Source organism: Opisthocomus hoazin, chromosome 6 (genome assembly GCF_030867145.1).
Source record: "Opisthocomus hoazin isolate bOpiHoa1 chromosome 6, bOpiHoa1.hap1, whole genome shotgun sequence".
Lineage (NCBI taxonomy): Eukaryota > Metazoa > Chordata > Aves > Opisthocomiformes > Opisthocomidae > Opisthocomus > Opisthocomus hoazin.
The window spans coordinates 75,721,076-75,791,520 of NC_134419.1; the positions used below are offsets into that span (position 1 = coordinate 75,721,076).

The 70,445-nt window shown below is 45.5% G+C and overlaps 3 protein-coding genes across 4 annotated transcripts; all 3 read left to right on the forward strand.

Moving 5' to 3' along the window:
• Positions 1-3,263: 3,263 nt before the first annotated feature.
• HMX3 (H6 family homeobox 3) lies at positions 3,264-4,390 on the forward strand. The gene is made up of 2 exons (XM_075424354.1): positions 3,264-3,579; positions 3,783-4,390. Exons 1-2 carry the CDS (start codon positions 3,264-3,266, stop codon positions 4,388-4,390), a joined length of 924 nt encoding a protein of 307 aa, XP_075280469.1.
• An 8,232-nt stretch (positions 4,391-12,622) lies between these two features.
• On the forward strand, positions 12,623-14,174 carry HMX2 (H6 family homeobox 2). Its single transcript, XM_075423886.1, has 2 exons — positions 12,623-12,893; positions 13,633-14,174. Exons 1-2 carry the CDS (start codon positions 12,623-12,625, stop codon positions 14,172-14,174), a joined length of 813 nt encoding a protein of 270 aa, XP_075280001.1.
• Positions 14,175-15,628: 1,454 nt separating this feature from the next.
• Positions 15,629-29,080, forward strand: BUB3 (BUB3 mitotic checkpoint protein). Of its 2 annotated transcripts, XM_075423884.1 has the most exons (9): positions 15,629-15,690; positions 16,032-16,171; positions 18,298-18,492; positions 19,646-19,715; positions 21,096-21,247; positions 24,371-24,529; positions 25,937-26,114; positions 26,475-26,691; positions 28,721-29,080. In XM_075423884.1, the coding sequence occupies exons 2-9, from the start codon at positions 16,163-16,165 to the stop codon at positions 28,728-28,730; spliced, it is 990 nt and encodes a 329-aa protein (XP_075279999.1). In that variant the 5' UTR covers positions 15,629-15,690; positions 16,032-16,162; the 3' UTR covers positions 28,731-29,080. The 2 variants fall into 2 exon arrangements, with proteins under 2 accessions (XP_075279999.1, XP_075280000.1); XM_075423885.1 differs by lacking the exon at positions 28,721-29,080 and having other exon boundaries at positions 26,475-26,695.
• Positions 29,081-70,445: the final 41,365 nt, after the last annotated feature.

Here is a 70,445-nt window from a genome sequence, read left to right on the forward strand (position 1 = left end):
TCGTGGTTCGGCTTAGCAAGAGTGTGGCTCTTTAGAAAAATAATGAAAAAGAAGAGGCAGTGCTGAGACGGGATAAATAAGGAGATAAATCATTTTGCAATACAATGCAAGCCAAAACCTGAAAATAAACAATTACTTTAAATCATATCAAGCGCCTATCACAAACATCACATTTATACAATTGATCCATGTGTAAATTAGCCAATTAATTCTGAATTGGAACACTAATGAAATAATAATTATCTGTTTCCAATGGAATGGTAGGAGCGCGGGTCTAGAAACAGAAACGAAAGAAAGACTGCGGCAAAATCCACTCCGCTCCATCACCACTGGGCATGGGGGGGAGAGTGGTCAACACCAGTCTTTAATGCCCAGATAGGGTGGGGGGGAGGGAGGGGGAGCGTAAATAAAAGACGTAAATACGTGAGAAACCTGTGGGCCACCAATGACAGGGATGTAGAAAGGCTCTTTTAGAACATAGATTGGTTTTTTGGGTGGGTTTTTTTTATAATAAAGAATTGTAAAGAAAATTTAACATCTTCAGAGGCTGGCTTGTTTTTTTGTCCCTGCTTGGCCTTCTGCGATGACTGGTTGTGTACCCTGAGGGACTCCAGAGGGGTCAGGACCTCGTAGTCACCACAGAAGTGAAAGATGGATGGAAGAGGGTGGGGGCTTCAGTACAGAACGATTTTGGTGACTCATATCTACATCAAGAACTTGATTGAGATGGAGAATTGCACCGAGGCCTTCAACGAGGACTTTGCACTCTTGTTTTTCCATGTAAGAGCTGCAAACAGATAAAATAGAGCGTTCTCCCGGGTCCTTACAGGATAGGCGAGAGCTCTGGTTAGATGCCTATAGGCTCGTTTCTGTATAGAACTATTTTCTGTCTCTCATTTTTTTTCTATATGTTTTACCCCAGAGTTCAGGAGTATTTCCTCAAAGAAGCAGCATTTCTTTGAAAGATTCCTGATGGGCTTCACTGTGCCTCATGCCTTGAAGTGAAACTGTCCTTAACAAGAGCAGAATATTTCTGTAAACCCCAGAAATCACTGCGACCCTATCCCCAAGATGGGCTTTGCTGATTTTTCACTTCTGCACCTCTCTGTTTATCTGAGCTGCTCCTCGCAATGACACCAACAGCCTCGAAATAGTCACGCGAGAGACAGCACTCTGAAAAAAAGCCACGTACACTGAAGCTATACGAAACATCGTGCCTGTCACAGCCAAAAATATAACACGATTGGGTCTGTGTAAATTTTCCCTGGATTTATAACCCCAAATGTTCGGGAGGAAGCAGAACTCCTGGGGGCAGCTTGCAAGCATTACCACTGAGAAGTTTGATTCAGATAAAAGATGTCTTATTTCGTATTGCCAGGTGGGTGTCTTGAAAAGGAAACAGCAAGAGAAACCAGTTATATTTGATGGGGGCATTAAAACATTTAAATGTCGAGATTGTTGCCCCCCTGCGCACACGCGCACGCTTCTGAGTCTATAGCTCTGCGTCCACCAAAAAGATTTTTGCAGTGCACGCTTCCATGTGTTCCAAATGCTGAGAAGCACGCCAGAATCGGGAGGCTGGTACGCTGTCTGCTCTCTTTCCACCTTCCTTTTCTCTCTTTTCTTTTCTTTTCTTTTCTTTTCTTTTCTTTTCTTTTCTTTTCTTTTCTTTTCTTTTCTTTTCTTTTCTTTTCTTTTCTTTTCTTTTCTTTTCTTTTCTTTTCTTTTCTTTTCTTTTCTTTTCTTTTCTTTTCCTTTCTTTTCTTTTCTTTTCTTTTCTTTTCTTTTCTTTTCTTTTCTTTTCTTTTCTTTTCTTTTCTTTTCTTTTCTTTTCTTTTCTTTTCTTTTCTTTTCTTTTCTTTTCTTTTCTTTTCTTTTCTTTTCTTTTCTTTTCCTTCCCTTCCCTTCCCTTCCCTTCCCTTCCCTTCCCTTCCCTTCCCTTCCCTTCCCTTCCCTTCCCTTCCCTTCCCTTCCCTTCCCTCTCCTGCCCTTTTCGCTTTCTCTTTCCCTTTCCCCTTCCTCTCCTCCCCTTTTCCCTTTCCCTTTCCTCTCCTGCTCTTTTCCCTTTATCTTTCCCTTTGCCCTCCTCCGCTTTTCCCTTTCCCTTTCCCCTTCCCCTTCCGCTCAGGACACCGACCTGCCGTACCGACCCGGCTCCGGACGAGAGGCCCCCGCTCTCCCAGGGCCCCGGCGCGGTGGCAGCTCGGCCGGGGGTCACGCCGCCGCCCCCGGGGTCCCGGCCCCCTCGGCCCCGCCGCCTTCCGCCGCTTTCCCGCGCGGTGCGGGCCGGGCTCCCTCAGCGGCGCCGCGGGCGGGGGCGCCGGGCCCGCACGTCCCGGGACGCGGGGCGCTGGGGCGCGGCGCGGCCCGGCAGGGGGCGCCCCGTGCCCGGCGGCGGGGCCGGGCCGGGCGCCGGAGCCTCCCCCCGAGGTGCCCCGGGCCCCCGGCGGGACCGACTCCCGCAGCGGGCAGAGCGCGGCCCGGGCAGAGCCCTCCCTCCGCCGCCGAGTCGTTCCCGTCCCCGGGCGGAGCCCAGCGCGGCTCCGGCGGCTTTTGTTACCGGGGCGGCGGGGGGGGGGGGGGGGGGGGGGGATGGTTTTGCGACGGGAGCGGCGCGGCGTTGCCATTCCCGCGGCCCCGCAGCCGAGCCGGGATCCCTTTGTGCTAATAGCCCCATCCTCATTTGCCGCCTAATTGGGCTATATAAAGCCGCTAACGGGCGGGCGCTCGCAGCCTGCAGCCGCCGCAGCACGTCGCGGGGTGGGGGTGCGGGGCGGGCCGGGGCGGCTGCGGGCAGGGGCTGAGCGGAGCCTTCTCCTCCCGGCTGCCTCCCCGCCTAATCCCATTTGCCGTCGTGCGTGCCCAATCGCCGCGTGCTCCCCGCGTTTAACTCGGATGACATTTTGATTTCATCATTAGCTATCCGGCGCCGGGTTGACGCAGCGGAGGAGGAGGAGGAGGAGGAGGAGGAGGAGGAGGAGGAGGAGGAGGAGGAGGAGGAGGAGGAGGCGGCAGCGACGACCCCGGGCTCTCCGCCCGCCCCGCGGCAGCGGCAGAGGCAGCGGCAGCCCCCCGACGCCCCGGGCCGCCCGGGTCCCCTCGGCCCCCCGCCCTGCCGCCCCCCCCATGCCAGGGGCCCCCGGCCGGCCCCGCTGCCGCGCTCCCCCGCCGCCCCGCCGCTCCTCTCCCCCGCTCCGCCGGGACCCGCCACCTGCGCGGGCTGCGGGGCCAGCGGCGGGCAGGAGCCGGGCGGGCACAGGAGGATGCCGGAGACCGGGCAGGAACCTCCCGGCCCCCCGCCGCCTCCCCCGAAGGAATCCTTCTACATCAAGAACCTGCTCAACGGCGACCCCCCCAAGGCGACCCCCAAGCAGCCGCGGGGGCTGCTCGCCCCGTCGGGCAAGGCGGCGGTGGACGGGGCCGGTTTCGCCATCTCGCAGGTCGGAGACCTCGCCTTCCCCCGCTTCGAGATCCCGGCTCCGCGCTTCGCCCTCAGCGCCCACTGCCTGGAGCGCGCCCAGACCTGGTGGTACCCCTACGCCCTGACCCCGGCCGGAGCCCACCTGCCCCGCACAGAAGGTACCGCTGCCCCTCAAACCTCCCCCTCCAACTCCTTCCCCACCTCCCGGGGCTGCGGGGCGGCGGCGGGGCGGGAGCGGGGGTCCGGCCGGGCTCGTCCCGCTGCCCCCGACGGGGCGCGGGGGCCGGGCGGTGAAGGTGTCTCTTTGTGTCCCTCATCACCCCTTCCCCCCCAAAAAAAACCCTCCGCCCTTCCCCTCCAGCCGCCGAGAAATCCCTGCTGAGGGACTCGTCCCCCGCCTCGGGCACCGACCGGGACTCCCCGGAGCCGCCGCTGAAGGCGGAGGGGGAGCAGAAGGAACCGGACTCCAAGAGCCCCGACGAGATCGTCCTGGAGGAGAGCGATTCGGAGGAGGCGAAGAAAGAGGGAGGAACGGAGGACTGGAAGAAAAGGGAGGAGAGCCCGGAGAAGAAACCCTGCCGCAAGAAGAAGACCCGCACGGTCTTCAGCCGCAGCCAGGTCTTCCAGCTGGAGTCCACCTTCGACATGAAGCGGTACCTGAGCAGCTCGGAGCGGGCCGGCCTGGCCGCCTCCCTCCACCTGACAGAGACCCAGGTGAAGATCTGGTTCCAGAACCGCAGGAACAAGTGGAAGAGGCAGCTGGCGGCCGAGCTGGAGGCGGCCAACCTCAGCCACGCAGCCGCTCAGCGCATCGTCCGCGTCCCCATCCTCTACCACGAGAACTCGGGAGCGGAGGGGAGCGCGGGGGGCGGTGGAACCCCCGGCACCCAGCCCCTCCTCACCTTCCCCCACCCCGTCTACTACTCCCACCCGGTGGTCACCTCCGTGCCGCTCCTGCGGCCCGTCTGAGCCCGGCCGGGGACGGCGCGGAGAGGAGCGCCGGTCGCTTTGTGAGTACTGCGGGGACACCCCCCCCATTCCCCCCCACCCCGTGGGGTTTCGCCCCGACGGCGGCTGCGGAGCGGGGAGGGGAAAGGGGGGGTGCGGAGGGGGAGAGAGGGGTGCGGGGGGACCCCCTCGGCGGGTGGCGCTGGGAGGAAATTCGCGAAAATTTAGAGGTGGGGAGGGGGGGGATAAAAAAATAAATAAAATTGGGGGGAGGGGACGGAAAAGAAGGAAAAGCGAAAGCGGGAACTTGTGGAGGACCCTGGAGCTGTCACACCTTTTGTAAACGTGGACAAAAATCGCGGTGGTCTCTGTGGCTTTAGTTTTATTTTTGTAAAAAAAAAAAAAATAGAAAAAGAAAAAAGGATAACGATTAAAAAAAAAAAAATTACGAAAGATCCCAGGCCACTCCTCGGGATTTGCCAAACGCTGAGGGAAAGCTGAATTTCGGTTCCTTTCGGACCTCTCCTTCCGCCTCCGAATTGTTCAGGCTCCTGACCCCGTCGCGACACAAACTCCATCGACCGCGGCTTTTCCTTCCAGCAGACCTCGGCCCCGATTTGCCCCCTTCGCTCTCCCGCGTTTTGTACCTTTCGGCTGCTGTCAGGGGACTTGATAACGAGCAAGAAACACAGCCCCAGAGCGAGCGGTGAAACCCACCCGCGAGCTTGGAGTGACCCTTATTTATTATCTTTTACTTCGGTATTTTTAATTCTTGGTTATACTTCTCGTTTTCCTAGTCGGTGGGTCGGTTTGGCTTTTTTTCCTTGTAAAGTTATTTCGGTATGACGGGGGAAAAAAAAAATCTGTACCCTTTTGCTTTCTTTTGTAATACTAATTATTATTATTATTAATTATTGTACTTTTGAACTGTGCAATATTGTACGACGATTCTGAAAGCACTGCTTTGATTTGAATGGTGAGGAAAGGGGTTTTGGCATTGTGTAATCGCGTTCGTTCACGTTGTACGAAATAAAATTAAAAAAAAATAATTAAAAGCGAGGGGAAGTGAGAAGAGAGGAGAGGGGCGTGGGAATAAGCATCAGCCTGGCTTATGCGAATAAATAAGGGAGATTCGGTGAGCTGGGCGCTTTAAGTGAAGGACAATCAATTTTAGGGTAATTTTAATTTATTTGATATGATGTACAGTTTTCTTCGAAAGTCCACCGCTTAGGTGGATTTTAATAGGCAGAAGTCGAGTGAGGAGTGGACACCTCTCGTCTCCCTCCGTCTTAGTGTCTGCTCACCTGTTGTCTGACGATTGTTTGCTGTCTTCCCAAGGGTTTGGGCTGGTTTCTTTGCTTTGTTTTATTTTAATTTCCTCCTCCCCCCCTCCCCCCCTTTTCAGTTGTACTCTCTGCCTTCTCGCTTTCTGTTAGGGATCGGTCCTATTTTTAAAACAGCCTATATTGTTATAAACTTAATGTTGTGGTGCAAAAAAAAAAAAATAATCAATAAAACCCGTTCCTTATCATTTTTTAAAGTGTTGCTTCAGAGGGAAAAAAATAAAAAATAATAATAATAATAATAATAAACCAGGCGTTGCCTGGAGCGCTGCCGGACGGGGGTCCCCGGGAGCGGGTAGCCGCAGCCCCCTCCCACGGGGAGGCACCCAGGGGGGCGGGACACCTGTCGGGGGCGTCGCGGCTGGGTCACCCCGAGCGAGGGGTCCCGGGGCCCCGGAGAACCCCCTGAGCCGGGCGGGGGGGATATCCCTTCCCACCCGGGGGGGGTTCCTCTAAAGTTTCGGCCTCCCCCTCCCCGTCCGGCTGCTTCGCCTCCCGGTGCTGCCCTTCCCCTCCTGCCCCCTCCCAAGCTGCTAGACGCGACGGGGTCCCCGCTCCCCGGCCCGAACCCACGAGTGTGCGGGGCCCGGGGGCAGGAATTTGGGAGCCGAAGAAATCAAAAGAAAAAGGCTGCCCGGCGAAAAGGCAATCCCGCCTTTTCTTTTCGTTTGGGATGAAAACCCCCGGCAATGGGTCGTAAATTAAAAACAAACAGAGTTTCGGAGTCCAAACACGCTGCTCGCTGTGTCGCCTGCAAACAGAGCGATGCCTTTGCTGTTTGCAGTCCCAACTCCGCGACCGCTCGCTCGCGGCTCATTAAAAATATTGTTGTAACAGCAAATACGTCTATGCCGTTTTTACAGCGCGGTGGCTCGATGTTATCAAACGGTAAGGGAAAAAAAAATACTGGTTTATTTGTGGTCGGTGGCCAGAAAACGATTCCGGACCGTCCCGGCCCTTCCCCGGCCGCTGCTCCCTCCGCGGTCCTCAGCGGGTGCGCGTCCTGCAAGTCCCGGCCCCATCGGGGGCATTTCCCGGCGGAACTTTTGGCCTTGGTGGGGTTAATGGGGCTCGCGTGGGGGCTTATTTTTTTTTTATTAATTGAAGAAAAAAAAAGGGAGGGGGGGGATACAGAGAAAAAAATGAAAAAAAAAGAAGGAAAAAAAGAAGAAAACAAAAGAAGGAAAAAAAAGAAGAAAAAAAGAAGGAAAAAAGAAAAAAAAGAAAAAAGAAGAAATAAGAAAAAAGAAGGTAAAAAGGAAAAAAGAGAAGGAAAAAAATGAAAAAAGGAAGAGAAAAAAGAAGGAAAAAAGAAAAAAAAAAAAGAAAAAAGAAGAAAAAAAAGAGAAAACTCAGCTTTTCTGCCTCTCGCTGCCCTCGCCCGCCGCGGAACCGACAGCGGACAGCGGGCAGTGAAACCGCGCGGTGCAGCTGGACACGGGGCTGTGGGCTGCGGGCGTGTGACCCCGACCCGTTTCCCCCCTGCCCGCACCCCTCCTGCTGCGGGGCTGCCCGGGGCTGGACGGGAAGGGACCGACCCCTCGGGGTGGGATGCTCCCCCCGCTCCGCACCCGCAGCGAGCCGCGCCCGGCGCTCAGGCGTTGCTCAAGCTCGCAAAGTCTCCCCAAATTCCACCCTGTCCCCAAAACGCTCCGGGGACGCGGGGGACGGGGGGTTTAATGTCCCCCTCCCAGGGGAGACCCGATGTTTGGCGGTGGGTGCCCGGCGGGCGGGGGGTCCACAGCAGCCCCGGCTTTGCTGAACCGCTCTGGGGCGCGGGGTGGAGAGGCGAGGAGGGGTCAGACAGTCAAGGTACTCCCCCCCCCGCACCCCCAGCCCTGCCCGAAGTTTCTGGAGAGCCCTCATCAACGGCTGCGCTAGGATGGAATGAAAGCAATCGCGGAGGGGCGGAAAAAAATAAAAATGAAATAATAATCATCTTTGCAGAAACAAAAACCGTTTGGCAGGGAGATTGGTGCCACTCAAAGAAATAAAAAAAAAATGAAAAGTTGCTTCATTCCTCTAAGCTGTTGGCAACTCCGCGGCCACTTCTGTTTACTGCTCGGCAAATCTCTGCTCTTGTGTGCAAATCAAGAGATAACACGCTTCTCCTCGGCCACTGTTTTGAGCTCGGCTGAACAGAACTAGCTCGCCTGTTTGTGGTCGAAACATACATGTATTTCTTTTATTTGGTAGCAAATAGAGGCTTGCTGTGTACAGCAAACAGCGGGGGGAACGATATAAAACTTCCCGGCCACAGGATTTGGGGATTCAGAAGAGTTTTGCCTCCCGGAGGGCTGGAGCAGGGACCGGGCTGCGCGGTGCGGCCCCTCCAGCAGCCGCCAGCCAGTCTGGGAGGTTGGTATTATTATTTTTATTATTATTCTTATTATTCCTACTTCCGAAGACTTGCAAATTTTTGCTGGTGCCGGCTGGTGGGAAAGGTTTGGTTCTGCTGGGAGCGGCTGCGAGATGCGGGACGGGCGGCAGAGGCGGGGACACGCGTGGACGCTGCGGGGGAACAACCCCGCGTTAAAGCAGTGCTGGGAATACGCCGTGGGGTTTGGGGTTTGATTTGCTGGGTATTTTTTTGTTGGTTATTTCCCCCCCCCCCCCCCAAATATGCTGCGAGTGTCTCTGCAATAATCGCTTTGCTCTATCGACTCGGCATCGCGTGCTAACGGAATGAGAAGACCATTAAGAGCATTAACAGATTGGCACAGCGTAATGCTGCGGTTCGTATCGATCGCCAAACGTCCGTAAAATCCCGTTCCGAATGAACCCATTGTTCCCCAGCCCTTCTCGGCGGTGTCGGTGACCTTGGTTCGTTCCCGCGCACCCGAAATTTTTCTCTCCCGCCTCTCCCGTCCGACGGGGAACCGGCGCGGGCTGAGGGGGTCGGAACCTCCTCGAAAATGCGGCGAAACCAACAAACCAACCCCAAAAATAAAGGGGAGAAGGTTTGCGGGTGCCCCTGGGTGCGGGACCGGCTCAGGCCGAGCCCCCCCCCCCCCCCTCCCCGCTCCGTTCGGGGCAGCCAAAACCGCCCACCCGGGACCGCATCCCCGAGCAGCCCGAGGGAGAGGTGTGAACGCTCTTACGCCGATATCAAACCGAAGCGGGGGGGCAGATCCCGCTGCTCTTCCCCGGGGCGGCCCCCCCCCCCCCCACCCCGCCCCACGTCCCCCGTGGCCGGCCCAGGCCCTTCCCGACCCCCCCCCACCCCACCCCGAAGAGGTCGTGCGTGTTTTTCAGCCCAAAATGAGACGATCCCTCTCCCTCAGCGCGGAGCCTTCGACCCCGCACTCCCTCGGCCCGCTCCCCGCCGCGATAGCGGGGTCCTTGGGACCCCCACGACCCCCCCCCCCCCGGGGGGACACGCGTGTGTCGCGCAGGCAGCGTGGGGAGCGGCAATGAGAACCCCGCTCCTCTCAGGTTCGGTCACCTGGTCGCGGCTTTCCCGAGCTCCGATATTTTAAATAAATATAAAGAATCCCTCGCTCTCCTCGGCTCTATTCGCCTCCGTGATGGAGTGGAACCATCAGATTTTCATCAAAGTTCTATTAAGTGAAACATAGGTTGCAGGGCACCCTCTGATTGAAACAGTTTAAATTTTAATTGTGTTTTTAATTTGACATATAGTTGCAGAAAGGAATGACACTACAACGCCAAGGGGCGGTCGATTTTCTTAATTTCTCCCAGAGGAATTGATGAGTCTATCAGGCCACTAGATTGGAAACACATTAAAGCTCTCTGGTTAGGTTGTTAATTGGAACTTGATGGATAGGGGGCCTTGGATAGGCTATGCTGATCCAATCTTCATGACTTTCTGTTTTCCAATAAATTACACGATTCATTTTCCAGCCGCAGATTACATAAATTGTACACCTCTAGGGCTCTCTTTTTCAAACAGGGAGCCCTTTTCCCCCAAAAGCCCATTGCGAGATGTCATTTGCACCAAAAAACGAGCGGCAGAGGCTCTTGAATGAAAATCGAAACATAATCAACGTTTATACTTAGAAAATTTATTGGGATCATTTTCTCCGGTATTTCCTTATTTTAAAGTTTGGACGCGCCATATATCATAATCCACACGTGTGGAGGGGACTGTGTTTAATATTTATCGAAGCTTGATTCCAAGATCAAACTTGTTTATGACTTCATCTGTCATTTCGGAGGGAACCTTCTCCCGGTATCACGGCCGCTCAACAAGCCCATTTTCCGAGCGCTGCAGAAGCAGCGGAGATCAATTTTTATTAGGCTCCCTCGGAAAGCTTGCTCAGGGCCACTTTAATACCGAGCATTGTAATAATCTGGAGATCTAAACTTTAAGCGTTCGCTCTGTCTTTCAAAGTTTATCTTTTCGCCGCCGCGTTTGATCGTCTGTGCCCCGACGGGACGGGCCGCGGGGGGTGGGGGGAGGGAGAAGCCAGCCGCGGGTTGCCTCCCCACGCGAAACCCCGAACGCGGCCGCCGTCCCCTGCCCTGATGAATATTTAATCAGATGGTAATGAGCGCCTGGCTGGGCTGCTTCCCCCCGCGGCCCGTCGGGCCGGTGCTCCCCTCCCGACTGCCACGGAGAGCCGCCCGCAGAGGCTGCCCCCCCGAGCCGTTTCCCAACTTTCTCCTGAAATATTCCTTTCGGGGAAATCCGGCCTTTTCCTCCCCACAGCGCTTGTGCATCCCGGCCCGGTCCGGGATCCCCACCCCCCACCCCGCCGCAGCCACCCTGGCCGCTCCCACGGGCGGGACCCCCTCCGCGGGGAAGGGAGGACAGAACCGGGGGCTGCCGGCGTGGGTTTCGAGGGAAAGGAGCGCTGGCGTGGGCGGCAGCTGGGACGTCACGTCGAGGGGCGGGGGTCACGTCGGGGGGCTGCCACGTCGGGGGGGGTGTCACGTCGGGGGGGCTGCCGGGGCAGCGGGGTTGCTTCTCGGTCGCTCTCCCGCCCCGCTCCGGCCCGTCCCCTCGAAGGACCCGAGGGCTGACAGCCCCCGGGGGCTCTCCCCGAACCGAGCTCGCCCCCTCGACGGTGTTTCCCCCCCCTCGCCCCCTCGCCCCGCTCCTCGCCGTCGGGAGGGGTGCCGGGGTCCGGGTGCGGGGCCAGGCGGGGCGGCAGAGCGGGATTGAAGGACGATTTCTTGTATTTCAGCGCGGGGTCTTTCCGGGTTAATGAGCTGACACCATGATTAAAGCTGACCATTTGTAATGTGTCGCGACCCCGTCGGAAAGAACCGAAAAGGTTAATGCGGTAAAACAGGACAGCACCTGCCCCTCGCAGGGAGAGGAGGAGCTGGAACACTTTTCCTAATCAATTAGTCCATTAATGAGTCTATCAAGTAGTTAAGTAGTTAAAGATTATGCCGTTGGTCTGGGTAACAGTCGTCATCTCGCTATACCTAATTATATTATAAGTACTTTATTCAATATACCAGACATAATATGGTGACTCGGAGTTAATGAAAATGTCATTTTAAAACGTCTTGGCATTTGTCTCTATTGATTTGTATATTTCCATCTCATTCTTTGCTTTCCCCCATTTATTTTTTCTTTTTTTTTTTTTTTTTTTCTTTTTTTGGAGGCGGGTATATTTCTGGAGGGGGAGAACGACCCGCACCGGAGGAGGGGAGGAATCAACAACCCAGGGTTAAAAACCCGGTGCCGGGGCCAAGGGCATCGAAACCACCGGGATTTCCGCGCTGGGGCCGCGCTTGGCCCTGGCCCCTCTCCGGGGGATGCCCCGACGGCTCCCCCACCCCTTCCGACGGCGAGAGACCGGAGGCGGAGTGGGCTCTGCCCGGGAGCACCGCGGCCGTGTGGCGGAAGGGGGGGCCGTGGCCGGGCTGACGGCGTCCCCACCGGCCCCGTTACCGGGGCTCCTTGCGGCGGGTCCCCGGGGGGCGAAGCGGGCGCCGGGCCCACGCCGGGGGAGGGAGGCCCCGGCCCCACCGCCCCGGGCAGCCGTCGGGGCTCGACCTCCGTCTCCCGTCTTCGGGACAGGCCCGGGGGAAAGGGGGCTCCGGGGGCTCCCTCGGGCCCCGCCGCGGCTCCGGGGGCTGCCGGGAAGGTGGGGGACCCCTGCCCTCGGCCCCCCCGTCCCCGTTCCCGCCGGCAGAGCTTCCCCTTCCCGGGGAAGGAGCGGCTGGCAGTGAGCTGCCATCGCTGCGATTTATCCCCCCCTCACCCGAGGGGACTGACAAAGTTGATTTGGAAATGCGGGAGGGCGTGTGTGTCCCCCCGCCCCCTCCTTGCCGCTCCCCCCCGGCTTGCGGGCCGCGGGAAGGGATTTCGTGAGACGTTTGTTTGCGCAAAAAAACAATTTTTGGACGGTTTTCCCAGCGCTGCCGAGCGGGCAGCGCACCGTAACAGGTTCCCCCCCCCCTCCAAGGAGTAAGAAGGGTGAAGGTCCCCGGACATGGCCATGTCGCGATCCCCACCCCCCTGGGCATCAGGCAGCCACCCCACGCCCCCACTCAACCCCTCGAGGCGGGGGGCTCGGAGGCACGGCCGGTTCTCAGCATCCCCCCCCCCCGGGGGGGGTGCGCGGGGTCAGAGCAGCGCTGAGGACCTCGCGGGGTTCTTCCCCCTTCCCCCCCCACAGCTCCCCCCGGTCCCGGTGCCTCCCCCGGCCCCCCGCCGGGTTTCCAAACTTTCCGCCGCCGCCGTGATTGGCGCGGGGGAGGCCCCCTCCATGCAAATGAAGCCCCGCCGCCCCCCGCCGCCCGCAGATCAATAGGGACGCGGGGGAAGGAGCATGCAGTCCGCCCGGTGCTGCCGGGAGCGGCGAGAGCCGGCAGCCGGTGTCACCCCCCGAAACAAAACCCCCCTCGACGGCTCGCTGCCGGGCCTCCCCCGCCTCCCGTTCCCCCCTAAAGCGAGAGCTTCCCCCCTCTGCTTTCTTATGAACCCAGGATGAGCAGCAAAGAAGACCCGAGCAAGTGCTGCCCGGCGGCTGCTCCCGTCTCCAGTTTCACCATCCAGTCCATCCTGGGCAGCGGCAGCTCCGAGCCCCCCCGGGAGGGCAGGGGGCCCTCCTGGCCCTCCCGACCCCGGACCCTCTCCCTCTCCTCGGAGGAAGAGGAGCCGGAGGAGAGCTGGAAACGCCGCGGTTGCTTCTGCCCCGACGCTCAGGGCCCCGCCGAGCCGTGCCGCAAGCACCAGCCCCTCGGCTTCACCTGTCTCGGTGAGTACCGGGACAGGACGGGGCGGACGGGGCCCGCCGGGAAGGGCCGCGGGGGGATTTCGGGCCCGGCCCGGCCCCCGCCGGGGGGGGGGAGGGGGGAGGAGGGGGGACCACGACCTGTCCGCACCCTCCCTGCTTTTGGGGGCAGAGCGAATTTGCGCCGTCCGGGGCTGAAGCAGGGAGGAAGGAAATCTGCTAAAAATAGGGCGGCTTTTTTATTTTATTTTATTTTATTTTATTTTATTTTATTTTATTTTATTTTATTTTATTTTATTTTATTTTATTTTATTTTATTTTATTTTATTTTATTTTCCTCCCCGCCCCACCCAGGGCTGATTCCCCTGAAGGGGCGCGACGGAGATCGCTCCTTTTCGCAGGTTCTGCTCCTTTACAGCGCTCGCAAGCGGAAGAAATACTTTCATTTCTTTATTTTTAGCATGAATTCTGGCTAGACGGCCTGTGAAATAAACGCTGTGAATTAAATTCTGTCGGGGGAGGGGGGGAAGCACCCCGGGCCCTGCTGCCTTCAGCGGGGCGTGCACAGCCGTCCGTCCGTCCGTCCGTCGGTCCCCGTGACGGGGGGCAGGGGCAGCCCAGCAGGGGAATGAGGGGTGGGGTGGGGATCCTGCCCGAGGGGCTCGCCCCGGTGCTTCCCCCGGCTGGGCTGGCGGGGGGGGCTCGGCCGTCGGGGTGCCGGTACCGGCCTCGGCGCTACCCCCGCGCTGTCGCTCTGTTTCAGGCAGCGGCAAGGGGAGCGGAGCGGCGGGCGGCGGGGAGCGGGGGCCGTTCCTCCCCCCTCCCCAGCAGGACTGTAAGGAGGAGAAGGAGAAGCCGCTGGGACCCTCCTCGCCCTCCTGCGGGGACCGGCAGCGCGACGGCGGGGACCGGCAGGCCGGTTCCGCCAAGAAGAAGACCCGCACGGTCTTCAGCCGCAGCCAGGTCTACCAGCTGGAGTCCACCTTCGACGTGAAGCGCTACCTGAGCAGCTCGGAGCGGGCCTGCCTGGCCTCCAGCCTGCAGCTCACCGAGACCCAGGTGAAGACCTGGTTCCAGAACCGGAGGAACAAGTGGAAACGGCAGCTCTCGGCCGAGCTGGAGGCGGCCAACATGGCCCACGCCTCGGCGCAGACTCTGGTGGGGATGCCGCTGGTGTTCAGGGACAATTCCCTCCTCCGGGTGCCGGTGCCCCGGTCCATCGCCTTCCCCGCCCCTCTCTACTACCCCGGCAGCAACCTCTCGGCCTTACCGCTCTACAACCTCTACAACAAGATCGACTACTGAGCCGCCGCCGGCTGCCCCCCGCACCCCCAGCCGCCGCCGCCCCGTCGGGGCCGGGACCGGGAGCGGGGCCGCCGTGCGGGGTCTCGGCCCGGCTCCGCGCCGGGGACAGAGGAACGAAACTGAGGGGAGGGACGGGCAACAGGAGAGCCCGGGGGTCCCGCTCCCCTCCCGTTATCCTGCCGCTGGAAGGGAAAAAAAAAAAAAAAAATTACAAAAAAGCGTTATTTCAGATCTGTAAATATTTTTAAAGAAAGACAGAATAAAACGTTTTAAGCCTCGTTTGTAAATTTGCCGGCTCGATCGCGTGTTCCCGGTGGCCGAGCCCGGGGGAGGCTGCACGGGAGAGCGAAAACGACCTGTAGCGCCGAGGGTTTGCTTATTTTATTTTATTTTATTTTATTTTATTTTATTTTATTTTATTTTATTTTATTTTATTTTATTTTATTTTATTTTATCGTATTTTATTTTATTTTATCGTATTTTATTTTATTTTCCTTTATCGTATTTTATTTTATGATATTTTCCTTTATTCTCCTTTATTTTATTTTATTTTACTTTGTTTTACTTTATTTTACTTTGTATTACTTTATTTTACTTTATATTATTTTATTTTGTTTTATTGTATTTGTTTTTATTTTATTTTAGTCTATTTTGTTTTACTTTATTTTACTGTATTTTATTTTATTCAGTTTTTCGCGCCTCCTGCTCGTGGTCTCGTTCCCCGCGGCGGATCCCAGGCGGGCAGCCCGTACCCCTGCCCGGGGGCCGGCGGGGGACCCGTCCCCCCGCGCTTAGCCAGAGAACGAAGCCGACGAAGAAGGCGAAGATGAGGAAGATGAAGGGGCCTTCCTCAAACGCCCGGCAGCGACTGACGGGAACGGGACCCGTTTTTCCGGTTGGCGGGATATTTTGCCAAGAGGAGGGGGTTTGGGCTGGCGGCTCCCGGAGCCCATCCTTCGCGTAAAAACAAACAAAAAAAAGAGAGAACCCCGCAGGAAGCGGTGGCGGAGCGGCGGCGGCGGCGGCAGCGGGAGCGCCTTCACGCGATAACGAAAAAAAAACCCCAAACTAACAAAAAAAGGAGAGAAATAAAGGTCCCGGAAAGGTAAATCCGGCGGCTTTCGGCGCTGGGGAGGGGGCGGCCCCGCCGCGCCCGGTGCTGCCCTTGCCCGGCGGTACAGGCAGGATGGGGTCCCCCTGCCGCCGCCCCGCCTCCCGGGAGGATTTTTTTTAGGGTGAATAATTCGCATTTCGGGTTTGCTCGTTAACGCTGTGACGGCCCGACAGCGGCCGCCGATGGCAACGGGAGCGGCGGGGAGAGGCTCCCCGCCTCGCCGGGCCCGGAGGACTACAAGTCCCGGCATGCCTCGCGACGGGCGCACGGGGCACGCCGGGACGCGTAGTTCCGCCCTTTCGAACTGACCAATGGCGGCGCGGCGCTGCTGGGCGGGCGGAAGTACGCATGCGTGGCGGTTGTCGGCAGGCCGGAGGCGCGGGGACCGGGCGGAACGCTGAGGTGAGGCCGGGCCGAGCTCCCCGCCGGGACCCGGGACCCGGGACCCGGGCGGGGGGTGCGGAGGCCTGCGTAGCACGTCGCGGGGCAGCGCCTCGGCGGAGCGGGCGCCTCGGCCTGGGGGGCCTCCCCTTCCCCGGGAGGGCGGGCGGGCGGCGGCCTCCCCTCAGCCGCGCCGGGCCTCCCCTCAGCCGCGCCGGGCCTCCCCTCAGCCGCGCCGGGCCTCCCCTCAGCCGCGCCGGGCCTCCCCTCAGCCGCACCGGGCCTCGCGTCCGTTCCCCGGCGGGGCCGCGGGTGCCGGAGCCCTCGGGCCCTGCTCTCAGTCTCTTCCCTTCCCGCCGCAGCACCTCCCGCATCCCGACGCGCTTCTCCGGGACCGGACTGCGAGAGCCGCCGTGCCTCCGGTGCTCCGCTGGTGCGGGGGAGGAAGCTTGTCCTTGGCGCTGCGCGGAGCGGCGAGAGGAACTCGAGCAAGATGAAAACGGTACTGTCGGTGCCCGTTTGGGGGTCCTGCTTTGTCCGGGGAGCGTTGGGCTGTGAAAGCGCTGGTTTCTTACCCGCTCGGTAAAAAAAACGAGCTTTCGGAATTGCGGAGGCGCACGCTGTAGCGAAGCCGGCATCGCAGTTTCACAGGCGTAGGTCTTCCCTGTCATATTTTTTCTATAGGAGTTACCTCTTGTGCTTCAAAATTTTACCGGGACCTTGCTGTTTGAGGTGGGCAGGGCAGTTGCTGCTGTTTCACCCTCCCGGTTGTGAAGCAGTTGTTGCATTTGTGAACATGTGCAGAGCTCTTTGTGTGATTCTTCTTTTCTTTTTTAATAACAGATGTAAAAAAAGGTAGGATATATTTAAATTCTGCTATTTATTTTATTTTTTTTTCCTGGATAAAAAAATACCCTTGGGAGATCCTTCCAGGTTTCTGATGTAAGTAACTCTGCTTCCTGGAGTGCTGCATGTGAATTGCGTTTGGGCTGGTTTGTAAATGTCGTAGCAGGCCCCTCAAACCCTCGTGTTTTAGTTTTCTGCTGCAAGTGGGCAAGGCAGTTAGTACCTCCAGTCTAACTCTGATAGTCCTGAATCCCTTTGGGTTTTGTGTCTTTTCACATGTATCTGAAATACTTGAAGAGGTACACTGTTTAAAGTGGAATGAAGTTGAGCCGATTTCTCTGTAGTGTTCATATGGAAATAAAAGTGTGACAAACTTCTGATTTCTGTCTTTTGCCCAACTATTCCTAAAGCAGAGCTCAAAAAGGGGTTTAAGGAAGAAGCTTTTATTTCCTATTCTTAAAACAGATTTTTTGTCTCCCTTCACATTTAAATAGCAGAAATAGGCTTTGTGTTTGGCTTTTTTTCTTGAAGGGTGTCTTACAGAACACCTGCCAAAGCTCCCACTTGGGGAATTTTTCCAGTGTAAGAATGTGTAACACTCACATTATTATACAACTTGATGATTGTTCGGTTACTGACAAGTGCTGAACTAGAGTAATTGTGCACTAAATTAGAACTTTGTCCTAGTTCATCTGCTCCTTCTCTCTTGGTTTATTCTCTGAGGTCTAATCTTAACCTCTGCAGTTGTACATACAAATTCAGGAGTGATAGTGGTATAGAAAATCTGAGCTTATTTAGTCTTCTCCTCTGCCCTTTTAGCGTAAGGGAAATGTGCTGTTAAAGCTTTCTGAAGCCTTAAAAAAAGTTTTGGTGGTTTTGTTGGCGTACATTTAATGAACAGTCTCTGCTTTCAGAGTGTTTGTAAGGTCTGTGCTGTCTTCCCAGCCGAAATTTACTGTTCATAGCCTCTGCTCTCCTTGGAATATTTGTATATGCAATTAACCAGTCCCGTGAAGTGAGTGCTCCAGTTACCTTCACAGTCATTGAACTGTTGATTTTTTTTTTTTCCAGTCACATCACAGTTACGTGTTTGCTCTACATTTCAGTACCCCCAAAGCATAACTTGCCTTTGTTATCTGACCTTTAGACTCTGAAGAGGGGAAAAAAAAAATCTTAAAGCTGCTTCACTGGAAATATTTTATAGCACTTAAGGAAACCTAACGACTGGGAAGTTGCAGAGTGCCCAAAACTATCTAAAGATGATCCAACTGCAATTCTTGGAAGTGAATGACAGTCATACCAAATCAGGAACAAATCAGTGCTTTTCACTGGAGTTTTCAAATTGGATTCTGTTCTGCCTGCGTACGTTTAAGTAGCTTCTTGATGCAGGCAGTAATTTCTGAATATTTAGTTTTAGAAATACAGCCACATACACAGTTAAGTGAGGGAAAAATACAGTTGTAAGTAGCAAGGTCTAAGCTTACAGATGATAATAATAAAAATAAACTTTTTGTTTATTCCATGTTGTATTTGATATTTAAATTTAAAAGCTCTCTGTAGGGGGAGGAATTTATCGAAGTCTTGGACAGTGATTAGCATCTTGAATTTTAGAAAGTTTGTCAGAAATCTGTGTGTTCTGAACTTTTTCTGTGTAAAAACTAGTAAACTTTTCAGGTCTACTTTAAGTTACCTTTAAGATGGATCAGTTAGCTAATTAACTTGCTAGGCTTATGTTCTTGTTATTACTAAAATTGTATCTGGGCATTATTGTCTTTTTTTCAGATGACAGGATCAAACGAGTTCAAACTAAATCAAACTCCAGATGATGGTATTTCATCGGTAAAGTTTAGTCCAAATACATCTCAGTTCCTGCTTGTTTCATCCTGGGACACTACCGTCCGGCTCTATGATGTTCCTGCCAACACCATGAGGCTCAAATATCAACATTCAGGAGCTGTCCTTGACTGTGCTTTTTATGTAAGTGTGTGAGGTGGTTTTTTTTAATTATTATTTTATAGACCTATAATGCCTGAGGTACGTGAGAAACTGTCAGTCCCTGAAATTAAAGTGATAGTGAAATCCTACCTGAATTCTAGGTTTAAAAAAAAAAAAAACAGCTTCTGCCAATTATTCTTCTTTTAAATGGTGTCGTTCTGGTCCTAAGTACAGGTATGGCCTGTGAAAGGCGCAGGCAAACAAGTAATTTGCTTCTGGTAGAAGTGGTAGGCAAAAGTGATTTGAGCTGGTTTGTGCTTTTTCTGCAGTGGTATGGTGAATTGTGTGCATGTTTTTTGAAAAGGGTTGTACTGGCGCTGTATAGCCAGAAATCATTATTCACAATAAATGCCCATAGCCAATTATTCTTTTCTTTTTAACCTTCTCATACAGGGTTGTTTTGGAAACATGGCATTGTTCCAAGTGAGCCATTTACCAGACACTTGATTTCTGTGTTTTTGATGCACAGGATTTGAAATATGAATGCTCTAAGTGTATTGGTGCCACTGTTTTGTTTTGACTATTTTTTTTTTTTTTTTTTTTTTTTGTGGAAATAGAAGGTTTCAGTTAGCATCATCTTTTTTTGCATTGTATTCTGGCATGTCCTCCAGTGCCTTGATCTTGATGTGTTAGTGAGTGTTTTAAGGATCAGTATAAATTTTTAATTATGCTGGTGCTGTTTTCACTGAACATTTTATCACATAGCTAACACTGTGCTGTGGATCAACACACAGATTCTCAAAAGGTTTCTAGTTTCCAAACTAGTTTTAGAAGGAATACACTTCAATTAGGTGGAACTGGCTTAGGTTGGCGGTCATTTAAAAATAAGCATTATGTGTTTTGCTGTTACAGAAATAGAAAATATTTCATATAGCCTGTAACTGGTTTTGTTCCTTTTTAGTTTTACTTTTAAATAATAATAAAAAAAAAATGGTATAGCTCAAAGTGCTTTACTTAAACATTTTGGAAAGCCGCTGACTGTTTAGATCTGGGCTGGATCTTAATCCTTGTGTCTTAGTTCCCATCTTCCCAAAACTCTTGAAAGCAAGTCCTCTGTTGTGAGCCTGGGAGGTTAAATGTATAGCAGCCAGGGAAACTTAACGTATGTCATAAGGTGAAATTTTTTGCTTTATAGGATCCTACCCATGCCTGGAGCGGAGGATTAGATCAGCAATTGAAAATGCATGATCTGAACACGGACCAAGGTAAGCAAGTTGAATTCTGTAAGTGGTCTCAACAACTGGTCTAAGCTTCAGGTTTATATGCTTACGTGAGTGGAGCATCAAGTTTCATAGATGGGGGACATTTGCCTTACATAGTAGCCTCTATTGATTTAAGTTGTCAGTGCTCAGCAGTCTCCCTTGCTATGCAGCCCTTTCTCCTCACCGAGGCACTGGACAAGGCAGTGTTCCTTACTGTGCGACTGAGGGTTGTGCTGTAACACCTTTAACAGAAGGGCAGAATCTGTTGCTGCCAAACTGAGAGTTTAAACTTTTCCCGTGATGAGTATTCATTGATGTATTTTACATGTGTTTTTTGCTTATTTATTTTAAGGTGAAAATGGAAGGAAAGGAAATAGCTATATACTTGTCACACTGACGATGTAAGGTTCGCATCGTGTGTACCTTTATCTAGCAGAATAACTGGTGGCCCTAGTAAGTACCACCTAAAAGCACGGAAGTGTATGGCAGTTTGCTGGAAAGTTTGGTAGCTGCTTGCTGTAGGATGCCAGATTGGATTCTGATGATCATCCTGCTCTGCCATAGGCTACTGTGTCTCGGTTAGGGGGAATTACCTAAGCAGAGCTAAAACTGAGCAGGTTATTTTTCAAAGGTTTTGTGGTTTAGACATATTTAGGATGGTCTTCACATGTATGGCGGAATGTATATAGTAAAGCTTTTGCTTTGTCAAACATCATGGCCTTATGCTACATTTTTTCTGACACAACATTGCTTGAAAGTAACCCAGTTCCAGTGCCTCATTGGTGCAAGATACAGAATTAGTTTGTCTGGTGCCTTTGTGTGTTCGTATGCATATTATAAAAAAAGCAAGTCTCAGCCTGAGACAAATGCAGTCACCAGAACCAACCAATAGCCAGGGCTCGACAAACTTGTGTGCACAGTAAAGTTATGGAAAAGGTCAAATAATTCTGTTATAGGTGACTTTCTAGAAGTGTTTATATTAATAAGTTTATTAATATGATATTCCTTTATTATGTTACAGTTTACAAGCTGAAGTCGTTTTCTGTACTGGTGTCAGCCTCGCAGGCGGTGATACCATTTGATACTGAACAGTTCTTTATACTTCAAAAGATCTCTTCATGACTGCCTAAAATTCTTAACTTGCTTTCATAATCTCAGGAGACATATAAGTTTAAATTTAAACATTCCTGCTCTTTGCAAAAGTTATGCTTCCGAAGACTGAACTGTCTTTAAAGGGACTCCTAGCGTATCAATACACCCATGGGGACGTCAGAAAAGAGCGTGTTCGTACCACCGTGGTGTCTCCTTTTTTTATTCTGTATTCAACACATTCTGACTGTCTGCAGAGCCGGTGAAGTTACAATATGTTGTCTTTTCTTACAGAAAACCTTGTTGGTGCCCATGATGCTCCTATCAGGTGTGTTGAGTATTGCCCAGAAGTGAATGTCATGGTGACTGGCAGCTGGGATCAGACAGTTAAGCTGTGGGATCCCAGAACTCCTTGTAATGCAGGAACCTTCTCTCAACCTGAAAAGGTGTGTACCAGATGCTGTATTCCAAGTGATACGTTAAATAATACATCCAGTGACTGGATGTAAAACATCACCACACAGGACACTGTATTAAGCTGAAGTGAATTTGAAAAGAATGGTTTTTAAGCTGTGAAAATGTTGCGTTGTAAAATACCGATACTCAGAATATATTGTGATTTTTAGGTTGAGGCTTTGGGCTTTGATCAGTAGGAGTGCATAACTTGATTCTTAGCGCTTGTAATGGACCAAATTTGTTTAATTTAAAATAAGCTTGAGGAAACAAAATCTAACAAAAACAGCATGTGAAATTGAAACAATTGTTAATAATCCTTGGCTTAATTGTGATATGTGTTATCGATTTCCTTGAATGTGAAGACTTTTAGCTATATCGGATCCTGGTAGTCATAAGGTCTGCTTGTTTTGAAATGTGCATAGAGATGTAGTAGGAGGCCAGTTATGTTGCCTGAAATAGTATTTTGATTTTTCACTTGGAGTAAAAGATTGAACAGAATTGTTTGTATTGTAATTTACCTGTCATTGTAGTAATGCCCTGTAAATTCAGATGCTCTCCTAACACTGAAATCCTAAACACTAAAATCCTAACACTAAAATGAGAGACCAAGAGAAATAAGGTAAAATGTAATGTCTGAAGCTTTTTCTAATGGTTATATAGTGTGTTAATCTTTATACTGCTTAGAATGGTGTTGTTGAAAGAAATACAGAACAATCATTTCTTGTTTTTTTTCATAGACTCCTAAACACAGACTGAGTGGCCGGATAATTTTACATAAAAATATTTTTTTTGCCTACACCTTTTTAAAATTTCCTTTAGCTCTGTCACATTGTATTGTCGAGTCATAATTACGAGCCATCATTTTGTTCCCTGTTGCATCTAAATAGCTGTTACTTTTGTTACAACATAGCTGAAACTACTTCTGGCGAGACCTTTGTTCAGAATAAAGTAATTGCATTATTTCTACTTTTGATTTATAGTTGTATGTAGCATGTAAAGAACTGTGATAAATTGCTGACAGAATATCATATAATGGACAGCCACAGTGAATCAAGATGCTTATTGGTTCAGCAAGGTTCATTATGTCATTTTTTTAATGCTGCCTTTGATAAATGTGTACACCTACTCAACTGCATGACAAAGGTTTCATTTGATTTATGAGTGTGTAGCGTAGAAAGAATACTTACTGTACAGGTGTGACATCAGTTTGTAAAGAAGATTTAAGATATTTAATGCTCTTTATGCCTTTGTTTACATGTATAGAAACACATTATATAAAATGTTTATTAATATTTTCGGCTCATTTTTTACATCGATAATGAAGGGAGGTTTGAAAAACTGTCTTGTTAAAGTGTGTAACTACTGCTGGCTCAAAGTTTTCTTGCCCTTTTTATAGGTAAGTGGTGCTTGGCCTTTGGGATCATCAGAAATTTTAGGCAACTCCTATGTGAACATTTGAGACATTTGCCATCTTAAGTCCTCAGTGTTGAGAGGGAGGTGCAGTAATCACATTTAAGAGCAAGAATGCATGCTGAATGAATGTGGATTAAAGGAAGTTTTTTTAATGTGTATATACGTGTGTGTATATATATACACATGTACATGTGCACATGCACACACCTGTTGGCTTAGGTTTATTAATTAGAAACTAACTTTTTTGAAGACGTAATTTCTGCAGAAATGTTTGTAGCAGATGAAGATAGTAGTTGTTTTGTCTTGATATTTCAGTGCAGTTTTACCAAGAACCAAATCGCTTTATTGGGCTTTATCAGAGAACCAGAAAGTGAAACTGGGTGCTTGAGTGAAGTTGTACAAGCACATGCCAAGAGTAAATTTGCTCCTCCTGGCAGGGTACCAGATATCTTACAGTTTTGATTCTTCATCTGAGGTATATACGATATCTGTTTCCTATGTATTCAGCTGCATTAGATCACTTTTGAAAAAGCTCACTTTCAGAGTTTGCTCTCGTTAGCAGCTCGGTGACAGGATAGCTACAGGCCGCTGGATTCCATCTTGCTTGTGCATCAACAACTTGCAATTCGTTTGATAGCACAGAGTTTTTGGCTGAACCTTTCTTCTTTTTTAAATGTGTTTCCAGATTAACTGCATCCCAAGTATAGTTGGAAACAGAACGATTTATATGCTGAATATTTTAATGAGAAATTTGATAAACAAGAGTTAGAGCCTCTGAACTGGTTTTTGGAGTAGAGTTGAAATTCCAAGCCATAGTCTTTTATAATGATGTCAAGCATACTGCTTCCTTCAGTTTCACTTAGTTTTATTAAAGTATACAAAGCACTGTTTTTGTAATGATTGCTTGGCAACTTATTTCCCTTTATTAACATGAAGCTCAGCTTGGAGTATTCTGTTTAAAAAGAAAAGCACATTATTACCAGATGGAGGAAAATTGGGAAGAAAATATGTGATGTGGTATTGTGGGACTAAACTGCGTGATCGTGAATTGATAGAGGGGAATGCAAGCTGTGCATACCAAGCAGAGATGAATTCCAATATCCATGCCCCCCCCTCGTTGTTTTGTATCTGTTTTCCTCTTTCCTTGAAATATGCAGTAAATTTAATGCTTGAAATAATTTTTGAGGAAAACTTGAGTAATGCTGATTTCTCTTTTGAATTATACATAAATATTTCTGTACACGTGTAGCATTTAGAACTCGGGTAATACCAGCAAAAGGAAGAAGTCTCACGTGTGGAAGATTATGTAGATATTACTGAGGTCTGGAGACTGGTAACTCAACAAACGTGCTTGAAATTTAGAACTGCACAAGTGCGTATGCCTATTAATTTTTTTTTTGAAATTAGTTATATGTAATATGGAACTGTGTTGGGCTTGATTTTTTTTTTCAGCTGTGTGCTTGGATACAGAATTAAGAGTGAGCTTTTGAAATGCTACATCAGTGTCTTATCACTACCCAGATGCACACCGCTGCTGTTTATCCCAAATTTGAATTATGGGTTAAAGCTAAAGGGAATCCTGTAGCTATAGACCTTATTCTAGAAGTCGCCTGTTTTGTTGTTGTGTATTATATTTTATACAAAAAACCAATGGATATCCAGGCTAAGCAGTGTTAAGTATTGTAATTTTTTTTTTAAAGGTCTACACGCTGTCTGTGTCTGGAGACAGACTAATTGTGGGGACGGCAGGTCGGAGGGTGCTGGTGTGGGATTTGAGGAACATGGGGTATGTTCAGCAGCGAAGAGAATCAAGCCTGAAATACCAGACCCGCTGTATCAGAGCATTTCCCAATAAACAGGTATGGGAACCATGCCCGTAATTATATTTCTGCTGGATATTGTTTAGGAAAACTGGGGGTTTATTTTTCAAGTTTTCTGCATCTTTCTGTAATTTTAAAAAGTTTCTGGTCAATCAAACTCTTGGCGGGGGGAGGAGTGGTGTTAAGGCTTCTTGTTCTGGGTTAACCCTCTTCAGGTAGCGCCGCTTAGGAACGTTTGCCGCTGACTTTGCAGCGTATTATGTTTTCTTTTTTTTTTTTTCCTCAGTTTTGTCTGCTTTTTTAAAATAACCTCTTTAATGCATCACAATGCTGATGTAATTAAAAACCAAAACAAACCAAAACCCCGCAAAGTTGCAGTAGAAGAGAGGAAGACCGAACTGGCGGCTGCCCAGCAGCCTTCCTGCACTGTAGCCCTGTGTTCTTTAATAGGCTGTGAACAGGGGCAGGATTAAAACTATATGAATGTCATTTCTGTATATCTTATTTCTTTAACTGTGAGTCTGTGTCATGCACTCAAGAACCCATGATCCATTATTTCGGGGGAACTGTACAATTTAAATGATCATACTGCTGTTCTGTGTATGTTAACGTATTGTATCTGTGGTATTTACTTTCCGAAGTAAAGCAAGAAGATTAGCTTTTTCTGACAAACTAGTCTGGAAGGGAATTTCCCTGTGTACATAGTACAGGAGTTGCGAGACCTAGTTGTTCTAGAACTGGCATGGACGCTTTGTCCATTTTCAGTTCTAGTTACAGTAAAACAAGCTGATCTTCCAGATTGTATTGTGTTATGGATTTTAAAGAACCTTGCTATAGCTTGATATCCTTACAATCCTATTTCTGAAAAAATCTATTGTGGGTTTAACTCAGAAATTATAATAAAAGCATCTCAGGTCGCTCCAAGTCAGGACTGTAATTAACTGGATAAGTGGACACCACTTATAATCAAGTTTCACTGAAAATACTATTTCAACTCAAGTGTTTAGTTGCTAGTATAAAGCTCTGAAGTAATTTTAATGTAATTCTGAAACTAAATAGTCTGATGAGTATCTCTAACATTTCAGATATTTATCCCAGGGGGTGGGTGGGCAAATATGAGGGGTTCTTAACATTTCCCCCCCCCCCCCCCAAATCAACTTGTGTTTGGACCTATAGGGGTAATCAAAAGTCTCACTGTCGGCTTAAAACAATGGTACAATGAGAATCTCTCTCGGAAAGCTTTTTTCTGCATTATTGCTTTCTTAGAAGCAGATTTTTATTGATGATGCCGTGGGTCTGTGGTAACAAACAATTTCTAGTTGTACGCTATTTAAGACTGTTTACGCTTCATTTATTTGAATTTAGAGGGGTATAAGATAAATTGTATTGCAATCTCTTCTCCAGTTGTGAGCTTCTAAAATGTGTCTCTTCAAATTTTTTTGGTAGGGTTATGTTTTAAGTTCTATTGAAGGTCGTGTTGCAGTGGAGTATTTGGATCCAAGTCCAGAAATCCAGAAGAAGAAATATGCATTCAAATGTCACCGTTTGAAGGAAAACAACATTGAGCAGATTTATCCAGTTAATGCTATTTCTTTCCATAATGTCCACAACACGTTTGCTACAGGTAGAGTAGATACTCAATTTTTTGTAATGCTTGCATCAATTCCTTTAGTTTTGGTGTAAACAGGTCAGCCGTTACTTTGTATGCCCCTGATTTTTAAGCGTTGAAATTGTATTTCTTGGAATGAGCAGGGTTTTTAAATTACTTGATGCAGTGAGAGTTAATTGCTTTAACAAGGATTTAGGGAAATACTTGTCATGCTCTTTACTGAATTATGCAACTCTGTGTAACCCTGTGTTTTTACTGACAAAGTAACTCCAGGTAGTTTTCTCTTTTCCTTCCTTTTCTTCTCTGCTGTATCTTTTCAGTCTTACCGTTCTCCCAATTATAATTTACAAACAGTTTTTAAACATTAATTTTCAGGAGGTTCCGATGGATTTGTAAATATTTGGGATCCATTTAATAAGAAGCGGCTGTGTCAGTTCCATCGGTATCCCACAAGCATAGCATCACTTGCCTTCAGCAACGATGGAACTACCCTTGCAATAGCTTCTTCATATATGTACGAAATGGATGACATTGAACATCCTGAAGATGGTATCTATATTCGCCAAGTGACAGATGCAGAAACAAAACCTAAGTGAGTATGCTTCACCTGTATTTGAGCCTTTCGGAGCATTCATCCCAAGATTTATTAATTTTCCTAAATTCATGAATAGCATTATTGATGCCAGGAGATAGTGCAGCCTGACAGTGGGGTTGGTTTTGATTTTATCTTGTTTGCCCAAGCTTTCAATATCCGTAGGTTGATAGACGTCTGATGGATAAAATTGTGCCTAGTTGTTTAGTAGGAGAAGAATGTCAAACTCTTATCCTTTTTGAATAGGTGCTATTATACGAAACTGTGGAGTTATTGCTAGCTCATTGCTTCAAGAATTAAGTGAAGAATTCAAGAATAATTTATTGAGTAAATGTTAGTGTGTTTGGATATTTAAAACCTAGAATTAATGAAATCTGTATACACTTGAATATGCACAGTCACACTTCTGTCACAGTCAGAAGTGAATCTTGATGCTGTTCTAGGAAGGTTGTGTGAAGTCAAGGAAAATCTTTCTCAGTTCCCATGTACTGGAGTTTGCGGCCCTCTGATAACACACTTTTCTATCATTGTTGCTGTCAAAATGGGGCAAACTGATTGATGGAGGTAAAAGATTTCTGTTAAGCTCGCTTTGGCATGAATGTTATATAGAAAAATTGCTGTCACAGTGCAGAATTGCACTAGTCTTCATTATGCTAGCACAGGAGCGGTTGTTTTTATTTTCAAATTCCCGTGGTTTGTCATTGCTGTTTTTTTTTTATTTCCGGTACTCAGTGTCTTACGCTTTATCTGGTTGTCTCCATTATTTAGTGTCTAAGTGGCTATGTAAATAGACATGCATAAGTGATCAAAATTCTTGCGTTTAAAACCTCAAGACCTTCCTTCCTCCTCCCTTAAGTGACTTGTATATTGCTTCGGAGCAGCCATTTTATCGCTGTGGAGATGTGAGGTGGAAGTTACAGAAGAATAAATACACTATCTCTCACTTGGAGATGTGTGTTTTAAAATAATTTTGATACTCATGGAAAAAGGAAACCAGAACTATTTCAGTGTTTATTTCTGGGGCTTCCTCAAGTGAAAAAAAAAATTCCAAAGATGGTAATTAAAATTTATCTTAAGAACAGATGTTCTTGTTAGATTTGGAAGGGTTTAAAAAAAAAGAAAAGGTGATAGAAGAATACTTGCTGCTATTGGTCTTGTAATAGTAAAAACTACTTTCAGTTATTTTTGTTCATTGCTAGTTATGGTTGCTAATTCTGTAGATGCTTCATTCTGCCGTATGAGGAGGTTAATCTACAATTAAACAATATTTCCTCCTGGCCCTCCATTATTTTCTGAAACAGATGGTTCATCATTTCCTGGGCTGTTAAACACAGCAAGGTTAAGGTTAGACTCTTGGGAATCAGCTAGTTTTGAATCTTATTAGGCTGTAGAAGGAAAACTAATAAGAATACTCCTTAATATCATTTTGTGACTGTAAACAATTATTTATTAGCAAACAATTGATCCCAGAAGAGCAAATTGTTTGAGTCAGTAATGAGCTGAGAAAAGACAGAGCATATCTGTGTATTTGGAAAATAATTGTAACGTAATTGCAATGCATTTAGACAGGCATCTTTTTGGACCTGTTTCTATCTTTAAATGAATTTCTGAAAACATTAACAAGGTTTGTATGCTTTTCTGACATTTACAAGTTGCTTGTGCCAACCTTAGGGCACTAAGAATGATGTGTATATTTTAACGTTACAGTAGTGTGAGTCATCTCTGGTTTATTCTAAAAATAAGTTATTAGGACAGAAGACGAATAGTTGTTTCATAGTGATCTTTTTTGCATATTAATTTGAATCACTTAGCATTTCTGCACAATGCATTTTCAAATGCATCAAGATGGTGTCATATTGTGTAAAGAAAACTTGGCAAGATCAGCTTTTTGACCTCTAAATTATTATATGCTGTATCTTGATACAAGTGAAAGTCTACACATTTCTGCTCTTAGAGAATGTCAGATGTTTTTTACCTGCTTATGATTACTCTAAATATTGCTTGCTGAAATATAGTTTATTCGTTTCAGGTCTACTTAGAGGTCTGCTTAGACTTCTGGTGATACTTCTTCTCTACAAGAGGTGCCCACCTGCTCCTAGCAAGATGAAACTAAAACAATAGAAGTGAGAAGAACAATCTTTGTACTGATGTTGTTTTTAACTAAGAAATATTTGTTTGTAGTATGTCTTAATCTGTCATTACTTGCCTGCTTATAATGTTAGTGAAAATGTTTTCTTTATCTGCTGTCTGTAGCTAAATTAGTTCAGTCCTGTAGGCAACTTTGCATATACCTTTATAAAAACTTACCACATTTTGTAGTATCTAACTATGAAAACTTCCAGTGGTCTCATAATTGTTCAATAAATATCCATAGGTTTTTGAAAACAAATACTTTGTGTAATAACCTGTGCTGTTTGTGAAACAAATGTTAAGACCAAACCTTAAAGTTGTAAGAATTCTTGCATTCTAGATCTTCCGGACAGGAAATTTCTGAACCTTTGGTCTTTTCCTGGGGAGGTAAACTGGGAGTTTCTTCATTACCTGGAGACGCTGACTCTCTGGGCAATGTTTTCACAGGGCTGTGAAAGCCTGAAGTTGTATTAGGTGTGCTTGTTTGATCATTACTGGAGAACCATTAACTGTTTCTGGAGGAAGGAACTTGAACCATGTGGTACTGTTAGTGTGGTGTGTTTTTTTGTTGTGTTTTTTTCTTTTTTCCCCACGTACTGCATACAAGTCTAAAATTAATGATGCTTGGGAAGAATTGAGGGTAGAGGGGGAAAAAAAAATGTAGAGTTTCAGGCTGTAGCTGAGTGGTCTGTTCCAAATCTGCAGATCTGACCTGATAGCCCAGGGTTTATGGAGTAACACAAGTGGAAAGGTAGAAAAAAGGAGTTTCCCAAGAGTGGAAATGTCATTCTGGCCACAAAACCCACGAAAATGTGCTGTTTCTGTGGATGTCTTGTTTCCTTATTGCCAGCTAGTAACAAGTCTAATTTGTAATCAGATTTTGTATCAGCCTCTTGAGGATTTTGGGTGGGGTGTAGGTGTGAGAAGATACTTGAACTTGGACAAATAAAAAATTTCTTGGGAAAGTAGTATTAGAAAAACAACTTAGAGACTGTGTGTTTGTTTTTTCTAAGCAGGAATGTAGATCTGCTCAGGAGACTAAACCTGCAGATCCATCCACTACTAAATACAGTATATTCAATGTTGCACATTCCTGACTGGCTTGGGGAAATAGAGATAAATGCTTTCTGATTAATACCACTACTAAAAGCTATCTCATCTGACTCCGTTTGCAGAACAGACTGTCAGACTGCTTTCTTAATAGTAGCTGGTGTCTGGTGTTTGGCAAGTATTTAATACTGAAGTATTCACTTCGTAGTGGATAGTGAGGAGGGACAGAGCAAAACTCCTGTGGGGCTTATCAGAGGTGATTCAGGTGTGGGTATTTTGGAGTGGTGATTGGAGTCATGCTTCCAACTTCTGAGTTATTAGTGCCTGCTTAGCCTGTGGGAGTACTTTTTTACCTTTAAGAAAACACAATTGCCAACAACAGTAGTAAAGTTTGAAAGAAGGTGGTGATGGAGGGGAAGCTGGGCTCTTTGTGTGCAGCAAGCTAACAAACTTGTTACCAGATAGAGATTGTAAACAGTGGAATACTTTATAATTTGTCATGAGCTAGATATGGATTCTTTGGTGATATAAAGTGCTTTTGATAGGTTTAAAAAAAAATAAAGATCTTCCAGAATTAAATATGAATAATGCCGTCATTACAGTAGCATCCAGCCTCTGTTCTGACAGATGCGCAGCATCCCTGTTTCTTCCAATTCTAAGTGGCGTTTGTGCGTTGGAGATACATGACCCTGATGTAGGCAAAGGTTGAATTTTTTATGTCAGCTTATGAAGTGATGACCTCTTGGTGTTTGGGTTGGGGTTTCTCTTTCTTTTTTTTTTTTGAGAAATGAGTTGATACATGGGGTCTGGGGCCTAGATGTGGGAACCAAAGGTTTCTGTGAGAATGACTGGCAAAGAAATAGTGAGCAAAATCGCTGGTTTGAGGGGTGACTGTGGGCTGAGACAGCAGACTTTGTGTTAAGAACACTGTCAAGCGTTCCAGCATCCCAGACCACGTGTGTGTGCATGCAGGTTTAAATACCCATATATTTGCAGGACAAACATATACACAGCATCTGTTGTTTCTCCATCTCTTCTCTGCTGAGAGAATATAATATTAAAAAATACAAGCTTGAGCCCACAAAAAGTAATTTTGTCATTACCTAGAAGTACAACAGTGACCCTGCTTGTGGAGAAGAGAGCTGAAGTGAGGATGGGTCCAAATAATGTGTGAAGGCAGAAATAGGCTGGGACTAATGAAAAGGTGGTTGAGTGATGGTGTGGAGAAAGGAACATGTGAAATAGAGAGAGGGTAGTGTGGGGAGTTACAGCGATGTAAAAGTGAGGGGAACAAAGTGAAACAGGAGCTAGACAAAGTAGGGGAACACAAAGGAAGAATTAGGGGAATTCCAAATAGTTTGGTTAACAAAGTAGACACATGATAATGATGCCACCTGTGCAACTTTTCCTTGGTAAGTATCAGGGAAGGAAAACTGTTAATGCTTGGTGTGCCATCTGCATGCTTCAGTGGACAAAGGTAGTCCCAGACACGTAGGAGGAAATGAATTGAACTTACTGGTTTATTTTGGCTTAAAAATGGTAGGAAAATTCCTTCTGGTGAGTCGGTGTTTGATGTAAATGCTTGAAACAAAGGAGTCTGTAGAAGGTTGAGAGACAACTGGGCATAACAGAGAAGAGAAACATTAGTTGGTCAGGGCTACAGCTATGTCCGTGTGTTAGGTACGAATATGTGCAGTTGGAATAGGGCTATTTCTTTTACCAGATTAATCTTCCTTTTATTAGCTCTCTTCTAGAAATGCAGGTCAAAGCAGAGGTTCATAAGCTGGATAAATCACGAAAACAAGCCTTTTCTGACCCATATAACAAGCAGCTGAACAAAGAGGATATACTGACTCTTGATCAGAGGAACTGAGATCTAAAAAAGCTCCTTAAGTCATTGCTTTTTGCACGGTGTTGAGGGCCATACAGAAAACATGGAGTCATAGCTGTCATTCTAATAGAGTCATCAATCACTGTTGACTGCTTGCAGGAAAAAATAGCGCGGGTTGTCTCTCACAAGAGCCTCGTAACTCTGTGGTGTTGGAAGCCAAGTGGCATCTGTGCCCTGAATGTTACAAAAGCGTGCTGGTAAGTGTACTTTTTTCTGTTGGCCAGTGCTTGAAGATAATCAGGGTATGGTTACCGCATACAAGTCTGGAGATCTGCTGTATCCCAGGTGTGAAGTGTTGTGCTGCTGCTGCAATTATAATAAATATAGAAAAAATGCGTCCCTTAGATGGGCCTTTTCCCGAGCAAAACCAGTCTGCTCTGAGCTCAAAGCTGAACTCTAAGCCCCGAACACAAAGGCTTAGGTGACGCCGTGGAGAGTGACCTTTCCAAAGCTGTGCAGGTATGGCTAGCTCCATCTTCCTTAACTGTCTCACACTTTTGTAAGCCTCCAGTAGATTTTACTGCCTTGAAAATTAAGGTTTTTCTGTAGCTAGGGTGGTCAGTAATTCAGCAGTTCAGCAGTAATTCAGCTGGTGTGTCTGTTAAGGGAGATACCCAAAAGCTGGGTGTTTCTACTGTTGGATGCTCTTGCAAATGTTGGCCTAAATGGCACGTCCACCTTCGGTGATTGGTATTAGTGATCTGGAGCAGAACCTATTTCTTTTCACTAGCAGACATCTGTTCTGGTGATTACACCATTAGCTGCTTTTATGTTGTTTAGTATAATCATAACCACAACACTAGTAATTTTTTAGTCAATATGCAACTGATAACTTGTAGTCCTCCAGCAACGTGGCATTCGCTTTGAAATGCGTCAGGCTTCTTTGTTCAAAATAGTATTGAAGTGATACTTTGTAATCTAGATAAGTAGAATTTAGAAATGGAAAGTCAAATATAGGACTCGCCCAGATGTTCTTACAGCTGATACGCTGCAGGCGCTTCCTGTGAAAGATGTCTGATTTCCTAAGGCTAGGCGTGCGGCGCTTTTTTACTGTATCGTGTGTTTTCCTGTAGCATGAAAAGATGTGAATGTGCTAACGCACGATAGCGACACGGGAGATGTGATCGCTCTTCAGAGTCTCCTGTGATTACCTGCAAAGTGGAAGGGAATAAACTGTTCTCCATGTCCAGTGGGACTGGGACCAGGCATAACGAGCTTAAATTGCAGCAGAGATTAGTCTGGACATTTGGAAAAACTTTCTGAGGATGGTTAAGCCCAGGAATAAATTGCCTGGGGATGCTGCGGTGTCTCCATCTGTGGAATTTCTCAAGGGCAGGTTAGAGAAGCATCCGCTGGGAATGGTGTAGCTTTAACCGGTTCCGTCTTCAGGCAGGGAAGACAAGCTGGTGCTGGTTGTACTCACGGCTGTTCCACCGCTCGATTTGCCTCTGAGCGTTCAGTCACCCGGCGTTGCTTCTGTTAGAGCAAGCTGGCATTTATTGCAACAGAGGCAGGGATTCCTATTTGTTTCGAACTCTTAAGTTCTTAAATAAGCTTTTATTTCCCTCCGTGTCCCACACCACCACCGTGTGCAGGCAGACTCGTCTCAGCCCATGCTTACCAGCCCGCCCCGTCGGCGTGCCCTGGCACAGCGGGGCCGGTGGGCGCTGGGAGCTCCGCCTGGGAGGAAGCTCTGCGGAACTCTCCCCTTAAACAAGACCATCGTACTTCTTAAATTCAATGTATGTATTCACTTTGTAGGCATTTCTGAACTCGTATGTGGTTAATAAAGCAGAGTAGCTGATTCTTATTTGCTGTACAGATATTTTGTTTGCATCAGTCTTACAGTAATTGTAGTTTAAGCTTGCAGCTCGCTTCACCGTCAGCTGGCACTAAACAACTCTTGTGCCAGCGTAGCGTGTAGTGGTGTATTTTAATCAATTCCCCACTTACAGAAAACCACTGCATTCTCTTCTGGTAAAAACAGAGCAAGGTAGCCTCAAGTAAAACCAAAGCTATAGTTTATTCACTTATGCCAAAGAGTTCCCAAGAATTAAACTAAGCAAGGGTTGCTTTTCCCTGCTTGCGTTTTCTGCAAACCACTGCTGTTCTGCAGCGACAACAATGCAACAAAGACACCAATTGCCTTATTCTCAGCACTGCATGGATGCTTTGTAAGAAATGATCCTGGCTTCAGAATTTGCTCTCTAAATAGATAAGACAGGCAAAGGTTGAGAGAGAAGAATATTCTCATTCCACAGATGTCAACAGAGGCACAGAATAAGGAAGCGAATTTCCTTGTCACAGAGCAAAGGCAGGATTTGAACAGATTTCTTGAATCCTTGCTCATGTAATTGGTTTAATTTTTTGCCTCCGCTGTAGACTTACTGTGGGGAGTTATTAAAGTTAATCTTTTTTTTGTTCCTGTGATGTAATTTTTTTGCCAGTCAAACAAACAGTGCTTCTGTGTAAAGGTAAATGAGACCAAATTGTTAAAGGAGAGTGAAGATCCTTAGATGAATCTTCTTAAATGCAAATTTATCTCATATGATGGTACAGTATACACTGTTGTGTTGATATATAATAGTGCTAAGTAGCACAAAGAGGTACAAAGATTTATTTACTATTTTAGTGAAGGATAGATGTAGCAGGATGAAAGTAGAAAGTGCAAGCATTTTCAGAGGTTGTGCTTTTAAAAATAATAATGAAATGTGCCATCGTGTTTCTTCATAGTGTTATCTAAGCAGAAAAAACATATAATTCAGGCCCTGCAAATCAAAGACTATTAGGAAATATTAAGTAAAGAATTTGTAATCTGCTTTGTAAAGCTCAAAAAAAAATTTGCACAGCTGTAGCCCGTGCAGCAGACAAATGAGTGGAGACATCAAGAAAAAAAAATAATATATATTTTTTTTTACAGTGTTCTAACACCCTCCGTTTCTGATGTCTCTTATTGACAAATCAGTTTTCTTGTCCCACACAGACATTTCATGTTCTTCTGGGGAGTCGGTGGCTGCAGTTGCTGCAGTGCTACACACGCAGCTTCGGCTTCGTGCGTTGTAGGAAGCTTGTCCGCTGCTATGGAGTTGTTGAGAAGCTGCAGGTATATTTTCCCTGGAAACAATCACGTGGGGTATTTGTCAGTGGGAGAGGTCTCTCTGCTCACAGTCCCGTGACGGCACATAGCCTATACTTTGACATTTGCTTGAATATGTAAAGTCACTGTTTTTAATTTTTTATGTGCTGCTGATAATCCATACCATCCTCTGGATCATTTAAAGATGCCAGCTGGTGACACAGACTCTAATAAGATGTATAAATAACTCTTGTATTTGTACATTACGTGTTTTGAGAACATGACTGGCTTCTTCCATCTATATTTTTTATGTTGAGATTGTTTGATTCTTCGTGCGAAGATTTTGTGTGGTGGCCTGCAAACACACGACTGCGGGAAGGTGGTGCTGCCGGAGTGGTAAGATAAGCGCCCTGCTCTGCCACAGTACCTTCACTTCTGCTAAGGGGAAACATTGTGAGAAATATTTGTAGATAAACTTTTAAAAGTAAACATCTGGCCTTCTGTGCAAAAACCTCGGTCTTGTGCCACAAATTAAATGGCAGGAATATACCCGGGGAAATGTATCTGTCCATTCCTGTTTAAAATCTTTGTTTTTAAGATCATGGTGCTTGGTTTGAAAAATCAAAGTAGTGCTTAAAGTCCTTGAATTTTTCCCTTGGTTATAATGGAGTCACTGTTCTTTCCCTGTCATTTGCAATCCTTGAATGCTTTTAATCAAATCCTCAGGATTTAAATTATTAAACATCTTTTTGGGATTACATTTTTTATTCCTAATTATACGCAAAAGAAATATATCATGAAATATGCAGCATGTAATTGCGATTAAAGCGTACAGTCTCCTGAAAGATGGGCCTAACAGTTTTATACATCCAAAATTTAATTAGGCAGATAATGGAGTTCGAAGTGAGATTTTTAAGGATGGGCTGGGGAAGGAAATTTTTGGAATTTTTTTTTTTTTTAATGGAGGTGGAAATCAATATGGAGGCTGCAAAGCAAAGTCATATTTCTTTCCTGATCTCCTCTTGTGTTTTCTTTCTTCTTGTATTGGTCTGGAGATTGTCCATACAAAAACTGAATTTACCTAAATAGTGAACAAGTAATTCAGCGAGTTGCAGAACAAAGTCTGGTTTTCTATGTAGTTGGGTTTTGTGGTTGTTCCTCCTTAGACATCTGAGAAATAAAGTATAGACTTAAAATCTTCCCCAATCAGGAAGAATCTTTTCCCAGGTAGATTTCCTGGCCCTTCCTTCCTGGGCACGTTATCAAAGGCTGTCTCCTCTGCTTGGCTGCCTGCTTTCATGAGGGATACGGGAATTTGATATCTCTGAGACCTCCTTCCTCTGTCAAACTCAGTTGTAATTGGTCAATCGGCTCCAGAGTTATTAGGGGGATGAGATGAGAGGGGGACGGGCAGACAGACACAGACAATCTCATTGCACGAATCTCATTTCCTTAGGAAACTGGAATAAAAAAAAAAAATCAATTAAGGTGAAGACCCTCCAGTACCTTTCTGCAATTACTTTCTAAGAACAATGCGTTTTGCTGAAGTATCCATTATATACAATATCTTGATCAGTCCAGCATAGGATGAAACCTATTTTGGCCGTTGTTTGCGAGCGTCCAAATGCGGGATAAAACCCTGGTTTTTCTGTAAGCAGTAGCTGAGGCTGCGGAGCCTTTGGTGTGGTCAGGGTTCACCCGCTGCGGGGTGGGTTCGATCAGACAGGTTCAAAAGGCCACAGCCCACCCGTTTTATTCCCATTGGTTTTGAACGCCCCTCGTGTGCTTCAGGGCTGTGTTCGCCGTTGCTTTGTGTTGGGCGATGTTTAAACAGCAACGGAAACTTTTGGGATGCGGCTGAAAAGCCTTGGCATGACTTTCACCCGCAGAGAAACGGCCGCGTGACGGCTTCGTCTCTCAGGGCCGCAGATAAGGATGCGTGACTCAAGCGTGCGGGGACTTTGCGGCAGGGCTCGTGCCCGCCGAGCTGCCAGGGAGGAGGAGGAGGAGGCTGCTGCTGCGCATCTCATCACGTGCCTCTTCCGACCCCAGGAGTTCCCTGCAAGCTGCACTGCTCCGAAGGTCCAAGCCGTGCTTTTGGTTCAGCATCAAAAGACTTGCACACTGCTTGTCAACCAGTTCCTTCTCTGGTGTTGTAGGTGGCTATCTTACTTCTTTCACCTTCTGGAAATTTCACTGGTTTCCAAATAATGCTGTTTACACTCCCTATGTTACTGATATTTTTTTTTTGTTTGTTTAAATATTTAACATTTCATTAAGCCTCTATTCCTACAGTCAGAAATAATTCAAATACAACTTCTGAGTGGCAGACATACTGAACTATTGAATAAAACCCCGATGTTTTCACAAGGCGTTTTCTAGACTGTCTTCTAAATCACTGTCAAAACCCCAAACTAAAAAAAAACCCCAAACTAAAACAAAAAAACCCCAAACAAACATGTTGTTTGCTGTTCTGATTGCAAACCAAGCCTATGCGAGCAGTCTGAAATGTTTATGATCTCAAAAGCAGCAAAAATCATCAATTTTCTGATGTCCTGCTTTACCCAGCAGAGATGTCCAGATTCCACACTTTGGGGCTATAGTTCCTTTTTCTTCCTCTTATTCCAGTATCTGCTGTGCTAACATCTTGTTCTGCTGTGGAACTGTTTACGGTAAAGAAAAAGCCACCCTTATTTCCCTAGAAACTCTATGGAGAGGGACATTTTTCTGTGGAGAGAAGCAAATGAAGGCTGAAAACGTTAATAGAAGAAGCGTACGTGTTTCAGATGATGCATTGTATGTATCCTCGTATTTCTTGTTTTACTTCTCTGCATTTTTCATTTCTCTAAGGACATTTTATTAAAAAAAAAAAAAAGCAGTGCTTTTCCTGTGCGTTCACTTGAAGGTGTTTTGGTGGGACTTTGTTATAATGTCACTTCGGTTACTTAGCTCCTCACGGAGTGATGTGGAACCAGGATTCAAACCCCGACCAAAACCTTTTGAACTCCAGAGAGATCTTTTCAGTGGGATGACTTGCTGTAAGGCTTGGAGACGTTCCTCTGGCTAATATCAGCGAGGAGAACCTTGTTTCTCTTGGCACAAGGTCAACATCTGTGTCAAAATGGTGGCAGATAATATTTTCCAGGTTTTACTTGTTACTACAGCATCAGAATCACCTTTACGGGCAGATATGGTCTTCCTAAAATAGAGATTGTGGTTCGTGTCATTTGCATGTAATGCATTATCATGGCCGTTATTAATTCCCCTAGTAACGCTGTACCATTAGAAAAAAATGGCATTGCAGGACAGTAAGTGTCTATCAGCGGGTATGGTTTTTTTTTTTGAGCTGGCTTCTAATGCAACAGCCGTTCATCCCGCTGTAGATTTACCTTTAACCTAGAATCTTTCACCCGTTATCTATGATGTATAATTATAAATACATTGTAGTCTTGAGTAAGTACAATTAAAAAGGGTAATTCGTTTCCCTCCCTCTCTCTCATCCTCCCACCCAAGTCCTTAGGTTTAATTTTCATGATTATGTTAGATTATGAGTCATTTTAAATCATGGTATCCAGTAGAGACTACTCCTGCTCTGCAGCTCTTTTCAACAGTTGTTTATGGTAGTTTCAGCCTCTTTCTGCCTCTCTGAGGCTCTTTATTTTTAAAGCAAGGCAGACAAGGCCTAAAATTATTCCATTAAAGAGGTGCAATTTTTGTAATGGGACTTAGAGTGCTCTGCAGAAGTGCAGGCAAGTTTCTTCAATATCCTGAGCATTATTCGCTCATTTAGTTAAATGATGTTTCTAATTCCCTGGTAATTACATGTAATGAGGCACTCTTTCTCTTCTTGATGAGACTTTAGCTTAATATGAGATGTCGTATTTTTTTCTTTCCCTTTTTTTTTTTTAGGGATAATTACCCTTCCCAGGAAAAGCAGGGGGTTTGTTGTGCAGAATATATAGCAGATTATTTTATTTCCTGCCATCTTGACTGCCAGTAAATTATAAAATTAAGTTTCAGTGGAGCATTAGCACCATTTTGGAAAGGCTTGAGATTTTTTTTTTTTCTTATTCATGTTTTTATGTCCTTTGGGACTGTTGAGCTATTATTCATAGAATAGATGTTTTTCTGCCAATTTCTAGCATTAGATGGTATTGAAGCAGCAACATAGGTTTAATTTTTTTTCTGGATAATGTCCAGTGCAGAATGGTCCTGTTAGTAGCTTTTTATATCAGATAATTGTCTTTATAAAGTTTTAGTAACACTCTTCCCCCCCACCCTCTATTGGTGACTAATTAAATTTATTTTTATGCATGTTGAAATATTAAATGCTGGGGGATTTTTTTGTTTTCAGTTCTGGATGGCTATTCTTTCTTAAATGTCTTACATTTGAATAACATTTAGGGTATTGGAATGAATGAAAGCTGTAGGATACGTAAAGTTAACAACAGTAATGCAACATTTAACTTCAGTAAAATTATAACCGACAGTAATTTCAATTACTCTGGATTTCCTATCTTTTGTCGCTGCCATTTTCTTCCTGTTACTCTGACAAGGTGGTTCTTGTCTGGTTTTTTTGTTTTGACATTCAAAATACTGCAAAAATTATGAATGGAATAACACCTGAGAATAAAATCGTGTAAGGGCAATCTCTGCATTAGGAGTTGAATTGCCATTTAATAAAAACCAGTTGTCTAATTCCTACGGAATATCTGGGGTCGGATTTATCTCACCTGCATTTCACTACCTAAAAGCAAGGTTTTTAGTCTAAGGAAGCCACCTTGGCTCCCCTATATCCAGTTCCCTGAAATATTGTAAAATAACACCTGTTTGGTCAAGAAACTTATACGAAGGGTGAGGTCTACTGGTCACAGTGTTCCTACTCCTTAATTTTTTTTTCTGTGCTGTGACTCGAGATAAGACTTACAGTTTTTGATGCCTGACAGTGAGCAAAACCTGGGTTCTTGGGTGCATCTGGTTTGCAGGTAGACTTTGGGCAAGTCACTTCAGCTTCTCCACATCAATCTCCATCAATAATTCTGTTAATGACAGCCACCTCCTCTGCAAAGCTCTACGGAATCTACAGGTTGAAACTGTTCTATGGCAGCCAGACCCAGCATTGTTCTAACTTTCTAACACCTTTGCCACAAGCCTGGCCATGGGTGCAGGACGCATCTACCCTGTGCGCTCACCTGGCAGGAGGAAATAAAATACAGTCAAAATCCAGCTGTACGGGGGAAAACCTTGTTGTCTAGCTGGGGTGGCTGGGGAAGGAACAGGAGGAAGGAAGGCGACGTTTGTCACTGGCGTCTTGTGTGACTTCTCGCTTGCTCTCCCTCTTCAGAAGAGATTTTAATTTTTGTGGTCATTTGGGCAGACTTGCCCTGCTCGTCCTGGCAACAGCAGGAGCGTGTTGGTGAGAGAAGGCCATGGAAGAACCTTTATGGGTATGAAGATATATATTCCTACATGTGAGGATATTCCTTTTATAACTTTTGAAGTCAACAAAACTACCTGCATGCTTTAAAGTGCATTCGTTTAAGGGTTTTGTAGGGTCAGCATCAGAATCCGTAGTGATGGCAGCATTAAGTCATGAAAATGGTGGGCTCTGGTCTCAGGAGTGTACTTTTTCTGTCTAAGAAACCATGGTGCTGCAAAGTTCTAAATATAAAGGCACATCTTCATGATAAAACCAAGATTTTGAGAGGCTAAAGTGCAATCAGCGGTAGAAAATAAATGTCATAAATAACTTTTTGATCCCAAATACTGTGACCCCAATTCTATAGAAAGAAGCTGGAAAAATATGACTGCATCTCACTCTTTATTTCATCTTAAGCAATTTGACATCAATCAAATGACTATAGAGGCAAAGGCATGAACGTTTATTTCCCAGCCCACAGGATTGCTGTCAAATTGCAATTTTCAAAATTGAAAGAGTCGTTAAGCTAGATTTTCTCCATTTTCTTCCTGGTTCTTTCCCTCAAACTTTCAGAAATGTGCCTCTCAATTTTGTAGTGTGCTATTCTACAATGTGCGGGAAAATTAAAGCAGCTCCTGAAAAAATTCTTTACCGTGCAGTGGTAAAATCTCATTTTCCTCTCCGGAACTCAGTATATAAATCTAAAGGAAGTCTACATCAAAGAACAGGGAATGAATGAAATTTGAGCGTTAAGATATTGCCCTAGTGATGTTAACAGGTAAAAGGAACAAGTTTGATGTATTCACGGTAGGTGATTTAAAGCTGTCTGGCTATGACTGGTTACCCTCAGTCTGCTGCAACTCAGAGCGAATACTCAGACCTGCTCAGAAGGGGAACCTGTTACCTGGTGGTTATATTTTACGGGTGTCAACTCTGAGTAAAAACTTTTCCTCAATATTATTAGGAAACCAGGGCATACTTTCATTCAGTGGACCCTGGGAACATTCCAGGCCAGGTTGGACGGGGCTCTGAGCAACCTGATCCAGTTGAAGATGTCCCTGCTCACTGCAGGGGGGGTGGACCAGATGGCCTCTAAAGGTCCCTTCCAGCGCAAACCATTCTGAGATTCTAAATGCCTGTTGCCTTTAAACAAATGAGCCACGTCCTTAGAATACAGAGAATCTAGAGGTTCAGTGGGAAATGCTTCAAAATACAAAAGCAGATTTTAGAGGCTTTGTCCATCTACTATTGCTTTTGCAACAACAAAATCTGGGGAGTCTTGGCAGAGATCTGTGCTCCGTTACAGAGAACTATAGAAACCCACCGAGGCAGCACCCACCCAGAAGAATTTATGCTGAAGACAGACGATACTTGTGGCAGGAATTACTCTCATCCTTACCGTTCAGCCTCAGAAGTAATGCTCTGAGAAAGCGTGTGCCTTCTCTTTGTTTAACGCACTTGTGCTAAGTGGTATTTATGAGGAATGCGACCACCTTCTCAGCTGCTGCGAAACTTTGGGAGGTGCCTGAGTCCGATGGGTGCTTTACTTTCGCTGAAGTTTCTCGAAGTTTCTGAAAGCCAAAGCTCCTTGAAAGACCTGAGCAGGTCAACACTTCCTTCATGTTTAAAACCAACTATTATCTTCTGCTTATGTCTTCTAGTTGTCACAGTCTGATAGTAACTTCAAAGCCTGCCTAATATATGCAATTTTCTCTTAAAACAACAACAACAACAAAAAGCTTCTAGTGGAGAGAGTGCCCATCTCGGCTGTGGTGACCCACGTTCAGTCGTGAACTCTGCTAGAAGGATTTCCATCTTCTTTCTCGGGCGCTGCCACAGCTCTTGGCATGCAGAGCTGTTTCGAGATGGCAGGTGTGATGCTGGGGGTGATGGTCAGCGCCACAACTGATTCACTTTTGTATTTAAATTAGAAATGGTTAGACTTACCTTGCTGCAGTTTCACACTGCTGCAAACCTGCAGGCAAGCCCTGTGTTGCCTGATGTGGTTCGAGCTTCTCTAGAGATATTCAAGACCCGCCTGGACAAGGTCCTGTGCAGCCTGCTGTAGGTGACCCTGCTTCGGCAGGAGGGTTGGACTAGATGACCCACAGAGGTCCCTTCCAACCCCTACTATTCTGTGATTCTGTGATTCTGTGATTCTGAGCTGTTGACCCCAGAGCAGGAGTACCTGTCTGCCAGTTTTTCCCAGGCTCCAGCAGATCTTCGGAGAATGTCACCAGGTCCTTCCCGTTAAAAGCTTTCTTAGGTGGCCCTAGTCCACTTGGATATTCTTGGACTGCCACCGACAAAGGAGCTGGTACCCAAAGAGAGCCATAAGCCGTGAGAGCTGTGTATGGAGTCCCAGGTATTTGAGTACATCGATCGTTTTCTGGGCACAGAGAGCTCCCGAGCGCATGATGCCAATGCCCAGCTGCCAGGGCAACGCGCTCCGGTCAGACATGGCCTAAGAGCAAGGGCCGGGACGTCCCCATGGGACAGGCTGCCCGCGTGGAGCCACAGCCTAAGCTCTGCTGCTCTCTGCACCTCTTCAAGCGCAGGGGAGGAAAGAAGCTCCCAAGTCAGCCGGCTTCCCTGTAATTATCCCTTCCCCTTCTGAAATACGGCAGGATTTGACTAGAATAAATGGTGAGCAGTCTGAGGGGAGAGCAAAACCAAAGGGTGCAGTTTGGCAGACTCCCACGAAGCTCTAGATTCCCGGGACAAGGCCAGGTTCGCCACGGGAGCGCTGGCATTTGCAGATATCCCTGCACCAAGAAGCCGAATCTGGAGAACCTGGAAGTTGTGCCGTTGTCTTTGCAGCTTTCTCTGTTTAGTGTTTCCTACCAGTAGAATTCTGAAGGATTGTAGCGAGGGGATTACAACAGCTTCATCGTGTCACTGGCTGCGGATGAGAGCATAAATCACAGCAGGGACAGAGCAGCGGGGTGTGGGGGGGTTGTGCAACCGCTGTAGCACAGCTGGGGAGCAGAGAAGGAGTGAAGGTAAGTTAGGCTGAAGCGGGAGGCTGGGCTTATCAGTACCCGATTTGCCATTTTTCGAATACTATTTTTCCTGAGGGACGTTTGCATTTTCCATTTGCATCTCCATCTTAGTCTTCCTTTTTATTTCACTCTGGGAATTCCTGTATCTGATGAAGGAAAAAAGTAAAAGCGGATGGGAGCGGGGAATAGGAAGCCCAGTCTATACCAATTACTCATATTTTCCTTTTTAGGTAATACCATTTTGTGAGGCTTCAGTATAAAATCCTGAAAAAGCATGGTCATTTGTGGTTTATTTCAGGGCTTAGATGTTGACAGAGGTCACCAAGTTAAGCTTGTCTTGCCTGCCAGTATTTAAGCATTCAGATATGTCAGATGAGCAGTTCTGAACAGTATAGTGCTAGAGAATTATTCACTGTCCTTGCGTGGAAATGGTGACAAAGAGACTAAAACCCCCTGTTTGTGCTGTTCGGCTCCGTGCTGCGGCTGAGCAGGCTGCCAAGATGGCTGCTTGTCGTGCCTGCCAGATGTGAGAGCAGGAGCAGCTGTTGGAGAAGGGTCCACCCTCCTGGGCAGCGTGAAGAAGCAGCAGCACTGCTCGAGGGGGACCCTTCCAGCCCGGCCTTAGCCTGGAAAGTCGCAGGTTGTGTGCAGGCTTGGCAAAAGCCTGGTGGTTGTCCGTAAGGCGGGAGGAAGGTGGTCCTCACTGGTTTTCGCTCTCCTGTAGCACGTGGTCCAACAGCCTCAGATGCTGCCAGTCAAGGTAGGATCAGTCTGTAGATGGAAACCTGTCTGCCAGGACTGGATGAACTCCAACACCCCTTTCACAAGGACTATTAGGAGCCATCAAGTTAAATTTGCTGGGACTTTATTAGAGTAGCTCTAAACCAATGGCCTGTAGGTAAAAAAACCTGTTAGTAAATTGGAGAAGTAACGATTTGTCGACACTTCTGTCTGTCGGCCCCAGACATCAGCCGGTATCCCGACGGCACTGCGGCCCTTCGTCGTCTGCACTTACACCGCTGCAGGTTCGGATGCTCAGTTCAGATTGTTACAAATGCCTTTATCCATTCCCATTGACATTTTAAACAAACGGTGATATATTTAGTACAATAATTACAGTTATTTGATTACCTTTCTTTTAGCCTGAAGTAGAAGGCAACTGACAGATGCGAATGCCTCTGAGACCAATGCTCTGTAATAAACTAACATTATTTATTACAAGATGCATTTTATTAATAGGAATGGGTGGTAATTAATTCACTAAAGTTGATGTTACTAATAATTACATGTAATTCGTGAAATATTTATGAAAGAAAACTGTGTATAAAAATGACGCAAAGGTCATTTACCTAATTAGTTAATAAATATCACCAATGTTTCTAGCGAGTCTCTCTGATTCTGAATAGTTCCAGATTTTCCTCAGTAAAGTAATTTTTGAACCGTTTTTTCTTTGTACATGGCATCTTGACATGGAGGCTAACGTTTCTGGTTATTGTTTTGAGCCAATGTATGTACTGTTTCCTTTGCTAATTCACTTTGTCCTCTTTCCTTGTTCATACTGAAAGATCCTAATTAGAGATAGCACTAGCTCAATCTAATTTAGCTTATCAGTGAGTTGCGGTGTCTCCCAGTTTAAGGATATATGAATATATCTCTGTCTTTTTAACTTGATTCCACTGACTTTCTTTGGAATCAAATAACCATCATCCAAATTAATAGCTGACATCTGAACTGGAAAAATCTTAGCGTCATCTCTGTTCGCATCGAATTCAATGACAGAAGTGCCCATGGACCTTGTGAGATGCAGAATCAGACACTGGGCTTTGCTGCATCCATGCCTTGAACGGTAGTGTTCTATTGCTGCTAGTTTGTGGCAGCCTTGGTCAGAGGATGCGCTGGTGGTATTTGCAGAGTAAGGTGCAGAATGAGGTTACCTTGTCAGTTAGGTCATCCTGTGTAATGTAGGCTACGGAGAACTGCACCCTGTTTTGAATTAAGCCAAATGACTTGGGTTTGGTTAACACCAGTCTTCTAGAGATGTTCAGACGTGATTTGAAATACTAAGAGTCAGGGAATCCACCACATCTTTTTGTCATATGCTGCTACAGCCAGCCAGGCTCACCCTTCAAATGTGAATGGGTCTGGCTTCAGTTTCTTGCTGCAAGTCAAACAAATTATTAGGCTTGGTGCAGGCTTTGCTGTATGAAATTCCGTGTTGTCGTCTGAAGAAGGGCAGACTTGGTGATCTAATAACGTTTGTTTCCATGAGTCTGAGAGCCACATTTGCACTTTCGTCATTCTGGCATTGCTTTACGCTCAGTCATAAAACAACCTCCGGCACTCAGCCTTTTGGCGGAGAAGAGAATTGCTTAAGGACTTCGGGGATGAGGAGGTGAAGAAAGCGTCGTGCTCACAGCCTTAAATCCAGGCGTGAGGAGTGGTGACCAAGGGCTGAGGTCACTTCTGCGCGCTGCTCTGTGGGTGGGTAACGTGGCCCTGGTGCAGCTCCGAGCAGGCAGACAGACACAGGGCTGCCCTAAATCCAGGATGGGCTGGCCCGTGTTTGTAAGCTTTCTTGGATAGTTGTTCTCTGGCTCGGTGTTGCTGTACTGACCAGAAACAGATTGCATTTAGACAGCCATCGCCACGAGGTCCCTAAAATCAAACCTTTGTGTGGAACCACGGTTCCTCTTGTTTTGTGAATAGGAGACTCCTGACCGATGAGGAAACCTTGGCCTTCAGTACTGAGGGCTTTTGTTTCTCACATGTGTCATTCATAGTAACAAAATATGCCTAGGATCCCCCCTTTATTAAGAACCTGTCCGCTGGGACAGTGCGTATGATAATGTCTTTCATGGTTGTCTACCCACTGATATTCCAAATGTGCATAGGTCAAACTCAGAACTGGTGTCTATGATCTACGCATAAACTGGGCTATGGGTCTGTAACTGGTCTGAATCTGAATGGCCTCACCAGTGTCTCCTGCCTTATTCAGTTTTTGTGGACTAACTTTATAAAATAAATCTTCTTTAAAGAGCAATTTTATTGTATGATAAGATCTGATATAGAAAATTTTATTACATTAGACAATAAAATATATCTGGATAAGCCATATAGTCTTGAATGGCTAATGAGCACCAACAGAAATTACTCTGGCTGATAAACATTTGTCTTTTTTGCTTAATAGCTGTTAGCCTTTTTAAGCACAAACCGTGCCCCACTAAAGCGGAAGATGCTCAGCAGGGCAGCACAGATCTTTTGCATTTTCTGCCAGTGGGGTCAGCTAGACTTTAACATGATTTATTCTGCAGAAGTCATTCATTTCTGTGCAGAGAGGTTTCTGTGCCATTTTTCAGGAGGCAGCAGGGATGGTATCATGCATGGCGGTCTGTGTTTACGTGGATGAAATTGGCTTGCAAGGGTTTTCCTGGAATAGGTTAACCTTGAGAAGTAAACTTTCTGGGGGAAGAGCTGCTGCACAAGAGCGTTTCTGTGTCTTTCTGTGAGTCGGTGAGGAAACACCCGCAGCAGCGTGCAGCCAGGATCCAGCCTCATTGCGCCCGGCCAGGGACAGGGGTGAGGGAGCCGCAGTGGTGCTCGCCGAGGGTCCCTCTGTTTTGTCCTGCACTGCTCAGCCACGAGCAAACGGACCCAGGCCAAACACCCGCTGTCTCTGTTGCCTTGCTACCCTGCCAGCTCACGTTCCCTTTAATGCACAGGTGCAAAATGGGTCTTGAGAGAAAGAAGTCTCTATCCAGTCCTTGCCGAACAGAGACGCGTTGCCTTCAGATGGTGAAGGCAGGTGGCAAAACTGTGCTGGTGATGTTTGGGATCTGGATGTTACCGTCTGCGAAGGACTTGATGGAGGAGCTCAGATGAAAGGCCTGCAGATGGAAATGACATCTGCTAATATCAGGCGTGAATTACGTTGGCTTTGCTCTTTCCAACTGTACTTTTAACAAAATAATGAACTTTTATTTTATGAGCCCCCCAATGCTTTGACGTGATATTCCTCTGAAAGGATACTGGAGAGACAAAACAGTAACAGAAAATAAACAGATAAGAATGGAGTGCAATAAGAGGAGTGTGGCCAGCAGGTTGAGGGAGGTTCTCCTTCCCCTCTACACTGCCCTGGGGAGGCCCCATCTGCAGCACTGTGTCCAGTTCTGGGCTCCCCAGTTCAAGAAAGATGAGGAGCTACTGGAGAGAGTCCAGCGGAGGGCTACGAGGATGGTGAGGCGACTGGAACATCTCTCCTACGAGGAGAGGCTGAGGGAGCTGGGCTTGTTCAGCCTGGAGAAGAGAAGGCTGAGAGGGGACCTTATAAATGCATGTAAATATCTGCAGGGTGGGTGTCAGGAGGACAGGATCAGACTCTTTTCAGTGGTGCCCAGTGACAGGACAAGGGGCAATGGGCACAAACTGAAGCAGAGGAAGTTCCATCCGAACGAGGGTGATGGAGCCCTGGCCCAGGCTGCCCAGGGAGGTTGTGGAGTCTCCTTCTCTGGAGATATTCAAGACCTGCCTGGACGCGGTCCTGTGCAGCTTGCTCTGGGTGACCCTGCTTCGGCAGGGGGGGTTGGACTGCGTGACCCACAGAGGTCCCTTCCAACCCCGACCATTCTGTGATTCTGTGAAAGAATGGAGAATTCAAGACCAGTCCCAACTTTTGGCTTCACCCCTTTTGTCTGGCCAGTTCCTGATGGAGAGAAAGCTCCTCGGGGCTCGGCTGGCTGGCATTACTTGCAGCTCTCCTTCAGCTGCTGAGACATACCCTGGAGAGTTACAGACCTGTACTGGCCAGGCTCTGGCGCTTCCAAATGCCACTGCTTTGTATGTTCATATGCTGGCATATAAAGAATAATACGCTGATTCTATCAGGTCTTCTTACTTTAATGTGAACAAGCATGAATGTATAAATAATATCAAAACAATAAAATGACCAAGGTATGGGTTAGAAAGGAACTAATGCATTTAGTGATGAGGAAGGAGGTCTTAATCCAGTGGTCTCGGCTGATGCCAAGAGCATGCCACTCTGTGGGGTGTTGAAGAGGATGAGCTAGAGCCGTATCAGTCTCTTAGTCTTCCCCCGGTAAATCCATCTTAGCTCATTAGTAAATGACAAGATTTGGTCTTGCATTATTGTATAGCCTGACTGAATAGGGAAACAATTTTCTGAGATTATTTGAATTGCCTGCCTTGGGAAATAAAAATGAAAAAGCTCTTGTTATTTTCAACTAATAAACAGACTCTCAGGAACAAAAAGCTTCAGCAGCAAACAGAAGAAACAGCAAAACAAGGTAAGGGAAATATGCACACAAGGGTCTGTCGTACAGAATATGTACAAGTCCAGGGTCCCTCTTCCTGCTACGTAAACTATTTCAGCCTGCACTGCAGTTACAAACAGTCTTCCTGATGGGCAATCGCCTTGTAAAAAACGGAGCAATTTTGAATTGCCTCCAATAAGCTTCCTAACAGGCAACTGGTTCTGATGGAACAATTTTGAACTCTCTGTCTCCTTATCTTCTGTCGACATCATTTTTCAGAAGGGGCAACAGGACCAAATTAAACCGTTCTGCTGCAGACAGTCTGTCTGTCTGATCGCATTGCGGCTGTTGCCCATTTTGAAGATATTCTCTAGCAGTTTAAAACTAAGATGAGAGGAAAGTTCATGTGTACCCATGCACACAGATGCACACAAACCTGTGCCTCCCTTCCCTTATGCTTACTCCATTATGAGATGTATTTACAGTGTCAGAAATTCAGAGTCCAGTGGTTCTGCCCCACGGCCAGCTCCATCTCATTGAAAGTGTCCGAAACCCCCTCTTTTTTTTTAATCCTTTTTTTTCCCCAAAGCCAGGCTAAGAGCTTGAAAGAAAGGAAATAAGGAGAAGATGTATATGAGTTAGTTTAATCCAAGTATTACTTGTGGAAAGGAGCATAGGGAAGCTCAGGCAGCGCTCGGATCTGACTTCTTGTGTTCCCAGTCAGGCGGGAGCAAAAGGCTTGGCTGTCTTTCGTCTTTGGCATTTCTTATGCCTTCTCCTCATCTCTGAAGCCTATCTTGTCTGCAGAAAGTTGGATTTTTGACTGAGGTGCAGCTGTTGGGACTGAATAGAAACAGTGAGCACGGCGGAAGAGAAAGAAACTGGGAAATGAGATGCGGTGCAGCCAGCAAATGGATTTGGAGAACCTGATTGCTGTGTAGCAAAAGAAGCCTCTGGGATATATTTTACTTACTGGCGGAAAGGAGAGAGCTGCGGTCTTGGGACGTGTTTTGAAGGCCTGCAATGCACAATCATCGCCTTTGGATTGTGTCCAAGTGCTGCTCAGAATCCCGATGGCTCTGGAGCGGCATTAAATCAAGACGGATGTCACTTTACATCTCATTGCGAATGCACTACCTGGAGCACGGGTTTGTGAGTAGCATTCCTTTTCAGGCAGAGAATTCTGCTTCGAGAAGCTTTGAGCTGGCTAGGAAGAAGGGAGGAAAGCCTTTTCTTGTGCCCTAATCTGCGAGTCATTTTGTGTATAACCAACTATGATTTGCCAAAACCTCTTCCTCGAGAGCTTCGTGTTCAGGAGATCTAAGTCAACGCTCCTCAGCATGCCTCTGTACTGAGGACATAAACAAGGAAAGCGGGCGAGATGTGTCTTCAGGCTGGAGTGATTCCCCACTGCTAGAACAGTTTTAGTACGATATTATTGTGGGTTGGCTCCTATTTCAGATCACCAGCTTCTGTAGTTGCTCCATCTCCACTGACTACAGGGTGATGCTCGCTATGCCTTCCGGCTGAAGACTTGATTCTTTGTCTCTTAATATCTTAGAAAGTCACAAGCGACCAGGTGAAATCCTTCCAACTAACTTTACAGGAATAATATAAGTACCCATGGAGGGAATATTTCATAATTTCTATTTTGGGAGCTAATGTCATAGCAGACCTAGTATTTATTCTTGTATTTAGATAAACCACAGCTGGTTATCAGTAAAGAAGCAAACATGTGAGGCAGGTAGTTTTTTCTTCCACAGCAAATTATCATATATAGAATATATTTTTAATATATTATAGAATCATAGAATCACAGGTGGAAAAAGACCTCTAAAGATCATGAAGTCCAACCATCCGCCCAGCAACACCATGCTTACTAAACCATATCCTGAAGCGCCATATCTACACGTTTTTTTAAACACCTCCAGGGATGGAGACTCAACCACCTTCCTGGACAGCCTGTTCCAATGCCTGACCCCTCTTTCAGTAAACAAATTTTTCCTAATATCTGATCTAAACCTGCCCTGACACAACTTGAGGCCACTGCCTCTCATCCTATCGCTAGTTACCTGGGAAAAGAGACCAACGCTAACAGGCATCACTACAGCCTCCTTTCAGGTAGTTGTAGAGAGCAATAAGGTCCCCCCTCAGCCTCCTCTTCTCCAGACCAAAAAACCCCAGCTCCCTCAGTCGCTGCTTGTAAGACTTGTACTCCAGACCCCTCACCAGACTCCTTGCCCTTCTCTGGACACGCTCCAGCACCTCAATGTCTTTCTTGTAGCGAGAGGCCCAAATCCAGGTGCAGCCTCACCAGTGCCAGTACAGGGGCACGATCCCCTCCCTGCTTCTGCTGGCCACACCATTCCTGACACAAGCCAGGATGCTGCTGGCCTTCTTGGCCACCTGGGCACCCTGCTGGCTCATCTTCAGCCGGCTGTCGACCAACACCTCAAGGTTCTTTTCCACTGGACAGCTTTCCAGCCACTCTTCCCCAAGCCTGTAGCATTGTATGGGGTTGTTGTGACTGACGTGCAGGACCGAGCATTTGGCTTTGCTGAACCTCATACAGTTGGCCTCACCTCATCGATCCAGTCTGTCCAGATCCCTCTGCAGAACCTTCCTACCATCAAGCAGATCGACATTCCCACCCAACTTGTCATCTGCAAACTTACTGAAGGACCACTCAATCCCCTCATCTGGATCATTGATAAAGATGTTAAACAAGACCGGTTATCTGCATATTACTTAATATGCAGATAAGCAATATATTTTTTAGAAAAAATTAATAGTTAGTGAAAGAAAAGACAACACATTGTTAAGAGAGGGTCTTCACCATCTACTCCCTGATGCAGAAGACAGCTTTAAACAGAAGTGGAAACCTTCTTGTATCTGCTCCGGAAGTAAACGTGAGGCAAGAGCTAGGTGGAAGTGTATAACAGCAGCAGTTTTGGTTGTCAGGTGCCCAGGCAGGTGCTAATTTCCAGGGACGTGTTATGTATCGGTGGTCTTTGCATTGAGTAAGCATAAAGGAAAGGTGGACACCCGTTCCTGGTGTTGGGCTTCTATCAAATCACAAAATGGTTTCATTTAGCTGGGAATTTGAAGAGAACTATACGTACTGCACATATTTTTGGGTGTGAATGCTGGCTAATTTTACCTTTGACATCAAGTGAGAAGTGGTAAACTACTGTGCTCTGCCATCACAGCCTGTCTGTGATCGTACCCGTGTTTGTGGCATATGAAAGCAGTATCTTATTTGAATTAGATGGCTATTCAGTAGAGTGAAGGAGTTTTAGGGGATGTTGGTCTCCAAAAAATAGCTGGAGTCCCAGCACAGGCATGCTCTTTAGCTAATAAAGTCAATATGTTCTTATAAGCTGGTGGAGCTGCTGTAAAGCAGCACACTTCGTTTCCATTTCTACTTGCAGGAGAAGTAACTGGAGGTTGGAAGGAGAAGCCTGGCCCTAGTGCCAGCCTTGTCCCCCTAACTCTGATGTGTCGTGCAATGAGCTGGGGCTTGGGGGGCATGGGGAGGCACGGTTCCGGCATCCTCATCCTACTCGACACATGCACGGCCGTTCCTTGGCCTTTGCTGTCCAAGGGGTTCCAGCTCTGTGTGTGCTTTGGTGTCTCACATGTGCTCCGCTGTGCTCACAACACCGAGTACTCACAAGAGAAGATGACACAGAGTGACATTAAAAATAGGCTGTGAAGGAAGCAGACGGTCAGGAAAACAAAACCACGCTTTCTCTAGGATCCCTTGGTAGAAACCCTAGAAGGTGTTAAACTGATTTAATCCTTGCCTTGTTTTATTTGGCCGCAGCTTGCAAAATGCGGCTGTTGATTTTGGTCTAAGAAGAAAACTATGCCGTTTCAGCCAGCATTTCTAAACGCAGAAGTCTTGAATGGGTGTGTTTTTAGAGATGCTTAAAAAGAAAGCTGCTTTAATACAGTCGAATGGAAGCTTTTCCAAAGCCCTTCCCCCCCCGCTCCCTTCTTCTCGAAAACACATTTGTAACCATTAGCTGGGTGACATGTTTCGTGATGGGGGCATTTTCGCCCTTCGCATCCCATCGTGGCGTGGCGAGGGCTGCGGGAGGAAGGCCGGTGCCTCTCCAGCCCCGCTGGTCATGAATCATGTCAGTCCGGAGGGCAACTCGCGCCGGCCCCGGCTCCGCAAGGGCTCCCCGCTGCGCGGCTGCCTTTCCTCTGAAGATCTGCTGGGGAGAGGGTTTTGGGCTAAGGAAGAGTCCTTTGACGAATGGCACCGTTACATTAGAAACTGATTAGAAGTATTTAAAACTAGAGGTCCTCTGTTGTATTTTACTCAAAAAGCAATTTCTCTTGTCAGTGTTCAAATGCCATGACGTGGTAAGGAATAGTCCAAGATTTACTGAAAAAGCAGAAGCCCAAACAAGCCAAGCAGCTATAGCAGAATGGATATTTTCTATTAATATATCCTGTTGATACAAGTTCAACAGAAGTTATGCAACTGGAAACTTTGTTAATTCCCTGCTAAATGTGTAACTCCTGTGTACAGTAAACTTCTTATTTAAGGATGCTTAATGAAAAATGATTAAAATTTGAAATAAATAAAAATACTTTCCCCAGAAACCAATTTCCTGTTGGAATCGCTAACTTTGATAGTGAAATATTCAGTCTCGTAGAACTCTATAAATAAAAGCTGGAAAACATTTAGGTAGAGATTAGAAGAAAGAACAAGATCAGAAAAGCAAAGAGTTGTGGATATTGTCTTTTCTGTAGTGGCAGTCCAATAGTTTACAGAGATTTTTTATTTTCTAACTCTTATTTCCTTTCTACGAGCCTGATTCTGCACACAGTTGTCTCTAGGTTTGTGCCCAAGGTGACGCCGCGTGCGCTTGAAACTGTTTGTCTGAATCAGGCTAGATGGCAGTGACATCTGCATTTGTATTAGACCTGCTTTTTGCTGCTGTTTTGCTTCCAGAAAGTTAAAGTAAAAATAAGATTTTCTCTGAAAATATGGTTGGCTGTACAGAGATGATATTTGTTACATTTCCAGAGCACTGGGATCCTACAGGTTTCTAACCAGTAAGGTAAATGTTTATATTTTCCTTACTGCATGTTTACATATTTAATTGCTATTATTAGGTAGCCTAACTGAATAGGAAAACAGTTTTCTGAGATTATTTGAATTGCCTGCCTTGTCACCTCCACCTTAACAACTACAAAATATTAAAAATCAGTTTTCGTTAACAAAAAGCTCTCTTGTAGTTGTTAAAGATTTTGTTGCTGAAGTATTTGGTGATAATTAGCTTTTCTAGGTCATTGAGCGAAAGATACCCTTCGTTTCGAGCAGTTGGGCTGGGCATTCATTCTGCTGTTTCCATACTCCCTCAAATTTGCCTGCACAATTTTTTTAGTGGTTATCACTTGCACACACCAGTAATTCAATTCCATGTTCACGTTAGGAAGAAATGAAGCCTTGGCTGCTTCTCTTCCTCCAGAGGCACATGGGTCAGCAAGGGAGAGCAGCGCAGGCAGCAGTGGCCTTTGGAAAATTACAAAATAGGGGTGATTTCTTAGCCCCAGCTCACACGAGGAGCTTGAAGAACATAGAGCCAGCAGGCTTGGTATTAGTATGTTATTAAGCATCTTTCAGTGTGCTGAGTAGCTGCGAAATCTACACTGAGATCCCATGATTAGGAAGCTCTCCAGGGTTTTAAACATCAATGACGCATCAGTTTGTATGTATTCTTAGTTTATTCTTAGTGTTTTCGGCACCATTCCCTTACAGCCTTCCTATAGTGCACGGGTACCGGGCATGCCAACGACTTGCAAATGCAAAGTTGAAATTGCACAGAAAGGCATAGAGATTTTTTCTGTACAAAAGGTTTTTAGCACCACTCTTGACTGTGTATTGCATAGAATTTTTTTTTTTTTTAAACACAGGTAATTCAGTGTAAGGTGTGTGATTGCAGACAATGCTGCGTATGAATTCAGATGGCTCTTCCCATGCCTTGCAGTTGTCAATATTGGCTGTCACTGCTGCCATGTAGTCAATTTATCTACTTACAAGGTTTCTCAGATATTTCTCTGATCTTGATCAGTGCAAATTACTTTCTAATCCACGGCAGTACTTTACTTCTCACCTCTCCCTGCCTTTTATAGCAGCCTTTTCTGAGCAGTTTTGAGACAAGTTTGCTAAAAGCCTTCAGCTGAGTTTCTGTCTTGCTTGCCTCCTTCAAGAGCTTAATATTACATAGAAATAGCAATAGTAAACGGCCTGTGTAAAGTAATATTTTTGGCTAGTTCTTCATGATTTTTTATTATTCTTTTTTGATGTGAGAAGATCTCTCATTGAAGCTGTATCACTGCTGGCCAACTATGCAGTGCGCCGTTGTGTTCTGTCTTTATGTTCCTCCCTCCAAAACAAGCAGCATCTCACCTGTAGGTACGAAGTCAGATTATACTCTTGAGGGAAGCAATGGGGATGGGGGGTGGGTGGGGGTGTATTTTAACTAGTTTTCTGACCGGTCCTACAAATAACCCCTCAGAACCGCACACATCGCTCAAAGGTGGTTTTGGTTGCACCGCGGGGCTGCACAAAGTCCGTGTGCGTTACCAGATGAAGCCAGTTTGCTTTCAGATGCAAATGTTCTACTCGTCTAAAGCCACAAGGATTTGCAAAATGACGTTGCTAAAGCAAAGAAAACGTCAACAAACTCCTAAAGGAAAAAACTTCCTCTTTATCCAGATTAATCTATATGAATTATTAGGATGAGGAAAAACATAATAGGGTTTGTAATGAAACCAAACTTCAGAATTCCTCCTCTCTCCCCGTATTACAGATTTTTAGGTAAATTGCTATGGCTTTTTGTGTCCGATTTCCATGTTGTATGACTTGTTTTCACTTGACATCAGATTAGCCAACAGGTTAAATATTGTGGTTTCAAAGTGTTAATTTAGCCCATTTGCAAATTAGAATTTTAACATATTTGGAATTTTGATGAGACTAAAAGCCAAATTGTAATGTCTAAAGCAGCTGGTTTTAGGTGCAGTTCAGCAATTAAGTTAATTTCTAGCTTTCTGATGCTGAGAAGGACACTCAGTGCCGATAATAGCTTATTTTCTCGGACGCAGATAGGGGAGCTGACTGCAAACTTTCAAATGAACACGTGTGCTTGATTTGTCTATTTGTATTCAAGTTTACCTTTTCTGGTTGTCAGTAACACTACCCCACCTGCCCTATACAGCTTCTAGTGCTCAAACCTATTTGGAAAATCGTGTGAATAGGGATTTGCATCATTACAATTTCCTTTCCATTTAGGAAGCATCTGCTATATCTTTAAAAGTAACAGGTTTGAAGAGGCCACAGGCTGTGAAACAGACTAAACCATTATTAAAATGAAACAAAAACTTAAAAAAAATCTAGCTGGACCTAATTCAACAGCAGTTTCAGCATTTTTTTTTTCTCTCTTGTTACCTTGAAAAGGTTAAAAGCATTTGGGTCCTTGTGGAAAATGTAATTGCATTTCAGCCTTGTTTATGTGTGAAGCTAAAGAATACTGATAATCTGCCACGTGAAGAAGTTCTGTTCTTCTGCTAACAGGCAATTCTTCTTGTTCCTAACAGGTCTTTCTATTAAGTAAACAGTTAAGGCCTAATTGGAGCTTTTATCTGTCCCATGTCGCACTAACTGATCAACCATTGCTAGCAGTCATATAAATGTCATTTTAAGTACTTCAATTGTACAGACCCGAGTACTACAAGGAACGAGTAAAAACCTCAGCTGCAATTTTTCTTAATAACAAATAAAAAGCAAAGTTCTATGAAGATGTGTTCGAGCAGGTTAAGTTAACAATATTATTCCGCTAGCCTTCATGCATATCATTTCCACGGGCAGCTGGACGTTTTGTCAAGGGAATCAACTTATCCCAGAACAAAGTTTCTTTCCCTAATTAGGTTTTCCGTTCTTTTGAAGGTGGGCAGTGCCATCACTGCACGCTGCTTAGTTTAATCTTTATCTCATAGGAAAGCTCTAACACAAAATGTTGCTGCCGGATCATTTCTATCAGACTTGGGCAGTTACTCTGCCTGCGCGAGAGCCCTACAGAAAAAAAACTTCTGCTGACTTCCATGACTTTCCTGGGGTGTGATACACACTCTCCTCCCCAGGTTCTGCCATGCTCTCTGTTTCTCTGCCCAAGCACCAGCTTTGCAGGAAAAGAAAACAAACCCTCTTTTAGAATCGGTTTAGACAAGCAGGATATTTTGCTTGTTTATGTGTTTGTTTGCTTCACTTCCCAGTCATTGCCTGCAAGTCTGGCTTTGGCTTCTCCTGAGCCCCATTGCACACATCCCAGATGGAAAGAAAAAATACAGCTTCGCTTTCCAGAAGCACTCAGCACTGGTTTGTTCTTGCTTTCAGTGGGAGCAGCGTTTAGCCAGGGCATAGCGAATCCCATCCCAATCTATGTTAGAAAACAAGGTCCAGAGAACGCCTGTATTGCTTGTGAAAAATTACAGGCTGACTTTCCAGGCACAGTTCCTCTGATGACTTTTACTTCTCTCTACACATCCCCTGATCCAGAAATAGAAGGTTCGTATTTTCCTGATGGTATTGCGGTTCTGTATTGGATGGCAGACGTTGCAGTGTTGCCATCAGTAGAATTATTATTAAACTCGTTAGAAAACTGTGAAAGTGTTTCACATGTTTCAGATGTGATTTTGAGTCCTGCAGTTTCGAACGCCGGACCTGGGAGAAGAATCTGACTTTGAAACAATGATAGCAACTCCTTCTTTGAACGTCAAGCCTTTTAAAATCATCTCCCATCTGGTACTGTCAAATTAATGGAGCTCTAGAAAATAGGTCATTGAGCTTAGTCCTTGTCTCAAGGCAGGACTGAACGTATCCGAGTCATTTGTAAGAAAGAAAGATGAATGCTGTCTTCCTGAGATCCACCTAGCCTGGTATCCTCGTCTTCAGCAGCAGCTCGTAGTGTACACAGGACAGAGCCATCCCCCCCACCTTAATACTCTTCCACCGCTTCACATCTCGCTGCTCAGAGGTTTTGTGATCCGGAGGTGATGTCCTCAAGTTGGAAAGCTGACTCATGTCCCTCCCCTCAGCCCAGCCTTAGAGCCTGGACTGCCCACGTTGTCACAGGGCATAGATTTTACATCTCCTGCCCTGCATGCATGAAGCATGCAGAGCCCTGATCGAGCGGGCAGGATTCAGTATGGGATGTCTATTGACTTCAGGGTGCATAATGCAGCTGCCAACCAGATCATCTTGCAAGGTGAAAGGGAAAGTGTTTTCACTTGGGTTACCAAGCAAAGAACATCAATTTCTGCTCTCGAGACAGAAAGCCTCTAAAAAAGGCACTTGGAGAGCACGTACTAAACATGGGTGTCTCACCTGCCATTAAAGGAACGGCAGAAACCAGACCAGCTTTGGCATGTGTTGGTCTTGAAGGCAAACCTGTGGTAAACTGAGCAAACAGAACGGAGTGGCTGTCCTTGTGGGTCATTGCGTGAGGCTTTGCTTTGCTCCTACTTGCTGTGCTGCAAGCTGTGAGAACAGTGTTAGTTGACTGGCTCCCGATTCTTCTAGGTTTGCTCTACCTTTGGCTCACAGATTTATTGCAAATCCTCTTGAGAAATTCATATCGAACTCCACTTTCCACCTCTGGTGTGGTGTCCTACCATCTCCCACAAATGGGATTCAGATGCAGTGTTTCAGTTCAGCTCCTGTGTACAGGTGGCCATTCCCACCAAGGCTCCTAGGCTTTAGCATGGAGAAGGGCTCTCTGGAGGGTCCAGAGCAAGCAATGCACCTTTTTCCCTTAGGCCGAGGCAGGAACAAGCTGTCTGCAGAAATGTTGACCTTATGCTAGTCAAATTATCAGATAACCTGGTAGCTGAGGTTTGGTGAGCTCTGGGCTGGAGGAGGAGGCAGGAGTGTAGGAGCATTCGGTGCGGATCTTGAGCCCACAGATCTGGCCCTATTTACAAAATGCTGGGCTGATGGAGCATGAGTGCGGCGGGGTCGTAGCTCCGGTGTTCGTTTGGCCCAGTGATGTTGATTTGGCTGTGTTTCGCTGGTGGTAACGCTGACTCAGTTTCCTTCAGGCACTGATGAACCTGGACTCTGCTGCTGCAGCCCAAGCCCTGTTTCAGCCCCAGCATTGCCCCCCGCGGTGAGGATACCCGCGTGTCAGACCTTTCCAACAAAGGAGAAATCGGTGAGACGTGGCGGAGGGACCGCTGAGCTCTTGCTGAACGAAGAGCAATAGCTGGAGTGGTTCATCCCTCACACCAGCAAAGGAGCTCGGACGCTGGGCTGGACTGGGGCCAGCTGTGTTTTGCACAGTTGAACCAAATAACAGAAGCGCTGTCTGCGATGTGGGAACAGAGACGCATGCGGAAGTACGTATGCACACACGCCAAAACCCTCGTTGCTCATCCTTTCTTTTCCAAGGCTACTTTGATAAGGAGATTTCTTTTTATCCTCCAGAGTTTCGTTAAGATTTGGGAGGTATCCCCTTTCAGGGCGGCGGTTTTACGCTCCGGAGCAGCACCCTGCTCCATTGTACGCGGCAGCACGATGAAACTTTTGTTGTCTGTCGGTCGAGCTCATGCCCTCCGGCCCCGGGGCCGATCGCTCTTCCTGCAATTAGTATTCACGGTTAGCTAAGCAGAACTCCTACAGCACAGCTTCCCTGCTTTGAAGGTTATGTTACACGGTTTCAAAGTGGCCAGAGGAAAGATTCCTATATGAAGAAGATATCTGGGAATGTCCATTGTCTTCTGGTGTATTTAATGCCTGCATTTCGGGTAGGATTTCCTTGCTATTTATTCAGTGCTTTTTAATTTAACACAGAATGAAGTGGGACAGCCAGCAAGAACACAGTGGTTTTAAAATTTTCTATTCAATTCTGTCCCAGGTTTCCAATTTCTTTCTTGGATTTGCGAGAAAAGGCGGTACTGTTATTTCATCAGAGAATTTGCACGTATTGTTTTTAAAGTTTTTGCATTTTTGACAATATAGCAGACATACTTCTTCTAATGGAGTGTGTACAGAGACCTCCGTATATTTGATATTCACTGAAAAGTTCGAAAGTGATGTAACTTTTCACTAGTAAAACTTCTAGTGCTTTGAAAAAGAAGGGATACCACTGCTCCTCATTTATAAGCGAGGTGAACTGAGGCGGGAATGGTTTAAAGGACTGGCAGCAGAGCTAGAAGAAATACACCCAAGACTCCTGCGCAGCAGGTCAGTGCCCCAGCCCGTCAGTGCAGACTGACCACTGGTGGGTATGGTGACTTGTTCACCATGGTTCTGGATGGGATCTCCTAGCTGGCTGCCTCTTGCTCTGAGAGCTTTCTTTATATTTACAGGGGAAAATACTGTGGGTGCTCTTCCTCAAGGTGAGGACACATTGGCCACTGTCAGGACATAGACTGTGTGTTGGAAAATAGCCAGAGAGGTGGAGCCCTTTGTCAGTCTGGTGGGTAATCTGAAATAAACCGCTCTTGTACTGTAGCTCATTACAGAATTTTTGTGGCCCCAGTGGTTATTTGCATTGCTTTGAAAAGGTATTCATACTCAAAAAGATAATGAAGTCTTTAGTAAATGAGTGATGGTATCCCCCGGAGTTAGCACCCCAGTGAGATACGGTGATGGCTGCAAGTGAGAGAAGCATCGAGTTATGTTTTGGAATGTTTTTGGCTTATCCTGTGCCATTGAAAAAGAAATAGAATAAGATTTTAAATATAACTGAGGTAAGAATGATTCTGTTAATGCAGACATCAAAACAGACACAGTGAAGCTACAGAAACTTGCTAAGATGACCAGTGTGTCTGTAGTAAAAGGCTTGGTTCCAGGCTTGTTCTAGGTCACATTCAAATGATCTTTACTGTCACGTTGTTTTCATTTAAAATGACACGTGTAAAGTCAGTGGTGAAAAGAATTTCTGCAAGAAATGTAGGGGAAACTTGGGATGAACAAAAAATATTCTAAATGATGACGACACAGCCAACATGTTGCATAAATGCCTCCTTTGCTAAAAATTTCTCCAGGTCAATGCTGCTGCTTGTGTAAAACGGGGTAAGAACGCAGCAGTTGTCAGAGCCTGGGGACACCAGCGCTTGGGCAATGATTTGCTTGGACACAAACGAAGCTACTGGAGGAGCCCAGCTCCGAGAGCCCCCAGAGCCTTGCTTTGCTGGGTCCAGCGTGAGGAATGGAGAATGCTAAACTTCTGGAATTTCACATCTGATACTAAAAGGTGTGGATATTTAATTTCACATGTATTTCTTTCCCTTATTAGTCCAAGTTTTACTGGGAGCAATTGATTCGTCAGACGCTTTAGCCTGCAACTTCCATGCCACTTTAGACTGAAATCCAGCTCCTGCCTGCAGCAGAACGCACACTCTCTGCTTTGGACCCTTGGCTCAGCAGCTCCTTGGGAATTTTTTCTGTACACAAATATGGATTTTTTTTTCTATATACAAGCAGCTTGTGAATTGCCTGGTGAACGTTGTTCGAAGCGATATACATCCATGCTGCTCTATGCAAATATCAAGCAAGTGGTAACAAATCACAGAATGGTAGGGGTTGGAAGGGACCTCTGTGGGTCATCTAGTCCAACCCCCTGCCGAAGCAGGGTCACCTACAGCAGGCTGCACAGGACCTTGTCCAGGCGGGTCTGGAATATCTCCAGAGAAGGAGAATCCACAGCCTCCCTGGGCAACCTGTTCCAGTGCTCCGTCACCCTCAGAGGGAAGAAGTTCTTCCTCATGTTCAGACGGAACTTCCTGTGCTTCAGTTTGTGCCCATTGCCCCTTGTCCTGTCGCTGGGCACCACTGGAAAGAGTCTGGCCCCATCCTCCTGACACCCACCCTGCAGATATTTGTAAGTATATATTAGGTCCCCTTTCAGCCTTCTTTTCTCCAGGCTGAACAAGCCCAGCTCCCTCAGCCTCTCCTCGTAGGAGAGATGCTCCAGTCCCCTCACCATCCTTGTAGCCCTCCGCTGGACTCTTCATTCCTGGAGAGGGTGGCTGGAACCGAGAGCAGCAGGCAGGAGCACGGGTGTGTGCAGTCCTCAGCTCTCTCTGCAGCAGCGTCTGGTCTTCCAGGAGATGCTCTGTCCACTAAAATTTTGCTGTGACACCATGAGGCAAACAACTTCTCTTTCCTTACTGGTTTGCAGTATGTTATTCACTGGTTGCCTTTGCTACTATTCTACAAATAACTGCTTTTCGAGAACACCTCTTTTCTGAGAGTTTCTGATACTGGACTTCTTATTCAAGCAACACTTGAGATTGACACTTATGGATCCATCGTAAAAAACGCCGGGTGATGTGGGTGTTCTTCGGGCTGCAGAGCAATAACCATTGCGGGCAACGCAACCTCCTGATTGCGGTCACTGGGTTTGAGAAGGGGTCTCTAGCTGTAAAACACTTTTAGTTGCCATGCTTGGAAGTCATTTTAATGGATCAGATTATTGGGATCTTTAATTTTGACTGTGGCCTGCCGATGTGTAAATGGCCCTTGAGGAAAGTTTGTTCTCTTAACAGATAAACTTTAAAAAAGGGATTGTTCTCTTAGCCTGTGCGGTGAAGGCAAAAGCGTAGTTTACCTGGCAGGTTTTAAAGGCATAGTTACGAGTTCACTGTGACCAAAATATCAGTGAAAGTGGCTCACAGGTTATCATTTTTTCTAATGTAAATCATTTAACATCAGCAATTTTCCTCTGTTGCCAATGCCATTAGTTTTTTCAGAGGTAAAAAAAGGGATGTTTTACTTACTTTTTTTTTTTATTTTACTAGGTACCCATAGCTTAACTTAATGATTTGTATAAGTGATAGTAATTGCTGAAACTACAGTTGAGTATTATTAGCTATAAAATGAACATGGTTATATGTCCAACACGACTAGCAAGGAACAGAAATGCAGTTGTATCCAAGAGAAAATAATTACAGCAATAATCATTGTAATTCATGATAATGGCTGAATTGAATTTCACACCATAGCTCCAAGCACTTACATTTAATGAATGTAGTTTGTGCTTGTTTACTAAAAAGGTTTTTAGCGGAAAATCGATAATGTAACTTCAGTGTTTCTAATTGCAAATGCAATTTTTTTTAAAAGTAGTGGTTCAATAAGGATTTTGTAGGGAAAATTAAGGTATGTAAGTGCAGCAAATGCTGTTACTTTAATTAGGCTACCTGTACATTAGCGGTATAGTTTCTTAATATTTATTTATTACTACATATTGATTAAAATTGGTTTGTATTCCACTTTTAAGACTAGTTAATGTAATGAACATTGAAACTTTTCCGTAAGCGCTGGCTGTGACTAAGCATATCACTTTATAATGGGACCATCCTCACAAAGAGGCATTTTTACCTTAAAAGCGTTATCATAAGAGCAAGGCAACATAGGCTGGTCTAGAAAGCTGCTCTCTGCATGATGAGTACCAAAGAGCTGCCGGTCCTTTACCTGGAATAGCAAAATAAATAAAGTGATTGGCACTTGGTGGTATAATTGCTTAATTGGCCCAAGTATAGTCTTAGCTTCATTTCCTATGAGGCAAACTGTTAATTTTTAAAATGCTGAGGAAGCTGAGGAATGTAGCGCCAAATGAAGTTTTCAATTCCCTAGCCTCACGATCTCCACTGTGATCTCCTAGAGCTTCGGAGTAAGCAGTCTGGCTGTGGTACGTAGAGGCTATTAAGATATTCAACTCTAACTAGAATAACCATAAATAATCCCAGAGACTGATTTATAGGAATAAATCCCACAGTCCTACATTTACTGAAGTCAGCAGCAAATCTCCAAATGGCTTAACTGGTGGAGTATGATGGCTGGTGCACGTCTGAGGCTGGGGAGTATAAAAGAGGTAGGAGTGAAGGTAGAGCATTTATGAAACAGAAGAGCGACAGAGTCCTCAGAGGTGGGTTTTCTGGAGCTCAGCTACACACAAACAGAAGTTGCTTTTACTTGTGGGACCTTGTTTTGCTCCTGGAGACAGGCTACACTGATGGGGATGGAAGAAGTCCTGTGAATCCCTTCTGAACAAGTAACCAAGCCATCTTCGCAGTCTGTGGGGACAGTCCTTCGCGTGTTAGGAAGCAGGGGTAGTGGAGGTGTTTTTGTCTTAAAACGTTTTGAGGTAAATGACATTGGCGAGAAGAAAGTCATTTAGTCCTGGATCTTACAAAACCTAGCTGATATTCCAGCAGGAGGACCGTCACTGCCTGACCAACAGCAATAATATGGTAACTAGACTTAAATGTGGCAGTAAATTAAGTGCAATTTGCTGGGAGAATATGAAGACATACTGAAGGGTTTAAAAAAATAAACCTGGATCACTCCAGGTTTGTACTCAGATTATTTTCTGCGGCTACCTGCCCTCACCGCTAGAACCAGCGTTGCATTTTCTGCTGGGTTCAGGAAGGCATTTTACTCTACAAAAACAACTAGCTCCTTTCCAACCAATGATTACTTGTAATTATGCTTTCCCCTGCTATTATTCTAATAGACTGTCATGCTGCACAGAGGAGGCGTTTGGAGGCTGCTTTTATGGATGGACTGTTGGAACACTTAATATAGCTCTATTTTTGAATTATCAGGTTCTATCCTTTTGAAGTCTGTGTTAGTGGAACTCCTATTTATGAAATGTGCTGTGCTTAAAGGTTTGCTATTGATGAAGAGGTCCAACAGAGGCCTTTATCGTAAGTACAGTAGCATTCTCCCCGAGAAATAAATAGCCTTGCTAAAAGGTATGTTGTGTACCAAGGTTGCAAATTATCAGCCAAGCACCTTATAACTGTAGACTTCAAAAATACCTTTCTGCTTTCTGTTTGTTCTCTTCTTCCACAACATGAGCGGTGTTTTTAAAAACACACAAGGAAAAAAAAAACCCCAACCCAATATGTTTGCTCTTTAATTGGACAGCATGTTCACAATGTAAGTCTTCAATATACATATATATCTTAGAGGAAGGAGCTGTTTGCAGATGTGTCATTCTCTGCATTAACCACTGCGAGTTTTGAGGGAGTTTTCAGCTCCTACTCAGTAAGTGATTCAAATCACTGATTTATTGCAGAATTCCATCACTGTGGCAGCCACACCAAAGCCTCCAAAGCTGTGAGCTGAGGACTACTACCCGATTATTTAGGAACCGGTAATGAGAACGATATCATACCTACAGAAAAGAAGAAAAAAGAATCAGATGTTTTCACAGTCACTAAATGTTTACAGTCACAACCAGGTAGGAGGGATATTGGAAGATCTGTTTTCCTTTTGTGTTGAAATTACTGGGAGCTCAGTCGTGCAAAGTACTGCCTGCGCTTCCTCGCATTTGAAATCGGCTCCCAAACCCTCTCTTTAATTCTGTTGTTTGCCACTGCTCCATACCTTGAGCTCTTTGGACCTAAAGCCAAAGAGCAGGGATGATATGATATATGCTGATTTCTCTACCTGCCGCTGAGCTGTACCCGGTTTCAGGACCAGAAGAGATCAGAAGAATGCTACGCAAATAGAGTTTATCTGAAAAATTAAAAGGAAATATTAATTAATCATTAGTTACTTTTCTATTGTCATGACACCTGAGACGGCAAGGAGGGGGGAGCAGAGCAACACTGAGGAAAGAAGTGGGTGTGTGGAAATGCAGACGTAGCGGGTGCAGCCTTATGGAGGCTCACATTTAACACAACAAATAAGGCAAGTCTTACTCAAAAGTGTTTATCCGGAGTTTTTAGTTTCGAACCATAATGTATCAGAGCCTTGACTTTGTACTCCCTAATTCATCTTTACTTATGTATTTTACTATTACCGATAGCTTTCCCCTTAAGCCTGTCTATTTGCTAGTAGATTTGACAGATGACAGCTACTCTTTGGGATGTTAGATGGCGTTTGTACGGCTATGATGCCAGGAGCGTTCTGAGCGCTGGTGTTGCATATTTATTGATCTCCATATTCCCGATAATCTGATGCACGTCACATTTGACAACATTATGTGGGGAGGTCAGCTGTAAGGGGCTAATGAAACTGTTTCAAAGATGGATGTTGTTTTCCACAACATTAACCTTGCAAATAGCTGTCAGTAGTGCATTTCACTATGGGGCTTGGCGTTTGAGAACCTCCCTTTTTTTATTGTTGATGTTAACATTAAACAAAACCTGAAGCCATTAAATCTCAGTATTTATATACGATAGAAAACATGGACGGCATGGCATCACTCCAAATGAAAATCTTATTAACAGCACACAGTGCTTGTGGCAAAGTCCCGAACAATCTGAAAATTGGTTTGGCTGTCTGAAGTGTTTGACGGATTAGCTAAGGATGATGTAAAAGGACTGAACAGGGAACAGCTGAATTCTAAGGATTAAAGTGGCAAATAGAAAACCCTGATGTAATCAAAAAGCACATTGCACTTCCCTGTCTTACTGCAATGTTACTGTTCTCACCAGGAGTTTATTACATCCAGGGCAATATAAAATTTAGATTACCTTTTTATTTTAAAATATTTCACTGGCATGTGTAATGTTACGAGGAAGTACTCCATATCTAAAGAAGTATCTTGAAGTTCTTTTTCCCTAAAAAATACTCTTATGGTGATTTAAATATTTAATTGCAGGTTTTCTGCTGTCGTGCTGAGGCACTTCAAAACAAGAGTCCTAGGGCCGATAAAAATAATCCTTGGAGGCTCCTTTTCCACATTACGGTCTTTCAGAACAGTTGTAGTAACTCTTTTTCGATGTCATGCTGGATCTTTTGTAATGTAGATTTTGCACATACTTACAGAACACAGTTCCGAATATGATTTTGATAGGCAAGCAATTTAGAAAGTGCTTCTGTTGACCATCTGAGCTGCGGAGTGCCATGTATTTTTGCAGTGTCTTCTGGGACTTCAGTGCTTTTTAAGTCAGAAGGAAAAAACCCAGTTATTGTTCTCGTCTGGAAAACCACAATCACATTTTAATATTTTAAAGTGCAGTGAGTAGATGTTAATATAAAGCCCATTCACAGAGGCTGAGGTTCTGACCTACGTGCAGAGGCTGTTAGGGGTGGAGGTCAGACGACCGTGACAAAGACAGCTGAATGTGGCCTCGCAAGGTCTTTAAGGTGACGTGAGCTGGAGCTCTTGCAACGTCTCTGTGGAGCAATAGTTACTAAGGCTGCTCTGCATCACGGCCTACTTGCCAACAGTTGGTGCAGTCCTCACACACTGGGCAATAGTTTTGCTATTTAAACTTGCTTTAAATCAAGCCATGAGCATTCATCCAGGCTCTGCCTGTAGGTGAGACCTGCCCCTGTGAAAGGTGGCGGTGGGTGTTTGGATCGTGAGCTGATAATGGCACCAGAAGCGCATCTCCCAGTTGAGCTTCATGAGGTTCAGATCACGCCTCCAAATAAACATCCCAAGTTAAAGGGTAAAAAAGGTCAGCTGAGAAGGAAAAGACCTAAGGCAACCTTTTAAAAGTGTAGGCTAGGGTGAGCTTATAATAGGTTGTGATTCATTTAACTTATTGTAAACTGCCCCAAAATTAAATGCTGTCTCTACCCTAGTCACCCGGACTGTTTGAGCACTGGGAGGGGAGAGAGAGGAAGCTTTGTGGGGCAGCACACGGTTCAGTATGGGAGGAGCTGCTCTCTGGAGGCATCTTGTGACTGTAGATCTAGAACAGCTAAGGCAGATCCTTAATTTTTAATTATTTGCATTTTTTTTTTTAAAGCCAATGAGATGACAACCACCCCAGTAAACTACAGGAATATATGTTTCTATAAAAACTTCCTGACAACATGTTCTTCAGGCTCGTTTTGAGAATTTTCTTAAGATGTGGTCAGAAAGGAAGAGGCATGTACTTTTTATTTCATATTTATTTTATAGCACATCTTCTAATATGCAATTTGTTTCTTATAAGTTTGTTAAGAATGCAAATATTCACAAGTCGTAAAGAAAAGGTCTCTTCCCTCAATTTCTGGCAGTTTCTTTGGTGTCTGCATTATTTATTTAGTGACTTAGTATAGGGTCATGGAGAGTTTCTCCAGCATCGAATCTAATGCCAAGTGACTGTTATAAGGGGAGTTAAAACAGATGATTTATATTTATAACATCACTTAGTAACACTTAACATTGTTAATTGAAAAAACATCCTCCTGTAATAATTCTCAGGTTGCACAGTATCATTATCTCTGTAAAAATGTAATACACTTCTATAACACAATTTCTGATACTGCTAAGCTCACATGCTGCAAAATATTAAGTGCTCACCAAAAATGAATCAACGGAAAAAAAACTTTTTACTCTAAAAGCTAATGAACTATGGTTTCTTTTTATTTGTCTTTTGGATTTAAAGCCTCCAGACCTCATTTTCAAGCTCTTTTCTGAATCCAGGAGAGGTAGTTTATTTTCTAAAGAAAATAGAGAAAGGTCAGCACAGCCTCTCACAAATACAAAGGCTCCAGGAGCTCAAGCTTTAAGATTTCAAGTGATTTCGACACAAACAGCTTGAACACTGTCAGCAAGGCTTTAGGATTTTTAAAAAATATATAATGTTTTTAAAGAAATTTTAAATTTAAAGAAATTTCTTTAAAAAAATACATTTCTTTAAAATTTAACACAGTGGATGGGTCTCTTTGCTGTAGAAATATACATTTCTATACTTTGAGGCATGATGCTACCACAGTGATGAATCTGTTGCCTGTCTAATGCTTCCAATCTATCCCAGGATGTGGATCAATGACCACATTCTTTTGCTTGGCTTTGCCATTATGACCTGGGACACTTTTTTCCCCTCTTATTTTCCATGAAGTGGAAATTCCACAGCTAGCAGCTGGAGGCTGGATGTCCTCCTGGGTGAGCACAGTTTGGGCAGGGTGGCTGTGTTGCCAATAGCACACAAAGGTAGGGCATGGCCAGAATTACTGCCCGGATGCCTGATGTGAAGGATCAGGTATCCATGTTCAGATGGGTCATTTGGCCTTGGCTGCCATCTGGAGCAAGGCTGAGTTGTATCTCTCTGTCTATAATAGGGTGTTGCAATGCTCTGCCATTACATCCTTGAAGACTGAGAAATACCCGACCTTAATATCACTAATGCCTTCCAAATAATGCTTAAGTGGGACTTCAGGGGTGGAATAAGTCTAGTTCTAGACCTCTGGACAGAATCAAATTTAATCCTTAGGGAACTTCATCTGTGCCTCAGAACTGCAAAGTGCTGTGCACTCTACCCTGATTGTTCAGTAAGTTGCAGAAATGAGCCCACAGAAAGCACTAAAGAACTTCAGAACCCTGCGTTTGATTGCATGGAGATCGAGAGAGAGGAGAGATGCGAATAGCAGCCACAGGACCTAGGCCACAGACCTGAATTAATACGGATTTCTAAGCAGAAGCTCCTACCTGCTGGGAGAAGAGGACGTGTTGCAGGGGTGGGGATTGCGGGATTTGTACCATAGTCTAATTGTTTGTAAAGGCAGGATTGATTAATGGCTTGTCTAAAAAATGGTGTGTGAACTCCTATTTATGGTCGAGTAGAAGAGTGTGAATCTGCGTGAATACTGCACTTTGCAATTTCTCCTTGGCGTCATCTCAAGGATGCCAATCTGATATCCAGTCATGGATGGTCAGCTCTGCTGGGTGCTTTGCCCCTGGGCTGTGGGTCAAGGATCAGGACCTGGCAGTCGGGTGAGAGCACAGGCTGATTCCATCTCTGAGGGAAGAGGATGTTCTCAGTTTATATGTGTGTCAGGGATGCATTTGGCTGACAAAGAGGATTTAAAGAGGCCATATATGTATGTGCTTGTATGACATCAACACAAATCCCTACTGAATTTTAAAGTAAAAACATTTTCTTTTAAGTTTCAAAATGTGAGTTAAAATATTATTTTGTGAGCTTTGAGTGGATTGTATGTTTTCATCTAGTTATCTGAAGAGCTGAATCTTGCTCTCCAAGGGCAGTGTGGGACAGGGGGTTGAGGAGATGCAGGTGTGCTGGGGAGCACGTTGGGAAAGCTTGCACTAACAAAAGTTCGGGAATGTAAGGACACAAGTCATTAACCTGCATGGCCTCAGCTTTTCTTGTTCTACTGTTAAGGACAAGAGTGTTATTGTTTTCTTAGTATTTTACATGTCAGTAGTAATAGACGAATTTAATATGCTATGCTGCAAGATGCGATGTGTTACAGCTACAACATAGCTGTCGTATTCCGTTAATTTAATATAGATATATTTAAATCCTCAAAGGCTAACTAGGACTGCTTGAAACATTATTCTTTTGCAAATCAAAGTATCTTCTGTTTATTTTACAGTGAAATGCCTCACAATCTCATTCCCTTCAGAATTACGTGTTTTGGGAAGAAAATGCCTAGTGTGTAATGAAGATGCTGGTTTCAGCCAACTGATTCAGAGGGAAGGATGAAGAGCCCATGGACAGGAAATAATCTGCCTCCCAGGTAGGTCCTCCCATAGTCCCTAAGAGTTACTGGACATTACTTCAGAAATGTTTACTGCTGTTGGGTGAGGGCAGTAAATTTTAAGCAGTTAGAGAACATGTAGAAGATGGGAAGAGAAGACTTACTCTTCACATCTATGAGCACAAGCCTGTAAAACAAGAGCTTCTGCCAGCTCCATGCTCAACAGAGAATGAAGGTGAAGCCCCACCATGGCCTTCAATGGGGTCTTCACCAGAGCCAGTGGTGTGGGGCACAGGGGGAGTGTGGCAGAAGCACTGGTGGAAGCGGACTGATGGGGAGGATGCTGCTAGCACTGATGCAAGGTTAGGGGAGCAAAGCAGTGCTCTAGGATTATGGACTGCAACAGAAAAAGACCCGTTGTGGCTGTCAGGATGTCTGCACCATCTGTGTCTTGCTTGGAGGCTGGAATCTAGGGCATTTCACTGGGCAGGCATAAAGGCAGGG

Bases quoted from the DNA above. Each gene is read 5' to 3' on its own strand.
- HMX3 (XM_075424354.1), top strand. From the start codon at position 3,264: ATGCCGGAGACCGGGCAGGAACCTCCCGGCCCCCCGCCGCCTCCCCCG. The intron at 3,580-3,782 runs GTACCGCTGCCC...CTTCCCCTCCAG, and splicing joins CCACCTGCCCCGCACAGAAG to CCGCCGAGAAATCCCTGCTG.
- HMX2 (XM_075423886.1), top strand. From the start codon at position 12,623: ATGAGCAGCAAAGAAGACCCGAGCAAGTGCTGCCCGGCGGCTGCTCCC. The intron at 12,894-13,632 runs GTGAGTACCGGG...GCTCTGTTTCAG, and splicing joins CCTCGGCTTCACCTGTCTCG to GCAGCGGCAAGGGGAGCGGA.
- BUB3 (XM_075423884.1), top strand. The intron at 18,493-19,645 runs GTAAGTGTGTGA...TTTGCTTTATAG, and splicing joins TCCTTGACTGTGCTTTTTAT to GATCCTACCCATGCCTGGAG. The intron at 26,115-26,474 runs GTAGAGTAGATA...ATTAATTTTCAG, and splicing joins CCACAACACGTTTGCTACAG to GAGGTTCCGATGGATTTGTA.